The sequence below is a fragment of the Lutra lutra genome, chromosome 7 (genome assembly GCF_902655055.1).
Source record: "Lutra lutra chromosome 7, mLutLut1.2, whole genome shotgun sequence".
Classification (NCBI taxonomy): domain Eukaryota; kingdom Metazoa; phylum Chordata; class Mammalia; order Carnivora; family Mustelidae; genus Lutra; species Lutra lutra.
The window spans coordinates 6,697,194-6,768,032 of record NC_062284.1 but is presented as its reverse complement, the minus strand read 5'-3'; the positions used below and the strand labels follow the sequence as shown (position 1 = coordinate 6,768,032).

Sequence of the window (70,839 nt, the reverse complement as noted above, 5' to 3'; positions counted from 1 at the left end):
TTTAGGCAAAGTTAATATTCTGTGTAAAGGCATGCATTGTGAAAGCACATGGTATATTCAGGTGTGTGCCTGATGGCAGATGAGGCCAGCAAAAGAAGGAATCGGAAGGCTGAGGGTCTTACCTGTAACAGTGCGGCTTTCAGACTCTTCCCACGATAGGCAGTGGGGAGCTGCTGAAACAATGCAAGCCAAGATCCTGTTGGGGTCATTCAACAATGTCAGGCACTGTTTAAGGCATTAGGGACACATCAGTGACCAGACACCCCAAAACCCCTGCCCCTGTAGAACTTAAATTCTAGTGGTTAGGGGGCAGTGAAAAGAAAACATGTAAAACCTGAGGGTATGACAGATGGTGAGAGTGTGTATGTCTAGTGTTTGGGAGGAATAGCGAGGTCAGCGTGGAGTGAGGAGTGCAGCAGGGGATGGGAATGAGTTGTGCAGCCGATACCTGCGGCTGCATCTGTTCCGGCTCATAGGACCTCGTGAGGACTCCAGCTTTGACTCTAGGTGAGATGGACAGCCGTTGGAGAATTTTGAATAGAGACTTGAAATGATGTTGCTTCATTTTAAAGAGTCCCTTTGGCTGCCGCGTCGATATCACAGTGCAGAGAAGGAAGGATGGAAGCTGGGAGACATCTTCTAAGCAGTTAGATTTTTGAAACAACCAGGCAGGAAATGATGGTGGCCTGGACCAGGATGACAGCTTTCTGCGTAGGACATACAGAAAGTGGGACCAACAGGATGTGTTCATGTAAGGTGTGAGAAAAAGAGAGGAAGGAAGGAACACTAAAATTTTTGGCCTAAGCAGCTGGAAAGGTGGAGTCGTCATTTCCTAAGATGGGAGAGGCTGCAGGAACGTGGCTTTACTCAGTTAACATCCAGCGGAGGTACAGTGTCGGCTTTTGGAAATGGGGTTCAGGGGAGTGATTGGGGCTAGAGACACACATTTGATTCATCATACAGATGATGCTTAAAACCACAAGACTGTATAAGATCATCGAGACAGTAAGTGTAAATCAAGAGGAGCGGTCCAAGGACTGAACCCTAGAACCCTCTAACATTTAGAAATTTAGGAGATGGGGGAAATCATCAAAAGAGACAAAGAAGGAAATTCTTGAGAGTAAGAAAATCGAGAGGGATTTTTTTTTTTTTTTAATGTAGTTCAAGGCTGGAGAGATCAGCTGTGTCAGATGTTTTATGAGAAGTTATCGGGCTGATGATGGAACTGCTCATTGGATTTAACATAGTGAGTTGGTCGATGACCTTGCCTAGAGCATTTCTGGCAGAATAATAGGGCTAAAGTCTGATTGGGGTGGGTCCAAGGAGAATAGAAGACAGAAAGAAACATCAAGTGTAGTCAGTTCTTTGAGAGGGAGTAGAGAAACGGGCAATAGCTCAGGGAGGCTTTGAGATAAAGAGGGTTTTGTTTGTTTTTAGGTTGGGGAATTGAGAGCATGTTTTGCTGATGGGAATGATACGGGGTAGAACATCGCTGGAGTGATGTCCTTGAGAGGCAAACGCAGGTGGAGCATCACAAGAGGAGAGAAGGCAAAGATTGTGGGCACAGATGTTTGGTAGTGGAAGCTGGGAGAAACTCTGATTGCTTGTATTTCTCTGCGGAGGTCATCAGCTGGCTGTGAGGAGACAGGAAGGAGGTAGAGGCTTCAGGAGACAAAGGAAGGCATAAAGTAGTCATCCAGGAGACTGGAAGGATGATTGAATTGGGGACATGCGTACAGTGCTGAGGGCCCACTTGATGTCAGAAGTCATTAAAATAAAGCAATAGTTCTCAGCTGGGGCAGTTTGGCCTCCAAGAGGACTTCTAGCAAGATCTGCAGGCATTTTTGGTTGTTACAACGCAGGGCAGTGGAGGGACAACTAGTGGGTAGAGGCCAAGAATGCTGCTGAACACCCCATAAGGCACAGGCCAGCCCCTCACCACCAAGAATTATCTTGCCCAACATGTCAGTAGTGCTGAAGTTGAGAAACCATGATAGGTAGAGAGACCAGTCGACACTGGCGTGGATATTTTCTCTAGCCAGCTGCATAGAAGCATGCCTAGGCTTGGCATGGCTGGAGGGATGGATTCAGCCAGGGTTAGTGTTTGCCAGGAAGGTACCATGAAATAAGAGGAGGCAGAGGACTGAGGGGGTATGCAAGGGAGTGATGAAATTTACGGGAGGCCAGGAGAGAAGTGAGGGCCTGGGGGTGGGGAGGGAAAGTGAGCCAGCAGGAGGGTCGGTGGGCTGGGAAGGATTCCTGGAGTAGGGGTCGCATGGGTGTGCCTGAAGGTAGGTGGCTTGAGTGTGCTGCTTAAAACCAAGGTCATGAGGAGGTTGCAGACCTGGCAATGACAAAGGCCCGGTATGACCACAGGAGGAAGTAGTAGGCCAGGATAGAGGACACAGGATCACTGGAGAAAAGGAGGTCAAGAAACAGAGCCCATACGGTTGGAAGGATCTTGTGGAAGCCACACGTATAATTATGACAGGAGTGGTGAGCCAGCAGCTCTCATCGCTGCATTTTTCTACATTTATTTGCATTGTTAAACAATCTTCTCTAGCCACAATTAGAAAGTGGGTTGCAGACCGTGCGGCCAGGCTTTCTTTATCTGGAAGTGGAACTACAGCAGACCTGGCCCAGGTCCCAGCGTCTGGTGCACTGTCAGGGGCCGTTCGGGGTGGTCGCCCTCCCTCCCGTGCCTGAGCTGCTTGCGGTAGAAATCAGCCTTCCCTTCCAGCCCTTCAGCAGCAGAGAGCAGAGACTGTTTTCAGTGCTCAGCGCTTCCGTTTTCCTGACTGTGAGCTCGGGTATGAAAAGGCAGCAGACCCCCACGGCTTTGTCTTTCCTTTGTCTGGGCTTCCCCTGGGAGAACCACTCTCTCTTTTGTACTTGAACCTGCTCTGTTTCGAGGCCTGATCTTGTCCGTGCCTTCAATTAAGTGGCTCAAGTTCCAAATCCTCCTGAGTTCAAAACCCTTGCTGTATATGAAGGCATGATAAAGTATGGTCAGACTTCAGTAGGCTTAGTTCTTAGACCCCCTGAATCAGGAGGGAAATGATTCGTGGGGAATTGATGTCCTCTCAGAGCCTCAGCCGCTCTCCATCTTGGCTTGTAGGTTGAAAAGCCAGCAGCCTGCTCAGGACCCAGTCATCTCTACACCAGGCCTAGCAGGGAGGAACACACTTGTACCTCTTGAAGACCATTTGGGTATTTTCTGTTTTGTTTTTGAAAAACGTCTCTAGGAAAGCAGGTGGGGCTCAGCACCAGGATAGCGCTCTTATAATATTTTGTGAACCGCAGTCTGTTGAATTTCAGGAGGCGTGGGGAGGTACAAACACAGGTCTGGTCCATGCATATAGGCAGGACGCGACAGCAGGCTTACTCGTGTCTGGAATGTTGAAGGACAACCCTGTGTTTGAGTACAAGGAAGCACAGCGTGGCGGACTGGGCTTTGAACTGAGGCGGGTGTCCTAGGCACAAAGTCTGGTTTCCCTTGCTGACCCTGTTCTCCTATTTGTGCCTCAGTTTCTCCACCTGCACACTGACCTAGAGTACTGACCTAGAGGTAGCCAGAGGACAGATTAGACTGAGACAGAGAAAGATCTTGAACTCAACATAATGTCTAGATCAGTGTTCTCAACCCTGGGTTCGCATCTGGTTCACTGGGGATATTTTAGGAATAGATTCTCGGGCCCCATCCAGAAGTGAAGCATCGGGATTAAGCATCAGAACCATGAGATTCCGCCGTTCAGCCAGCACGGAATGCTACTGGTCTAGGATAGAGAGTGGCTAACTGGGTCCCTACCCAAATCTGGCCAGGTGCCTGGTTTTTTGTAAATACCATTTTACTGGAACATAGTCAAAATAGTCACACCCATTAATTTACTGTTGTCTGTGGCTGTCTTTGCACTTGAGGCCAAACTGCCTAGTTGCAACAAAGACTCCGTGGCCAGCAAACCCTAAAGTATTTACTATCTGGCCCTTTACAGAAAAGGCTTGCTGACTTCTATCATGGGGGATACTGAATTTTTTTTTTATAGTAATGATACTACAAATATTATTAAAATTATTTTGTCCTTTTTTATAAAATAGTCAAGCTATCATCTGAAACCAGAAATAGAGGTTTGACTTTATTTTTGTATTTTTTTAGTCGCAGAAAGAGTGGCCCATAAAGAATTGAAAACAGTGATCTGAATGTCCCAGAAGGGACACAGGAAGGTAGGGAGGGTGGATTAAATGCTCTTTTTCTCCTAGCAGAAAGTCACTAGGTGTGTCCATAGTCGACACTCGAGGAAAGACTGCCTCAGCCCAGTGTTCGTGGGAACAGCAGTAGTACCAGATGGACTGGGGACAGCTACCCCAGGAGCAGGTCCGGGGTCCAGGGCTGTTGGTTTTCACTGACTTAAAAAAAATCGGGATTTACCTAAAGTGATTCTTTAATTACAGCATTTACCCTCCAGTTCCAGGACAGGAGAGCCCTCTGAGGTGGGCAGGGAAGAAATTCGAGGAGATCCCAATCGCACACATCAAAGCATCCTACAACAAGTAAGAGGAAGGAGCACCTGGGAAGGTCTCGGGGGGCTTCTTTCCCCTTCGTGGGGGAGGGCAAGCCCAGGGGGCCGAACTCTGCATGTTAGTGTTGATGTAGGGGTCCCCCAGCGCCCCTCCCCCTTACTTTGGGAAGCCACCTCTGCCTTTATAAAAATTTCTTTAGATTTCATGAAAACATGAACTAGGTTGGACAGATTAAGTTAAGCTTTCTCAGCCTGCCTTAGGACTAGTATTTCCTGGTTCTCCGAAGTCGGAGAGAGCGGTTATTAGGATGCGTGTGTTAAGTGTTATGGATACTGGGGAACAGAGGATAGGTGAGATATACGTGAGACAGGTGGCTTCAGATTCTATGATTCTATGATTTACTGACAAACTCACCAAAACGTAAATCTGCAGGTAAGTATTGTCCCTTGGAAGCGACTTTGGGCAACTGTGCCCTGACCTCCAACCTCAAAGGGCTACGCAGAGTCGTGATTTAACGTGTGACTTCCAGATGAGTGTCGGGGCCTTCCCAGCTGTGTGTTGGCAACAGAAACCTTGCTGACCGCAGGGACAGCTTTGCAGATCAGCCCCCACTGCGAGCTGGGCTCAGCCTGCCCAGGAAGCGATTCAGAGAACCGTACAGGGGACTGTGGGTCGGGGATGGCGTGTGCACAGCTGAGATGCCGTAGGATTTGTCCAGCATTTATGTGATAAGCTCGAAATGAGAGAAATTGGGTTTCTTTTTCTTCCCTTCTCAGGCTGATAAGGACACAGGGTAGCGCGCTCTGTATAAGCGCCGATGGCCCACCCCACGTGTCTCTATTGAAGTTGTGTCAGGGACAGGCAGTTCTCATGTGCTTTTTTCGGCACAGAAAACCTGGGAGCCCTGCCAAGGGGAAAGGGCAGCAGTAGCCAGGCCAACAAGCCAATGGTCTGGACCCGGGACCACCCACTGGCCTCCCCAGAGCTGCTTCTCCACCTCCCTCTTTACCGGGAGTCCACAGGGAACTCCTAGACCAGAAGATAGAGAGACATTGGCCAAGAGGAAATGACGAACATATCTAAGTATTTCTTGAAGTCAGTTGGGGATGACTAGAAAAGTTTCACTTAAAAAAAGCTTTTTGATTTTTTAAGTCATCATCTTTTAGAAATGTATACTGAAATATTTCCTGATGAAATGATGGGTCTGGGATTTGCTTCAAAACAACCCATTGTTGGGGAAGAAGGGAGTGGAAATAGAATTCATAGATGAGACTAAATTGGATCGGAGCTAATGATTCCTGAAGCTGGGTGATGGGTCCATGGTTGTTCATATCTTCTTCTGCTTATTTTTGGGTATATTTGAAACTTTGTCTAATGAAAGCCTTATTTTTTTAAATGACCTGATGTGAAACATCTAACTTCTTAGGAAAAAAAGCCCGACACGGGTATCAAATCTAATATAAACACCAGCCACAGGGGAGACACTAGGAGGAAAACGTGCCAGCCTTCTTCTGGGTGACATTTAACCACTCTGGATTCTGCAGCTTGTCCTAGCTCAGACCCCTAAAACAAAATACCACAAATGGGGGCTTAAACAACGGACATAGATTCCTCACAGTTCTGGAAGCTGGGCGCAAGGAGCCAGCGTGAGGGATTCTGGTGAGAATTCCTCTGAGTTTCAGGGGACCGGCTTCACGTTGTGTCCTCTCATGATGGACTGGGCGAGGGAGCTCTCTGGGGCCCCATCAGCCCCGTCACCTACTCATCTCCCAGTGACATGACTTTTGGGGGGACACAAGCATGCAGTCCATAATAGAGCGGTCCTCAGATGATATGACGAGTCTGTTTTTGATGAGGCTTAGGGGATGATTCTGACCTTTCCTGACACCTCCTGTAAGAGCTCAAAAGGTATTCATCAGAGAAGCTTAAAGGGAAGGCAGCCGAGGGCCTTTATCTTTCTCACTCGGGCTTGCGAGGGCCTGGCTTAGTGCTCTAACTGCCCTGACCAGTCATTATGTCCTGCGCGCTCCCTCCTCCCCAGCACACAGATCCAGGTGGTCTCCGCCGCTAACCAGCCCCTCGCCCGCACCTCCTGTGGCACAGAGGGATTCCGGAATGCCAAGAAGGCCACGGGCATCGCCGCACAAACAGCAGGCATAGCTGCCGCGGTGGTAAGTCTGTGTTCTTTCTGGCTACCTCTGTGGTGTGTCCTGTTTTCTGCCTGGCTCATCGCCATGAGGAAGATTCTCCTCGACGTCATTCAGAAGCAGTAGTGTCTGACAGCTCCCGTTCGCTACTCCAACCTTGTGCAGTCTGAAGAGGTCTGTCTCTCTCTTTCTCTCATGCAATACCGATTTCACTGTGAACTGTTCAGACTTTTCTAGAAGCAAATTGGCAGTATGCTCCTTTTAGTATATTTATTGATCATCTGTACGCCAGACAGTTTACGTTCATCACCTTAAATCCTCAAGACGCTCGGTATTACGCGTGTCTTTGAGAGCCAGGGAAGGTCCAGAGCGAGACTTGCTTTGAGTCATTAGTCTGGGGCCCTGGCCTGTGTACGGTCTGCCATGGAGCCCACGTTACGGAGGCTCCGCTCTGCCAAACCGGAAGTACTTCCTGAAGGAAAACCTTGGCCTTCAAACAAAGCCCGATGCCCCAAAGTATTATTTGCTGTATGTTAATGATCATCAAAATATAGTACGGATTGTGTACACTTAAAATGTCAGTCTTAACAGTGGCTTCTGTGTGTTTTCCAGACTTTCTGTAATGAACTGCTTTTATAGTCAAGAAAGAAAATTTGACATGATAACACTTAAAATTGTCAATAATTGAAAGTGGTAACGCTTTTTAAGTGGGTTATTTAAGCGAGGCCTTAAAATTCCGCCTTTACTGAGAAAAATGTGAGCGATGTTCAGGAATTTCCATCAGGTGGCAGTGCTGCCCTGGGTTAACGGGGGACACACGCGGCTGTAAATCTAGAGTTGGACACATTCCCATTCCGTGCTCTGCTGGTGTCTGCCCTGCACCGCGATCATCTGTCCTTTGCTGCCTTCCCTGTTTGCTGCCTGGTTACGTATGTGGGTGCCTTTTCTCCCCAGCACTAACCACTTGCTCCTCCTCTCCAGAAAGCTGCAGGCAAGGGCGTGACCCACATCCGAGTGGTGGTGAAGGGCCTGGGCCCAGGGCGCTTGGTAAGTGGCCGGGAGGCTCTGCAGCATGTGCACTTCCTTAGTGAGAGAAACGGGGCTTGAGCATAGAGTCAGGAGAGCGGAAGAACCCTCTCCTCGAATTCCAGGACTGCTTGAGTTTCTGTCTGGTCTTCTAACCCACTGAGCTTCCCAGAAGCAAGCCCAGGTCACCGAGTCTAATTCATCAGATGCTTACGGCGTGCCTGCTGCGTGCCAGGCACTGGGCATGGGAAGGTGCTCCGTGGGGCTATCACAGTGGGTACCCCAGTACAGACCGGTGGGTCCAGCTGGTAAAGCTCGTGCCCAGGGTGCTGGGAGCCCACTGGGCATATCCTCAAAGAGGTGACATCCGTACTGATTTTGCAAGAACAGCAAGGCATTAGCTAGGTGTGCATGGAGGGAGGGGACATTCCAGGCAGAGGACATTACAAAGGGTAATGCTTAAGGTGTGTTGGGGTTTACAGGTGGTCCCAGTTTTCAGATCATAAAGCACAAGGTAGGAAGTGACAGGTGCTCCTGGAGAAAGGGACAGCCGTGAGGACACAGTGAAGGGGTTTGGTTCGGAGTCCGTAGGGAGAGAAGACAGGACTGTAGGGAGCAGAGCCCTTACCCCATCCCTCCAAGCCCTGCCTGCATGTGCCGGGTCATCGTGTCTGGGACCATGGCATTCTGCCGTTCCTTCTCCTTGCAGTCTGCCATCAAGGGACTCACCATGGGGGGCCTGGAAGTGATCTCAATCACAGACAACACCCCCATCCCGCACAACGGCTGCCGCCCCAGGAAGGCTCGGAGGCTGTGATGGAAAGGAAGCCTGTCCCTGAACTGTCAAGTCCCATCTCCAGCTGGACATCATGTCGGAGCTCTCTCCGGAGCCGGGCTTGCTGGAGAACCCTCAGGGAGCAAGAGGGAGCTTTGCCCCCTTTCATGATGGCCTTGCTTGTTCCTTCAACTGGAGACCTGTGTCCAGAAGGGACTCAAGAGGACCCCCAGGGCAGCTGCAGCCCAGACTCCGCAACCCGCAACCAGTAAACGCTGCCTCTGCTCTGCAGAAATAAAACGCTTTCTACCACCTGTAGTCACCTGTGAGGTTTCTGCCTGCCGAGTTGGCGGACAGTAGTCCCCACTGACTTCTGGGAGTGAGGTGACTGTGAACGGAGGCATGAGGCCCCAGGCCGAGGGGGACCGCACACACAAGCCGCTGCTTACCCAACAGCCTCCTGCCTGCTCCCAGGGGTTTCCTTTTGGGCCCCAAATGGAGAGCTTCTTGCCTCCTCCCCCTGGAGTGCTCTGGTGGTGGGAATTCCACCATTAGCGGGCATATTTAAAGTTTGTGCCAGCGGCGTGGGAGGACCGCCTGAGCTTCCTCACGGTGACCTCTTCCCCTGCGCTGGGGGACTTGAGCAGTCCCCGCACCCGAGATCCAGGGACCCTGAAGGGGGGATGGAGAGGGGAATAAGACAGGATTCTCTCGAAATTGGCGGGATGGAGGGACAGGCAGGAGCAGGAGTTGGTGTGGAGCCGGGATGGTGGGGACACAGGTGGGCTCAGCCTGGGAGCCCCAGGCAGGACGAGCTGCTCACTGACTGCCTCTGAGCTCCCTGGACACCACACAGGAACTGAAGGCAAGGGTTCTGGAGACCTGACAGGAGAGACCCCGCCTCCTTGGGCAGAAAGGGCCAGAACTGAGAGCATCACAGGAAGGAAGGAGCAGGCACATCCACAGGAGCGCCCTTCCTCCCACGTGAGCGGGGACGGGCCAGGTGAGCTGAGAGGCCGGCGGTCCACATCTGGGCCCAGCCGGCTGGGCAGTGCGATTGGCCTAGACTCCAAGGACTTCATCCACAGTTGCCCTTTGAGACAGGAAAGCAGCTGGGTTATGCAGGGTTGGAGCGGGGAAAGACCACAACTTGGGCATGAACTTGAAAGGGAAATGTCTCCCTACTGCCTTCTCTCCCATCCTCGGCAGGACCTATGAAGGTTCACTTGTGACCCTTGACTAAAACCCAGCTGGAAGCCTGTCGGGTTAAGGCCATTGCTGGAAGGAGTTCTGCTGTCTCACCACCAAACTAACTTGTAAACATGATTCATGAAACAACATGAGCGCTCGCTCACACGGCTCCCGAGAACCACTTCATGATTTGATATGGTTTAGCCTTTATGGGGTCAACAGAGGACAGTCGGAGAGTTTTATCAGGCAGGACCCAAGCAAGATGGTTCCAAAGGTTGAGAAGGTTAATGATGTTTTCTCTACAGAGGTGTGAGCAGGGTTGAGAGAATAAACAGAGCACTCGAGGACTAGCCAGAGCAGGAAGCCATCCCCTCTAGGTCCCCCCATACAGGAGCAAAAACAGTTCCCAGAACTGGGCCACGAGGCCAAACCCTGGCCTGGCTGAGAAAGGAAGGAAATGCCCTGACTGTTCCCACCCTCCAATCACCTGCAGGTGTCCCGGTGGCTGAACCCAGAAGCCAGAAGGGAGGGGAGCAGGCTGGTGTGGTCCTGGAGGGTGAGCCTCCCAGGCCACAGAATGGTGGCCTCTGTCATTCCTGAAACCCTCCATACACTGTAGTGTTAGAAAATGTTCTTTAATTTATGGGAGGGCTTTGAAACAGAAGGGAATGCTCAAGCACGGACAGGACTCTGGGAGCCACACAAGATCAACGGTCTCAGGCCCAGAAGCAAATGCCTGGCACCTCCGCCAGCGCCCACGGTCAAGGTGCTGGAGAACACACACTGCCTTATGGTGAACTCTTGGTGCCATGTCCAGGCTCTGAGCGGCCAGTGAGGCCGGGGCGCTCTGAAACTATTGCCTGTCCTTCATTAGGTCTTAGTCTGTCCCAGGGAAAACTGAGGTACATTCACCGGCCCCTGACCCACTAAGGCAGTCATCACTGACTTAAAATGCTGGCCACCCTGCCCCCTGCTGCTACAGACCCTCCCCTCCTCGCAGCCTTGAGAACACAGGGCCATGTGCTTGCACCTGCCCTGGGCAGAGAAGAGGGCAACAAAGAGGCAGAGCTGGGCAGGGGAGCCCGAGTTTGCACAGAGTGTTGGCATCAGCTTGCGTAATACATCCCTCCCTCCCTCCCCGGCACCCGGGCCTCAGATTATTTCCACAAGTACGTGCGCAGCTTTACTCCTACAGGCTCGGAGCTGGTGGCCCAGGACTGGCTACATCAGGGAAGCCTCTACGTAGGCCAAAGGACAAATACGGCTTCTCTCCTTTCCGCATAGATGCAGTGTTTTCCCTTCTTTGAGCCAAGGTCGTCACCTGACCCGAGAGGTACCGTCACCACTAAAATAAGCCTGCTTACCACTAGAGTCCCTGGATGCACGTATCACTGCACGTAAGGGGAAGCCCTTCTCCAGTCGCCTCTGCCTGCGACCGCGCTCTGACATGTCCATTCCCAAAAAATGCATATATCCCTTCCCCCTGGGCTCCTTTATCCTTTCTCTCAATTCCTTTCTTCCTGTACTGGCTAGATACATTGCTTTTTAAATCTGAGTAGTATCCGTGCAAAGTGATGGAGAGCAGTCACCCGACTGCCAAGGCAGAAATTGTCCACTCAACCAAATTAAGCAAACATAGGTTATTTTGCACAAACAGGTCGGGCACTGCTTGACTGTCCTGTATGCAGCTCACCGTCTAAGGAAGCTGGACAGACATGGGGCCGGATGAGTCAGAAAGAAGTTCGAGGAAAGAAGCACGAATGGCCCCCTCAGCTTAAGGGATGCTGGGAAGGCTTTCTGGAGGAGGTGGCAGGCAAAAGAAGCAACTGGATCTGCGGGCGTCCTTAGGCTTGGAAGCTGGTGAAGCAACACGCCCAGGTGAAGCGGGGAGGGGTTATTGGCTTACAGGGTATGGCTTGGTTGGCATGGAGGGGCCTGGGTTCAGACCAGACAGGGAGACAAATGGAAAGAAAAACTGACCGAAGGGTGAGAGAACAGGAAGGAGTCAAACACCAAGGATAAAGAGCAGGTTCAGCAGATGTGGAGGAGGGGAAGTGGGTGTGCAGAAGTTTCTAGACAAGAAGGGACGGGAGCGTTAGGGACTTTCAAGCTCACTCCTTTACAGGCGATGAAGTGAGGCATGTAGGCATCTAAAACCGAGTGGGAATAAGAATCCCAGAGGTTTAAGGCAAGAAACCGTGAGCTGGGGAAAAGAAAGCTGTCAAGTCTTAACTGCTGAAGCTGCAAAGGGAAGTCAGGGAAGGGGACAGAGAAGAAGGATGTGAGGTCAAAGGTCCCCAAGCAAAGCGGAGTGGCCGAGAGACAAGGATGGCGTGATTCCCACCCGTGGCCGCTGCACGTGTGTGGTGCAGAGTTGGGTGAACTGAGCTCTAGGGGCCAGGGCGGGTAGCTAGAATCCTGGGGTGGACACAGGCTGGGGCAGGGCTGCCTGAGGCAAAAGGGGGTGGGTGCACACAGAAGGGCCGGGTTGTGCCTGGAGGGGGTGAGGACAGGGACCTGCCATAGCTCCAGTCTGCCCAGGAACCTAGGTCCCTGGCCTATACAGGAACCTGTTCTGCTTCTAACCTGCTTTTATAAGGAATACAAAGATCAGAAACCATGAAAACATGCTCAGTCTTGGGGTGCTCAGTCAGTTAAGCTTCTATCTTCAGCTCGGGTGATCCCAGAGTCCTGGGATCCAGCGCTACATCAGACTCTCTGCTCAGGGGGGAGCCTGCTTCTCCCTCTCCCTCTGCCTGCTGCTCTGCCTGCCTGTGCTCTCACTCTTCGTCTCACTCTCTCTGTGTCAAATAAATAAAATCTTCTAAAAAAAAAAAAAAAAAAGATGCTCAATCTCACTAGTAACCAAGAAACGGGAATTAAAATGCATGACCATCATTCCCCAAACGATGCCAATTAAAGCCACTGTAGGGCTAAGACTGCCCAGGAAAAGGAGAGGCTGAGTTACAAATGCCAGAGGAAGACAAGGCTGCAAACAAGGTGGGGACAGAGTGATCAGAGAGGCAGCAGGTGGTGTCTTCGAAGCCGAGGCACAGAGTGTAGGCTGTGGCTGAGAGCTCTAGCCAGATGAGGACCGGGCAAGGCCACCTGCACTTGGCAACGCAGTGGTCACAACCTGCCAAAGGGAGAGCGACTGGGAGAGAGTGGGAGGGGAGGAAAGAGGCCGTGCGAGTCTTCCTTCCAGTAAAGGCTGTGTCATGGTGACAGGGAACGTTCCAGGACACCAGCACTGTCCCCTGAGATGTGGCAGGGCCGGGACTCAGGGTGGGGAGGCGCCCTGACCTCAGGGAGGAGAGGGAGGTGGCTTGGGTCTGGGAAGAGGCAGCCCTCGGCACAGGCAAAGGAAGTCAGGCCTCAGTGGGGAGACTCCCAGTGACAGGCGTGCCCCCTGGAAGCTAGGGACAGCAGGGTTCAACTGGTCACCAACAACAGGATCAGTAGGTCCTTGAGAACAGCACCCAGGGGATGTTGCTTCCCCCCGCCCACACACACACACATTGCACAGATGCATAGGTGCCTGAGCTCGGACTGCGGGGAAGAGGTTCGGCAGTGTCTGTCACCATGTCAGACGCAGGGATCCCCTCTCAGAATTTATCCTACAGGGCGGCGCTGTCCCAGAGAACCCCCTGGGCCACAGAAATGAGTCTCCCCACAGCTGCCTCATAAGCCAGCAGCCCCGGGGGCTCGGGAGCACTGAGCTGTGGCCAGCATGACTAAAGAGCTGAATTTTAAGTTTTCTTCAGTTCACTGAAACGTAAATAGTAACACGTTGCTGGAGGCTATGATATCGGACAGTGCAGCTCAGATACTCTTTCCAGTGTGGAGCAAGGATTCGAAGGTGCGTGTTTCCTGGGGCTCCACGAGTAATGGTAAAATACCTCAATGAGCACCCATGGCGGGCCAGTTCAAGACATTAGGGCGTTTCCATATAATGGAACATTAGCCCTGAAACAGGCCAACAGGTATTGCTAAGTGAAAAAGAAAAAGGTTGGGGGGGGTATAATGTACAAAGTACAGCCATTAATTTGCACACAAAGAACAGGATATGAGTCCATAAATATATATGCATTGAGTATCCGAAAAGATATATCCCCAAATGGTAGCATCTCTGCGGGGAAGGAAACCGTAACTGGAGAGCAGACTTCACTTTTTACCTTTTCCATCCTTACAGTAGGATGCCTTGTGACACATTGGTGTCTATGGAGATTAATTAATGAACCATCTAAAATAAAGTAAAAATAGGGGCACCTGGGTGTCTCAGTGGGTTAAGCCTCTGCCTTCGGCTCAGGTCATGATCTCAGGGTCCTGGGATCGAGCCCCACATCAGGCTCTCTGCTCAGTGGAGAGCCTGCCTGCCCCCTCTCTCTGCCTGCCTCTCTGCCTACTTGTGATCTGTATCTGTCAAATAAATAAATAAAATCTTTTAAAAAAATAAAATAAAATAAAGTAAAAATAGAAATGAAGGACTGGCTTGTAAAAAAAATTGTACAGAAGCTGCAGAGTTGGACATTGTATAAATTATCTGCTAAAGTATGCACATAACATTTTTCAAAAGATACTTAAAAAGACCCTGTAATGCCCCCCACCCCCATCCTGCTGGTGACTTGGCTTGGAAATTTGTTCTGGTAATTAATCTCACTTCTCCCCTCTGCCTGCCTGGGTTCAAATTAAATTGTGCCAATGCTCTGCGATTTAGCATCGCAAGTCTTCCCAGAGAAGCCGGACTCTTTATTGCTGGGCTAGAAGGAGGGGGCAGACAGCTCACTGCTCCGTTTCCATAGTGCCCCAAGGCAGCATAACCACCTTGGATCTGCGTAATCCCCTTGAGCAGGAATGTCAACTAAGGGGCAGCAGAGTGGGGGGCGGGGGTGGCCTGGTCAGCGCAACAAATGTCAACAAGACTGGGGCACCTCAGTGGCTCAGTGGGTTGAGGCCTCTGCCTTTGGCTTAGGTCATGATCCCAGAGTCCTGGGATCCAGCCCCACAGTTCCGGGATCAAGCCCCCCCAACCCCAATGGGGCTCTCTGCTCAGCAGGGAGCCTGCTTCCCTTCCTCTCTCTCTGCCTACCTCTCTAATTGTGGTCCCTGTCTGTCAAATAAAATCTTTAAAAGAAAAAAGAAAAAAAAAAAGAAATGTCAATTGGAATGAGTTCAAATAAACTGAAAGATCTTTAAAAAAAAAATGTCAACAAGACCCAGTTGAGCAAAGACTCCACATGCTGGTGACAGGCCACACTCCCCTTCCCCCATCAGACCTCATTCTGCCCCTCTAGTCAAAGAGGGGGTGGAGTGGGATGGGGCTCTGGCCTCCCAGGAACGTGCAGGTGGCATATGGCCAGGAGGAAAGCCCAGGTCCTGGGACGCGAGGGACCGCACTTGGGGAGAGCCTCGGGGTGTGACAAAGGCCTGCCTGTGTGTCCCAGAAATGCCATGAGCTCTTCTGCCCCAAGCCGGAGCCTTCCCCAGGGCTCCTCCGGCGGCCCATCCCTTCTAGTCTGGGATGGGGGAATGGGCTTGGTGTTTGGAAACCAGCTCTGCGACGGTCTGAACCTCTGCTTCTCCCCCTCTGGGCGCTGTTAGGGGCATTTGTTAAGATGACCGGGTACTGCGCTCTGCACCACAGGTGCTCGCACAGGGGAACGGCTCCCTCGGGCTCCGGGTTATAAGGACCTGGCCACCGGGAACATGGTGATGAATGCAAGCACAGGCTTGTCTTGCCACCCTCATCAGCATTCCTTTTCAAAAGCTTTTTTTTTCCCCTGTGATTTTAATCAGTAAATGTTCTGTAGGAGCCAATCACCTGTCCTCCTACTCCCTTAAATCCACTCAACTGTAGAATAAGCTAGATTGTTAAAAATTTGCAGCCAAAAATTAAATAAAAAAGCCAGATGACTCAAGAGTCTATCCCTCAGGGGTCTCTCTTCCCTCCCTGCTTCCTCGAAAATCTACCAACATTCAGATACAATATGTGTGAAACCTGGTGGCTGCCCTAAGCAGCTTAGAGGCTAGTGGGAGAGACAAATTCTAGAAAAGTCCATTGTAATACACCAGTAGTACCACAGAATGGGGGCATCCATGTGTGTTTTGGGAGGTGGGGGTTGGGTGTATATGTGTATCAAGGAGCACTTCCCAGAGGAGGTGACACCTGAGCTGAAAATAAGAGTGCATACGAGAAGGCAGATGTTGGGGGTGAAGAGTGAAGGGGACCGTTTCCAGCAGAGGACGGCATGACCGAACGGCAGAGATGACACAGTCTGGGCAGTAAACCGCACACCACTCGGAGCATAAAGTGAGGTAGGGAGGCTCTAGCGGGCTGAATCACGGTCCCCAGAGGTCTCAGGGCTTAAGCCTGGAACCGGTACATGTCCAACTTGGTGCAAATAGGGTCCTAACAGATAGGCTTAACTTAAGGATCTTAATGCAGGGAGATGGCCTTGACTATCCAGATGGGCTCTGAATGAGATCACGCGTGTCCTTTTATAAAATGGGGGCCGTGTCTGGCTGTACCACACACAGAAGAGGGGAGGCCGGGCGACCACAGATACAGAGAGGGGCGAGGATACAGCCACAGCCAAGGAGCGCCTACAGTCACCAAAAGCTGGTAGAGGCCAGGAACCGGCCCCCCCGCTGCCCCCGCCCCCGAAAATGAGATGAGAATGTGGTGGAGAATGGCAGCATTCAGAACTGTGGGCAGGGCCCATCTGAGACAGGTCTGGGGGCAAAACTGCTATTTCTGGGGGGAAGAGACAGAAAAGCACCAAGGACGCCCCAGGATGTGTCTCACAGCAGAGGTCTGAGGGGCTGCAGGTGCAGACAGGCAGAAAGGAGGGCTCCCTTCTTGGTCTCTGCTTCCCCGGCCCCCTGAGAATGGTGGCTCTCCACCAGCCCCAGAGCTGTGTGAGCTGAGGACAAAGCTGCTTCCGGCCAAGGACAATAGGGGATCCTGACAGCCCGTCCCCGTCCCTGGGAGCAGGCACTTTCTTTCTTTTTTTTTTTTTTTTTTTCTTGTCCTGTCAGGATTGGGATAATTGGAGCATTAACGGAAATGCATTTCTCACCTATTTTCTGTCTGATTGGAAAGTACTTTGCCGTCCTTTAGAGCCCTCACACCCCCTATAATCAGAGCTCACATCGCTCTGACGGAAGCAGGAAACTGGGTCACCATGTGGGCCCAGGGCCTCCCAGGACACCACCAGCGGAGGGCAGGCCCACCCCCTCCCAGGCCTCCCAAGGACAGAGCCATCTCTCGGTGCTGCCCCTAAGTGAGGGACAAGTTTCAGGAACCGGCTGAACTTGGATGGAGTCTGACAGGATCCGGTTTTATTTTCGTCTCATCACTGCCTCAAATCAACCATGTCAGGCCTCCCTTTCTACGCTGCTGAACATCCAGCCCAGGAAGATGCCGTGGCTCTGTGGTTACTTAAAGTTTTTTGGATTTTTTTTTTCACATCCAGTGTAATATTAGTGTCATGTGTACACTGCAGTGATTCAACACTCCCACCCATCGCCCGGCGCTCATCACGACAAGTGCCCTCCTTCGTCCCCATCCCCTATGGACTTGTAAGAATAAGGCCCATGTGGATAGTCTGCACTCTCTTTCAGGGATCCAAGGTCCAAGCAAACCCATAACAAGACTTCAATCTCATGGCTGTCCAGCGCTTCTCGATGCCCTTCTGTGGCCTCTCCCAAGCATGGCGGGAAGGCGGGGTAGAGATAGGATGGGGCTCCTTCCCCAGTGCCCACTGAGCCGCAGGAAACTTGGGGATGCCCCCACCCCACTCCAGCCCCACCGAATGCCAGCAGTGTGTCTTACCCAACCCTGGCCCCGCCCCCGCCCCCCTCCACAGGCCTCCCTCGGGGAGGGCAGGAAGCAGAAGCAGGCAGCACTGTCTGTCCATGGATGTCCTCCCTGAGCTCCCAACAACTCTGTGTAGAACCTGGCCTGAGAAGGGGCTTGGAGTAGGTTCACAGCTTTCCCGCAGCTGGGCACTCTCCCACGGGCACCCCAACTCTGCCAGCCCTTCCCCCATCACTTGACTTCTAAGCCCAAAGTAGTCTCAGCCCTAAATAAGTTCTTACTAGATAGAAAATTTGGAAGGAAGAAGAGACTATCCCCACCCCGCTGTTTTGGCGGGGGAGATGTTGGGTTTTTTCCAGCTCTGCGTGTGTTGTGAGGCTATTGTGGTAAGGACACTGTCCCCAGCCTGGGGTCAAGGAGAAGCAGGGGTCTGAGGTCACCCATGCTCACACTCTGAAAGCCCAGCCTTCCTGATGAGACATGGGCAGCAGCTCCCTAGAGGGTCTGTAGGGATGTTCTGGGCCCTTCTGAATGTTGTAAACACCTAATTTCCAGTAACAAATCCTTCTCAAATGAAAACAGCCAGAGTAGTTTCTGTTTCCTGTTAACTATACACCTCTCCGAATTTCCAGTCTCTTCCTTTCCCTGGATGGGGTGGCAGTTGCCGGATCTGTTTTGCTACCTTTCCTTGACTGTGTACACAGATCCCCAGGAGACCCTTGTTAAAATGCGGGTGTCTGATTCTGTGGGTCTTGGATAAGGCCCAGGAATCTGCGTTACTAACAGGTTCCTGGTAGTGTCTTTGCACTAACCCTATGACAGGCGTCCTAAGGACCACAGCCTCAGACCATGAGGGTACTCAGCACCTACTGCCCTCGGCTTTGGGCCTTTAGCTGCAAAACCGAGGCAGCAGGAAGTGGCCCCCTTACCATCCTGCACAAGAGGGCTGGGCCAGGTGAGTAGGGGGCACAAAGGTGAGTTCGACCCACTCGGGGCCCTCTAGGATCACAGCACGCAGAGCCTGGAGGGCGAGGGGGACATGGCCTCCTGCCTCCTCCACACCTTGTGACCGAAGTCTCACTTCCCAGACAGAGATCAGCAGTGATGTTGGGGTTTTGGGGAGCAGCACTGCGGAGCACAGGGGAGCAGGCAGGCATTTGGGCTGGGGCTGTGAGGGGGAGGGGCTGTGGCTCTGGGCTTGGTCTTCACACTAGTGACAGGGTGGAGGGCATCGTGGGGGTGGGGGGCAAGGAACAGCAGGATCACTGCTGAGGGGCAGGGAAAGGGGGCTGGCCAGCCACAAGCTCTGGAAACAGCCCCCCCCCCCAGACAGGGCGGGATGGGGTGAGGTGCAGTCTGGGCAGGGGCAGGCAGGGAATGCGGAGAGGAAGGATTGAAAGGGGCCCGAGGCCACGCTGGGAAAGCCACACAAAGGAGTTTGGGGTGAGCCTAAAGCCCCTGAGCAGAGCTCTGTCAGAGGCATGACAACTGTCCCCGAGCAGAGGGAGGTGGTGGCCTCAGGCACAGGGACACAGGATAAAAAGGTTCTGAGTTCACATGTCCTCCTCTGGTCCGGGTTACAGGAGCCCCGCCTCATGGGCATTATTATGTACATTTTATAAACAGCCTATTCTATTCGGGTGGCTTTCACCTGTCTTCAAAAGTTAGAATACTAAACGGATTAACAGAAGGACATGTTGTCCACTTAAATGACCTCTTAAACATGTGCCTTTGAGGGGCAGGTGGAAAATACTGAACACAGCACTCAACCAACACGGGTTGTGCGTGTCAGGTGAATGAGCGTGTAAGGCTAAAGCAAGCTGCCTGGGGAGGGGGTGTTCCTGGGGGAGTCTGGGTTGCCCCCATCAAGGCAGTGCATCCTGTCCCTTTGGGACCGTCCTCTCTGTCCCCGCACCCCCAGCCTCGAGTCAGCAAAGGCGACCGATCACTAGGAAATTGCAGATCATCTCCCCTAAATGTCTAACAGCTATCTTGACTAACATGGCCAACATACAACCCTTTCCCTCTCCCCGTCTCACCCAAGGCAGCTAATTCTTTCATGTGTAGGTACATCTTTGATTCCTGTTCCTTACTCCGGTGCCAAATTCCTCAGCTCAACCCGATGGCCTCACCTCCAAATTAGGTCCCATTCTGACCTCTTCTCCCCGTGTCTGCTCCCCCCTCATCTTGCCCCGCCTGCTGCCCGGCCTCCCCGTGTCCTGCCTGCCCCACCTTCCCTCCTGCACGACCCACTTCCCACCCAGTAGCCGCGGGGGGGGGGGGGGGGGGTCTTTCAAAAACGTAAACCAGGGGATGTCACTTGTTTGTTGCTTTTCTTGTTTAGCTTCTGCTTGTGAGCAGGAATGTAACTCCACAAAGGCAGGGGCTTGTGGATTTGGGGGGCACAGGAAGGAAGAGAGAGTGGCACATAATGAGCGCTCAGCAACCGAGGGGGTTGGGGGTACCTCACCTCTGGCCTCAGTTACTCAGGGCTGCCCCCACCGGCTCCGCACTGCAGGGGAACCCTACCCAGCTCCTGGCTGAGCCATTTTCCAGAAAAATACCATGAGAGTGTTGGAGGGCATTACGTAAAGTGACTTTTACAATGGTTTTCTAGAATATTGCTGGAAAAACATTCCAAAACAATAAGCAGAAAGGCTTTGGATTACCAACAACAGCAACCAATCATAAAATGTTATGTAGGGGGCGATTCTAGAGTGTTACCCGGAATTCAAAGCATTAGCCAGTGTCTGGTTCTGGAGGGACCCCACAGCAATGTTTCCCAAATATGACAAGAGAATTTAGAAATGAAGGTAGGGGATGTTTTTCTTCTTATCAGGTACTTAATAAATATTTACTGAATGAATCAGCTGCTTGTGTAATATGAAAAAGAAGGTAGGCGCAAAATGTGCTTCTGAGCTTTGGGTGCGAGACGGATTGGAATGGCTGCAGAATCCGTTGTTCTGGAAAGGGGTCACTAAGGAACCCTAGCGTTCCATACACACCTCTGGGGGCTCACACATGTATTCTCTGGCCCTGAGTTACACAAATATTTATTTTGTTGGCCTACTGTTTGAATGTATTTTTGATAGCTGCTTCAAGCCCTCAGTGAAATGAGACAGGAAAGAGAAGGACAGCCAAAACAAATGAAATCAGCAGACCCAAATCGAAGGTGACAAAAAGGCCAGGAAGAGAGCGGAATTGAGAGTACGTCAGGAGACATGGTCCGCCCTGGTTATGGACTCCGGGCCCATCATCCTAGTTTTACATCTTCCTTTCTGGAAGGGAGAAGAGTCTCCGATCTAAAGCTCCCTGGCCAGCAAGAGGTGGGAGATTCAAGGCGGGAGCCACAGCCCTGTCACCTCCTGCTGCCACAGGGACAGAGATTAGCAAGTGCTAAGCCCCCAGGGCTGGGAGGAGCTGGCAGGGCCGGCCAGAAGGGCCGACTGTGCATCTCCACCTGATGGTCACTGGGCTGTTGGGTACACCTAATCCAGCTGTCACCATGCGCTCGCCCTACTCCACAAACAACACCTGGTCGGGGCTGGGCTCCATGGCTGCCCATCTGCCACTGGCCCTCCCCAGCCTGAGATTCACAGGTATCTTTTAAGGCCCTCATCCCTTGGAGCATCTATCTCCCCTTATGTCCCCTGGCTTGGATCTATAGCTCGGATGGGGATTTTCCATCTGTCCCACAGAGCTTTCTGCTGGCAGTGAATCCCAGATATGCCATCTCCCCTCCTGCGTCCCACGTCCTTCCTCAGGGCCCCTCACCACACAGAGGGGCAAAGGCCGTGACTGAGAGGCAGACCCTGCAGGCCACACTGCATTCCGGTTGCGGATGTGTGACCTTCGGCAAGTTACTTCGTCTCTCTGTGCCTGGGTTCCCGAGAGAAGATGGAGACAGCAGGAGGCCCTCCAGAGAGCTGAGAGGATTAGTTGAGAGGGTTCAGTAAGTTAATATACACAGAGAAGCTTGCACAGTGTCTGGTCCACGTGTGCAAGAAAATGCCAGATGCCCTTCCAGACATCCCCTTTAACTCAAGCAGGGCCTTCAGCTCTGTCTGTCTGCACTCCAGTGAGGACAGCCACAGCAACAGCTTTATAACCCTCTTCAGCACGTGTCCTGAAACCTGGGACGGGACCTTAAGAATCCAGTGCAGAGACTAGGAAGCAAAAGGCCCGCCCCCTAGTTCTGGTCCTGTCGGGGACCCCCATGTTGTCCTGAGCTGCCCTCCCATTCTCTCAGATGGATATTATTTTGCCTAAGCCTCATGACTCCAGCAGTAGATTCTCAGTAATTGTTGCTCCTTCCAGATGTGAACTGTGTTTAAAAGAGGCACTTCTGACACCAAGACCTCAGTAGCTGGGACTCAGGACTGCCGTAGGAGGGGAGCTGCCCATGCGTCCCTTTTGCAGAGCTGGGCCCACATGTCTGGTGCAGGTGGGACAGCTGGGAGAGCCTCGGTCGTAACATCCCCTCACGGGAGCTCGTCCTGGCTCCCCATCAGAGTTCAGAAAATGTAGGATTTCCTCGAACCCAATAAGAGGTTCGAATGCTGGGGGCACCAAACAAATGCCAGTGTCCCCCGATGGTATGAAAAGCAGAGCTGTAGGAGGAGCCTACTCACATCACTCAAGAGTGAACGGAGGCCTTGGACTTGAAACTGTCGGGAGGCTCTGAATTAGGAGCTGTATGAGACCACCCTCAGTTCTGTGACACCTGCCGCGCTGAGGGGCTGAGTCCAGCCACAACTTTGTATTTTGTCTGGAGGAGACACAACCTTCCACAGCCTTCCTCTGCAAGGCCACCACGCCCCCCACCAGCCAGGCTTCCTGTTGTCCTGTGGCTCCCAGACACAAAGCAAGCACCTAGACGATGCCCGCAGGCTGAGGCAAGCCGGCCTTCCCCTGCACAGTGGGGGAGCCTTGAGGTGGTGACTTCCTATTTTCACCTCATCAATAAGCAGCAGCTGGAAGGGAAGCCAGAACCAAGAGTTGTCTTCCCCCATGGTCTCTCCAGAAATGGGAAAAGCCAGACCTTTCCTTTCATGGGAGGAAGGACCGGGAAATGCCTGGTCAACCCTTCCAGCACGAGCTCGCTCTCCAGGCCCTCAGAGGCTGTCCGCTCCCTGAGAAGGTGCTTTCCGCCACGTGTGTTGGGCACGCAGTCCCTCACTTCATCCTCACGACCCTGAAGTCAGTATTCTTGCGTCTATTTATCGGTGAGGAAACTGAGGCTGAGCGAGGTGACACACCAGGAGGCCAGAGACTGGGAGGGGTGGTGGCAGAATTCTGGAGGCCGAACTCACTGCCCTCACTAGACTCCCTCCCACCTCAGCCTTTCATGGGCGAGGTCCTCACCCCCTTCTCCTTCCCCAGCTGGCCGGGCCCTGCCTGAAAGCAGCTGGGGCATCAGAACCTGAGAGGACTGGATTCACTCTGACGTTGCCACGCACGGCGTGTGTTATTTGGAGCAAGTTACGTCTCTGGGCCTTGACGGGCTCATCTGGAAACAGGGATATGTTACTTCCTTCTCAAAGCTATTCAGAAAGGTGGAGGAACATGGCAAAGCAGGACAGTTCGCAACCGAAGCTTTGGATGCAGGCCACTTGGGCTCACATCTCGACTCTTCCGCCCAGTGACCAAGGGCCAGAGGCTGAGCGACCCAGAAACAGAAACGTCTCCTCATCTCTCCTTCCCGGTCTTCCAGGCGCCGACCGCAATGGTGTCTGCTTTGCGAGGTTGTGGAGAGGATATAAGGAGCTAATGAGAACGCAGTCTAAAATACCATGCTTGGCACACAGTAACTGATTGATTTTCCTTTTCAACAAGGCACTGCCCGGGGTGATCCTGGCCCTTCCTTCCTGACCTCCAGTCCAGAGCTCTGGCCCTCCAGGCTCATTACCCAGCCTGCGTGGATGCCTCACTGGGTGTCCCTTAGCCCACCAGCCATGTTTGATACCATCCCTTCCATGACAGCCTCTTCCTGGGTCTCCAATCTTGGATCTTACTATGTCCAATCTCCTCTGGAGCCAGAGTGGTCTGAAAACACAACTCTGACCAATGGTTCCTTGGCTGACACTCTGCAGGGCTCTCTAATCCCAAGCCCTCCACAAGCCACCCCCTTCGGTGCTCTTGGCCCAGAGACAACCCTGGTCTCTGGTCTAGTATGCCAGTCCCCAAAAGGGCCCTCTGGCTGCAGTGTCCTTCTCTTCCCTCTTCCCCCCTTCCTCAGCAGGCTAATCCCTGTCGTCCTTCAGGATTGGGCTCGGGTGGCATTTCTGCCAGAAGCTAGCCCTGACCCCACAGTGTGCGTCCAGCACCCCGGGTTTCTGCTCCCGGGGGCCCTTGTGCACCCATCTCTCAGCTGCCTTCATTGAATCCCCAGCCTATCTCTCCTTGTCTGCCTCCCCACTGGGTCTGGAAATGCAGGATTTCAAAGGTCCCACGTTCCAGGGCCTCTCAGCCCAACGCCTGGTTCAGGCTCTGACATTCGGAAGCAGCTGGAAACGTTTGTGGAACGGATAAGTCACGACAAGGGGACCCTTGCAGGTGCAGCCGCCCTCACCACTGTGGCTGAAGGGGGGTGTGGGGCTCCCCTACGCAACAGGCATGAAGTGGGGTTACACAAGCCAGGCTAAAGGGGCCCCAACCATGGGCTCTGGGCCTCCTGATGGCGGCATGAAAAAGTAGGCTCTTTCACAAATCCTCAAAATTCTAAGAGTACCATGTATGCCAAATAAAGCACCTCACCTCAAAACGTCCAGTTGCAACCTCTACAGAAGAAGCATCTGGGAGGACCTGGGGCCTGAAGTCAGGCCCCTGCGCTGCCATCTCTCAGACGCCATGAGGAATGGCAAGTTCAGGTTCAGGGTGGTGGCTGTCACTGACACCTACCTCCCCACGCCCTCTTTCCAGAGCCTCAGGAAACCCAGAGCAGTTAGCAGGCCACTTGGGGTGGAAAGTGGAAAAGCTTTCCTTTTCCCCTTGTCCAAGACAGGGTGCTCCCAGGGTACCCCCAAGTCCATTCGGAAAGGCAGGCTATGGGGGAGATCATTCTCTCCTCCCCAAAGTCTCTCCGCTGCACTTCACAATCCCAGTGGACCTCTCTAGACCATGCTGTTCCTCTGTGTTAAAACTGGTGATGTTCTTTCTGTCTGCTCTAATCATGAACTTGAAAGAGGGATGGGATGGGCAGTTCAAGGGTCAAGAGGTTTAGGTATCACATCTGGCTCTGCAGGAATACCAGGTTCGAATCACTCACTTCTTTTAGAGAATCCGCCCTTGACCCAGGGACCCCTTGCCCATGCTCCCACCCCCGGCTGGGACAGCAGGTGGACTGGCCACCCCCCTTGTCTGGAGAGAAGCAATCCGATGTGAGGACTGCGTGTTGCTAGGGAGCCACTGGCAACAGCTGGCTGCAAAATAAGTCGTGTCCTTGGGAAAGCATGTTCCTGGCCACTCATTAAATGCCGCTGCAGCATCTCCTCTTTTGGGGAGCCATGGAAACGTGCTGAATTAATGCAGGCAGGCGCAGGCACGGAGCAGCGGGCGCACAAGCCCAAGAAGCACCTCCCCACCCCCATCTGTACAAAGGAGAGGCTGGGCAGGGGTGGGGGCAGGAATGAAATTGCTCAGCCCCTGGGGGCTAGTAAACAAGATCCTGGCCTCAGATGACACTGCTCAACGAGCCCACAGCATGCCCACCTCGGCTGCTACAGTGGAATTCATGGGCTAACTACTTCTTTAAAAACTTCATTAAATCCCACTTCTGGGTCTATATCCAAGAGAATTGAAAGCAGGGTCTCCAAGATATGTTTGCATACTCATGGTCACAGAAGCACTATTCACAACGGCCAAGAGGTAGAAGCAGCCCAAGTGTCCATGGAGGGATGAACAGACAGACAAAGTGTGGGTCACCATATGATGAAATATTATTCAGCCTTGAACATGAAGGAAATTCTGACACAGTTACAACACGGACAAACCCTGCGGACATTATGCTAAGTGAAATCAGCCAGTCACAAAAAGACCCAGAAAAGGACAAATACTGTATGATCCCACTTACTAAAGTAGTCAGACTCACAGAAAGCACAGTGGCGGTGACCAGGGGTTGGGTGAGGCAGACATGGGCCTTACTGTTTAATGGGTACAGAGTTTCAGATCTGCAAGATAAAAAGCTACAGGGACTGGCCACACAGCAATATGAATACATTTAACAACACTGAACTGTATGTAAAGAGATAAGCTGGGGGCGCCTGAGTGGCTCAGTGGGTTAAAGCCTCTGCCTTTGGCTCAGGTCATGATCCCAGGGTCCTGGGATGGAGTCCCCCATCAGGCTCTCTGCTCATCGAGGAGCCTGCTTCCTCCTCTCTCTGCCTGCCTCTCTGCCTACTTGTGATCTCTGTCAAATAAATAAATAAAATCTTTTTTAAAAAAGAGAGAGATAAGCTGGTACATTTTATGGTTTGTGCTTTAATCCACAATTTTTAAAAAACTCATTAAAAATGTTAAGCAATATGTGACATTAAAGAATTACAAAGATAAAGGAAATTAGCTAAGAAGTAAATGCCCACCTTCCCTGGCTCCCAGGTCTGCTCTCCAGAGGTAACTACTGTTAAAAGCATCTTCAGTATGTTTTCCAAAGTGTTCCGCGACTCGACGAGCATGTGTATATTTCCATCTACACGGACTTCAATTTCAGTACATATTGTAGTTTTGGTTTGTTTTTTTTTTTTAATTTTTACAAAAAAATGGCATGACACTAAACACAGTTGCTCAATTACTCGTAATGGCTCACAGAGCTTTCCAAATCAGTATGTACAGACCTGGCCCATTATTTTTAGCAGCTGTATCAGATCCAATATTCTGGACATCTTATCATTTATTTTGTCTGTCCTCTACTGATGCACAGTTAGTAGTTTCTACTTTCTCATAATGAAAAAGCTGCCGTGAAATAGCTTGTCCATAGTCTTGCTCATGTGTGCTTAATACATAGAATTTAACTGGGTTTAAAAAATATGAGGATTTATGAAGACACCGCTCTTTTGTGCTTCAGGAAGTCTGAGTCAGCTTACTCGCCCACCAGCAGTGTGGGGAGAGCACGCTACGTTCTTGACAACATGGAGTCATCAAACATTTAACCTTCGCTGATCTGATGGGTAAAAAATAAATGTCACAAACATTTTCATATAGCTCTGGATCATGTGTATTTCTTTTTTCTGTGAACACCCTGCTAACAAGATTCTTTGACCATTTTTCACTTGGGATTGTTTGTTTTTTCATTATATATTTTAAAAATGTTTTACACTAAGGTAATCAATCCTTTGGTAAATGTGTTGTCATTTGTGATTTGATTTTTGATAATTTTTGTTATGCACGAGTTTCCCTTTTTTTTTTTAAGATTGATTGATTGTTTTTTTTGTTTTTTTTTTTTTAAGATTGATTGAACAGAGAGAGAGCACATAGACGGAGAGGGAGAAGCAGGCTCCCCACTGGGCAGGGAGCCTGATATGGGGCTTCATCCCAGAATTCGGGAGCTGAAGGCAGACACATAAGCGACTGAGACGTCCATAAGTTTCCCTTTGTATAGATTCAACTTCATTGACTTATTCCGCCCCCTGTTCTGAAATAAACCGAAATCGAGACAAGAGCACCTCGGCAATCACGGGTTCACTTTGTGAGGGTCCCTGTCTTTCTCTCACCTTGGCCTGCCCCTCCCAGAACCCACTCTTTGCAAGACCCACAGAAATGTACCTAAGTCCCGCTCTAGCTTTTCCATCTGCCTTTTCAAAAAAAATCACTGTTTTCCTAACACAACGCTTTCAACCTTCTAAAACTCACCCCTCCTATTTGACAACCACGACAATCTCATGTCCCTCCAAGATTTTGAGATGTGTCTCCATTATCAATCTGTGTCTTCTGCATAACCTCATCAGAGATTTTTTAACTCTCTGCAATTTGTAATGTGAAAACTTACACATTTTTTTCATTCTCCCAATAAAAATATCAACTTGTCTTTTCAAAAGAAACTTCCCTCAAGATTCTAAGATGCCCACTACCTCAATTTTATCTGTAACCTACCCTGAGTTGACAATCATTTTTCAGATAAGCTTTATTCTTAAAAAGTTTAACCAGACTGACATTTAAAGAAAGAATTTTTAACAAGTGACTTCGGAAAACAATCTAGAGGCAATTTATTCTGAGTAATACATTCTTCCTTAAGGACAGATTTAAAACCTCAAAACCACCCCCGCCAAAAAAACCTTTAACGACAAGGGAGAAGAAACTGAGTTTGAAAATCACCTTTACTTTTCCTTCTGCATTCCCCCATTTAGAATATTTCCAATCCCTTTTCTTCTTCCTTTTAGTAGAAACACAGACCGCTCTCTGTTCTTTCAACAATTAATTAAAGCTAAGTGACAGTCTCCTCTCCTAATCCTGGGAAGTTAATTCCTAACTTTGGAAGAGAAACAGCAGCTGATGACCCGGAGATCTCGGGTCTTGGGAAGACAGAGGGGACGTGCAGCACAGGGCCCGGGAAGCCCGCTGCTGGTGGCAGTCAGGCCTTCATCAGAGTCAGTAAACAGGAAGCAGAGAAGCCGTGGGCTCCCACAGCACAGCTGTCCACCCCTCGGCTCCTCCCTCCAGCTCTGTGCTTGGACACTGGCTACCCGGCAGCGTCACTGAGGGAGCGATGGGTGAGCCAGAACGACGACGGGGCACCTCTCTCTTTCCCAGGGAAAGGTGCGGGCATACCTCCCATTCTGCTACTTCTCAGATACCGCATTTTCACACGGCAGCCCCATGTCCAGCAAGTTTATTGGCACCACGGTTCTAACAGCTTTTGCTCACTTTGAGTCTCTGTGTCACATTTGGTAATTTGTGCAATATTTTAAAGTTTCTCATTATTATTATATTAGGGTGATCTGGGACCAGTGACCTTTGATGTGATGTAACTGTTTTGTGTGTGTTCTGATGGCTCCCTCTCTCTGCCTCTCCTCAGGCCTCCCTGATCCCTGAGACACAGCGATATTGAAAGCAGGACAATTAATAACCAGATGATGGCTTCTAAGTGTTCAAGTGAAAGGAAGAGTCGCACATCTATCGCTTTAAATCAAAAGCTAGAAATGATTAGGCTCAATGAGAGGAAGGTGTGTTGAAAGTCTAGATAGGCCCAAAGCCAGGCTGCCTGCCCCAAACAGACAAGTTGTGAATGCAAAGGAGTAGTTCTGGAAGGACCTTACAAGTGCAACTCCAGTGAACACACGATAGATGAGGAAGTGAAACCACCTTACTGCTGATAAGGACAAAGTTTCAGTGGTCTGGACGGAAGATCCGACAGCCACAACATTCCCTTAAGCCAAAGCCTAAACCGGAGCAAGGCCCTCACGCTCTTCAACTCTGGGAAGGCGGAGAGAGAGGACGAAGCTACAGAAGGCAAGTCTGAACCTAGCAGGGTTGGTTCTTGAGGTTTAAGGACAGACCCCGACTCCGTACATCAAACTGCAAGGTCAAGCCGCAAGGGCTGATGGAGAAGTTGCAGCGAGTTCTCCAGAAGATCTAGCGAGATCATTCACGAAGGGGGCTCCACAGTCCTACACCACGGATCTACAGTGTGGACGAAACAGCCTTCTCGCAGAGGAAGATGCCATCTAGGACTTTCACAGCTAGAGAGGGAAGGGCAGGGCCTGGCTTCAAAGCTTCGAAGGACTGGCTGGCCGTCTTGTCAGGGGCTCATGCAGCTGCTGACTTCACGCTGATGAAGCCTGTGCTCGCTGAAAATCCTAGCGACCTGCAGAATTACACTACATCCACTCTGCCTGTGCTCTACCCACAGAACGAAAAAGCCTGGACAGTACATATGTTTACAACATGGTGTAATAAATATTTCAAGCTGGCTGCTGAGGCCTACTGCTCAGAAGATTCCCGTCAAAACATTACTGCTCATTGACCATGCACCTGGTCCCCCAAGAGCTCTGATGGAGATGTACAAGGAGACTGCTGTGGTTTGCACACCTGCTGATACGCATCCATTCTGCAGCCCATGCAACCAGGAGTGATTTCAAGTCTTATCATTTATGAAACACATTTTGTAAGACTATGGCTGCCATAGATAGTAATTCCTCTTGTGCATCTGGACAGAATAAATTGAAAAACTTCTGGAAAGGATTCACCATTCTGGATGCCATTAAGAACATTCATGATTTATAGAAAGAGATCAAAATACCAATATTATCAATATTAACAGGAATTTGGAAGTTGATTCCAACCCTCATGGATGACTTTGAAGGGTTCCTGACATCTGGAGACAGTCACTGCAGATGTGAACAGCAAGAAAACGAGAATTAGAAGTGGAGCCTCCAGATGGGACTGAACTGCCGTGATCTCGTGATCAAACCTGAACGGAGGAGTTGATTCTTGTGGGTGAGCAAAGAAAGTGGTTTCTTGAGATGGGATTGACCCCTGGTGGAGATGCTGCGGAGACTGTTGGGATGACAACAAAGGACTGAGAATATTACATACACTTAGTTGAAAAAGCAGCTGCAGGGTTTGAGGACAGACTCCAATGCTCAAAGAAGTTCAACTACAGGAAAAAGACTATCAAATGGCATTGCACGCTATAGAGAAATCGTTCATAACAGGAAGAGTCAAATCGCAGCACACTTCATTGCCTTATTTTAAGAAACTGCCCCAACCTTTGGCACCCACCAGTCCAAGGCAAGACCCTCCACCAGCAAAAACATTACAACTCACTGAAAGCACAGACGATCGCATTTTTTTTTTTAAAGCAATACTTTGCACACTTAACAGACTATAGCATAGTGTAAACATAGCCTGTATATGCACAGGTAAGCAAAAACATTCATTTGACTTGCTTTTTTGGAACATTCATTTTCTTGCCGTGCTGTGGAAGGGATCTCTGAAGGGCAGCTGTATTTGGAAACATTTTCAGAAACTCAAAGGTTGAGTTTCAGAAACAACAAAGGTTGGGGCTTATGACTTACAAATTCTTATGTTCCTAGTTCCTGGCACTTCACAGGTTCTCAATAAACTTGAAATACATAAATGAACAAATAAGCCAACCTTCACACTAGTGTGAAAAGGGAGAATTGTGTGGAATATATTTTCAACCTCTAATAAAAAAGATATCTTTGTTGGTCGTGTCCCCTGTAAAGGAAGGAGTGGCACAAAAACATCAGAATTCCCTGTTGTTACTGGTAATCAGTTAAGATACCAGTTGAGACCTATATAAACCCAGGATTCAAATGGCTTCTGACACAGGCTGGATTACAGTTCTACCTGCCATTAACTAGTGATGATGAGCAAATCACTTAGTCTCTCTGAGATTAGTTTCCTTATTTATAAAATGAGGATAATATGGCATTTTTCAAATACAAGGTATTATATTGCAAAACATACCATCATTTATGTGTGTTAATTACATATTGTTATATGTAAATTAGCCCCCAAATTCAGTAGCATAAAACAACATCGACCTCACACAATTTCTGAGAGTCAAAAATCTCGAAGTGTCTTGGCTGGGTGGCTGGTTTTTGTTTTTGTTTTTGTTTTGTAAGATTTAGTTATTTTAGAGAGAATGCACGCATGAGTGGGAGGAGCAGAGGGAGAAAGAGAAATTTTTTTTCAAGATTTATTTATTTAATTTAAGAGGGGGATGGGGGAGGCACAGAGGGACAGAATCCCAAGCAGACTCTGCTGAGTGTGGCTTGGCTGGGCGGTTCCTCTCGAGGGTTTCCCATGACACTGCAGTCATCCATTGGCTTGACTGAGGCTGAAGGATCCACTTCCAAATGTCTCTCTCACATGGCTATTAGCAAGAAGCCAAGTGGATCTCTCCAGAAGGTTACCTGAATGTCCTCATGAAAGCTGGTTTCCCTGAGGGAGGGATTCAAGGCAGGGTGGGGTGGGGAGTAGAGTGAATGTAGAAGCCTAGCCCTGAAATGCCTTTTATAACCTAGGCTTGAAAGGGACCCACTCACGCTTCTGCTGTGTTGTATTAGTCATACAGACCAACCCAGATCAAGTGTGGGAGGGAAGTACACAGGAGTGTGAATCTAGGAGGTGCGACCATCATGGGCCATATCAGAGGCTGGCTACCAACAATGTGTCACTAATAAACAAAAAAAGAACCCAGATAATTATACCATGACAACACTTCCTTATTATTTAGAATCATGGCTTTTATTTTTTGATGCTTTGACATGTTAGGACCTCATTGACTCTATAGGGATAGCCCCTGCCAGGATTAGCTAATTCCTTAAGATAGCAAACAACTTACCTGGGAGTGTGCCTTTATTTGCACATCAACCAATCCAGAGCCAATACCCCAACTTCATGGTGCTCTTACACACTGGGCCACTATCTGATTGCTCTAATAACCTCAGAGCCAGGTATCAGACAACTAGGGACAGTCCCTATGTTCCAGAGCCCACCAAAATTATTCCCATTAGCCAATACCAAACCTACTCAGCTTGCCTTGCCTGTTCCTTCTTACAGAAACCACAATAAAAGGAACCTGGGTGCCTCAGTCGGTTAAGCATCTGCCTTTGGCTCAGGTCATGAACCCAGGGTCCTGGGATCGAGTCCCACATCGGGTTCCCTGTTCAGTTTGGAACCTGCCTCTCTTTCTCCCTCAAGCCCTCACCTCCCCCTGCTTGTGCTCTTTCTCTCAAATAAATAAGATTTTTAAAAAATTTCGTTAAAAAAAGAAACCACAATAAAGGCTCTCGCCTACATTTTCCCTGGCTCCCCTACCTCCTGAAAGACCCAGGTGTTTCCCCATGGAAGCAAGGTACGCCATGGCTCCTGTGTCCAGAACCCTGTAGGCAAAACAGATTTCTTCCTTCATGACAGTCACTTCCATGTCTGTGGGTCAAATTAAAACAACTCCTAGGACTCTTAAAACATACACTTATCCAAAGATCATTTAGGCCTTTTTTTGGATTTAGAGGCATTGGGGGCACGCTGAAGAACAGCCAGTGTCAGCATTTCTCATTTGCCTTCAGCTCGAGTGTCACCTTCTTCCTATTTGCAATCACGTGGCCCCTGGAAGTTAATCAGCTTCTGTTCAAAGTCAGCATGAAGTTTCTGACAAATTGATTCACACCTTAGTGGTAAGTCCTGTGCTTTGCATGAATTGGTCACACCAGGCCTCTTGTTGCATTAAAACGTCTTCCATTTATTCCAAGGCATGTGAGAGCTTTCCCTTCATTCATCGGCCCTGTTTGGTGTTTGACAGGCAATCCCTGTGCACGAATCTCAGCATGCCAATAAAACCTCATTTACCAGCAGTCATCTTGCTTGCCTTCTTAGTTCCAGAAGCCCTTGGTTGCTGCTTTGTAAGAAATATATGGCCCTGCGTTTGTTCCTTTAGTGGCAAACCTCTGCTTCAATGATACCAAAAGTAACCCCACTACTCTGCATCTGTACCTTTCTGTATGCCAAATAACCATTCATTTCAATACCAAATCACAATACAGTCTTTCTGAAGACATTATAAATAGCATGTACATTTAACACACGTGGTATCCCCAATGCATATTACTCAACAGGGCTAACGAGAATGTGAAGAGCACACCCAGCGTGTACACGCACAGGTGACAAGAGCGGTGACATCACGGTCACTGTCTAGCACCACTGATAAGATGTCGATACTAGACACACTCCAATCCTGAAAAACGCATCCCCAAATTGATGTAATGAAGGAACACCTTCCAATGTACATGCTCCCATAGCTTCCGGCCCCACAGTAAACGCTTAATACATGTTCAAAATTAACAATAAACTCTCAGCAAACAAGGCTCCTTTTAATCCAATGTGTTTGGCTGCAAAGAGGGTCAGGGATGTTCTGGTCTTCTCTGACGTGGGTATGCCAGGGACAGAGGCTGTGGCAGCAGAATGGCACCACCTCAAAAGCCACCGGTCTCCTGTGCAGGGGTTGGGCCTGGAGAAGGGGAAAGCTCATGTTTCTCGATCAGCTAGGAAGGAAGAGGTACTCTCAGGGCTGGGTGCGGGCTCTGTGACATAAAAGAGGCATGAGCCTCCCACACAGACCAAGAAATCTAGAGAAGGGTAAGCTAGCATTGATTAAGTACTTACTGTATTTGGAGCTTTACTTAATACTCATTTAGTGCTCATATCATCCCTGGAAAGTAGACATTAGCCCCATTTTACAGAGAAACTGGAACCAGTTTTATGAAGCCCAGAGTTGTTTAAACTGAGCTGTTCCCGGAGTTCTCTCGGGACACCTGGGTAAAGAACGAGTCCCACTACGTATCGCTCTCCTGAATTAGTTCGGCCTCTGATAATCAAATGTCGTGTGATGGAGAGAGTCTTCAGAATTTGTCTTCTCTCTTTTTTTTTTTTAAAACAACAGAGGGTTATAGCTGTGAAGGGTATACACCAAGCAGATGAATGTTGTAAATAAAATTGCCCTCTGGAACATCAAAATCACTTAATATGCTCAATTCCTTTTGAAGCACGTAGTGCAGAGACCTGTTATGCTGATTACCAATAATTATAATCCATTCATTAAGGAAAGTCTCTAAGGGCTTCTACAAAGGAACACTTCATGCCTGAGATGGAGTTACTCGGTATACTTGAAAATAATGAAGCTACCGTTCTTTTAAAAATTATCTAATTTAGGCTTTTCACTGATTTACACTATGCTTCTCCACAAGGACTCTGAATGAAAGAGGTTTTGCTAAAATTAAATGGGGCCTTTCAAAGGGCCAGAGCAGCTTTGGCACTGATCACTGACATGCCACCCCTGCAGAGCAGGGATGAGAGGAGAGAGTTTCAGGGAAGAATCGAGATCTGAAAGCCATATCCCTAAAAGTCTCTGCTTTTCTTAAACGTTTTGGTTCCGAAGAGCTTGTTTCTCTAAAGATTCTTGAGATTCACTGGACATCTGTAGAGAGAAGGCACTAGAATTTACTGAGAGCAGCCTTAAATCCCTTAGAAACAAAGTTAATATGAACACACAGGGGTTGCAAACTTCATATGTATCAAGTGCTCCATGAGCTGAATGCTTTCTCATTTGAGTTACATCCTTTCAGGTACAAGAGACCATCAGAGGTATGGATGCAGAGGGCTATAGGAGAGCCAGAAATCTTACAGAAATCCAAGAACAGGAATCACAATTGGGCCTTTTCAAACCGAATCTAAGGAGGTACCCAGCCAGCAGGAATTTCATGACTCTTTCCACAGGGGACCAGCCTTCCTCTTTGCATCCATGACTTTGCTTTCAATAATAAGAAACAAAAACCCTAGGGGCGCCTGGGTGGCTCAGTGGGTTAAGCCGCTGCCTTCGGCTCAGGTCATGATCCCAGGTCCTGGGTTCGAGCCCCACATCGGGCTTTCTGCTCAGCAGGGAGCCTGCTTCCTCCTCTCTCTCTGCCTGCCTCTCTGCTTACTTGTGATTTCTCTCTGTCAAATAAATAAATAAAATCTTTAAAAAAAAAAAAAAAAAAAGAAACAAAAACCCAATTCGAAGAGGCTTAAACAGCAGGTAAAACTTTGTCTCACAGAATTGGAAATCCAGCTGTAAGCTGGGTTTCAAGCTGTGTGATCTAGTCAACCAACTAGGTCATCTATGATCTGGGTTCTGTCCTCTCCACTCTGCCCACGGGTCAGCGTCCTCCTCAGGCTGATTCTTTTTGAATAGGATCATAGGTGGTGGACAGTTGAACTATGGGCTACATAGTTTCTTGGTGACATTCTCTTTTTTTAAAAAGATTTTATTTATTGGACAGAGAGAGAGAAATCACAAGTAGGCAGAGAGGCAGGTAGAGAAAGAGGGAGAATCAGGCTCCCCGCTGAGCAGAGAGCCTGATGTGGGGCTCGATCCCAGGACCCTGAAATCATGACCTGAGCCAAAGGCAGAGGCTTAATCCACTGAGCCACCCAGGCGCCCCTCTCAGTGACATTTTCAAAAGAGAAATGTTCCCCCAGAAGTTCCAGAAACCTCACAGTATCAGTGACTTGATGTAAGTCACATGACATTCGTAACTAATCCCTTCAGCTGACTGCTCTTCTCCTAGTTCTAGTTCTGGTCACTAACAAGGAGTATGGGATTACCATGACTGATAATCGTGGTAATTCACCACTTTACCACTTCACCTACTGGGTGAAGTCAGAGGTGTGTGTGGTGTGGGGAGAGGAAGGGGATAGAAAAAAGGAAAACTGAAAACAGTTCCAAGTTATTGCCTGAAGTAAATGGGTAGACACCGAAGCCATATGGTAATCCTTGAAGGAAAAACAGGTTGCGGGAGGGGCGGTGGGCCCCAAGAGTACTGTTTAGGATGTGCTGGTTTTGAAATGCCTATTAGATATTCAAATGAAGATGCCATGTAAGTCATGGGATATATGAAGCGGGAGATTGAGGAAGGGGTCAGAGCTGAAGTTGTAATTTTGAGACTCATCAGCATATAGCTAGAATTTAAAACCTGGGGAATGGAAGAAATCAATTAAAGAAATTACATAAAGAGGAAATGAAGTGAGGATCCAAGGCCAAGGGTTGGGGCATTTAGTGTCTACACGCAGAATCGAAGAGGAGAACCCAGCAAAGGGACCAAGAAGCCACAATCAGCAAGGCAGGAAGAAAACCAGAAATATGTACTGTCCTGGAAACCAAGAGAAGCGAGTGTTTCTTGATAAGAGAGAGAGGAGTTACACCCAATGTCAGGAGGCTGACAAACAAGAGGGCCAAGAGGTGAGCACACAGCTGGCACCATGGAGGCACCAGAACCGAGATAAGCAGTTTCAGTGGAGCGGGAGCACCGAGCCTACCCAGAGTGGGAGGAGGAAAAACGGAACGTGACATTTTTGTTAGCACTTAATTTAGACAACTCTCCTGAGACATTTTTCTGTGAAGGGTAACATAGAGATGGGCAGTAACTAGCAGGGAAGAGGCCAAAGCAGGAGGTTTTATTTTTTTAAAGATTTTTATTTATTTATTTGCCAGAGAGAGAGACAGTGAGAGAGGGAACACAAGCAGGGGGAGTGGGTGAGGGAGAAGCAGGCTTCCCGATGAGAAGGGAGCCAAAAGCGGGGCTCGATCTCAGCACCCCAGGATCATGACCCGAACCGAAGGCAGACACTTAACCATCTGAACCACCCAGGCGCTCTGAAAGCAGGAGGTTTTAAAGAAAGATCCTAAAGGGCATCTAACTTGCTGACAGCATGATTACCAAGAGGAAGATGGCCAAAAGAATCATCGTGGGAGCGAAGACATGGAGAAGTCATGGAAAGAAGAGACAGGATTCAGGGAACAGGTGGAGGAAGTGACCTTCTGTGAAAGCAGGGCTATTTTACCCAGGAGGAAAGGCCGGGAGGGAGCACACATGCCAAGTCACGTGGCTGATATGGTACAAGATAAGGGATTTCCCACCTCATTGTTTTTATTTCTGTCATAGAGTCGGGGACAAGGTGGTCATGAGAAACGAGAAAAGTCGTGAAGAGAAATGAAGGTGTCGAGCGGCAATTCTAGGGGGTAGGAGAGGAAACAGACAAGGAAGGTGTATGAGGATTGCTAGGTAGTCAGACATGATGAAAGACAGGACCAGGGGAGTGGATGAGTAAGGTGGAGGGAAGTATAGACTGAGCTCCAAAAAGGCTAGGAAATGGCCCCAGGGTCACACCACTAATGAGCAGAAAGGCGCGGATTCACACTGAGGTCCAAGTGACTTCACACTCCATGCACTTTCCATGCTGCGAGTCCCTCAGGAACAATCAATCAACCGGTACAAAGACAAAGCTACAGGTAAAGCGCGTCTACGAAGATTCATTGAACCCCACAAACGTCTGACTGCCATGGGACCCTGACTTTGTGATGACCTATGAGGAATCTAGGAGGACGCTTCAGTATTTCACCCTTCCCAAGGCCCAGGGATGTCATCCCAATCCTCCCTTTCTCCTCTGAATTACCAGCGACTGGTTTGTCGGCCTATCTCCAGTCTCTAGAGCCCCCAACCATCTTCCCGACTGTTCAACTCGGTCTTTGTGAAATTCAGATGAGGTCTTCCACTGCACAAAATCCCTACACAGCACCACACACAAGACTCTTCCTCGTGGTTCGGCCACATTCCCTGGCCTCCCCCACAGCTGGCGCCGCAGCCCTGTTAATGACCATTCCACAACCCTGACAGCCCTTTCCATGCTTCTATGCCTTTAGGCATGCCGGGGCTCTCCTCGAAATGACTGTCCTCGGCCCTGGTTCACACGACACTCTCCCATTTATCCAGTGCCAGTCCCTTCCCCAGGAGAGCTTTCCTTCTCCACCTCTCTTTCATCCTCCTCCACCATTCTCAGACAACCGCTCCGGGGGTTTTGCCCATTCCACGTTAGAATTCTCTTTGCCTATTTCTCTCCTTATCTTCCACGTCGTAGCACATCTCCCTCTCGTACTAGACGCTCAAATTCTGTGTTGAATGCTGAATGAGAATGAATTTAGCTGTTTAATACTGAAGGTGATGAAGTGAGCTGAACTGCTTTGAGTGGGGTTCAGTATCTCACACCGCATTTGTCATGTTCCCAAGGGATGTCAGAGGGATACAGAATTCAACTGTTTGCATCCATAGCATCTTTCACAAGATGTTGCTCTGAAACCCAACATTTCGAGGTGGCTTTCAAAGTCAGACATTACTGAACAAGCTTACTACATAAACTGTTTATATGTTATGCAGATGAAACCTAAACAGCCTGACGGGGCCGCTGGAGATCACGGGCTGAGACCATACGGAAGGAGGTTGGCTGGGGGCCAGAAGGTGTCTGTAGGAGCTGTGATGGCTTAGCCGTCCAGGAACAACCAGTCTGATCTCTTTAGAGACACCAGGAGCCTGCCAGCTCTCACTCCCCAAACGCTGTACGTGCTACACAGTGTTTGTATCTGCTGTGGCCAAAGAGAACTACTCACTCCTCCACCCGCATGACACAGATGGTACAGATGGGAGCATGCTTCCTCATGACAATGTGCAATTATGCCCAGTTCTCCAGCTATAACAATTACCAGGAGAGAACCCCAGGGAAGGAAACAGTCGTGGCCGAGAACACCCTTGCACGCTGGCACACACTGCTAAGTTCTCCCAAGGGTGGCCACTGGAGTCATGGCCCCTGACCCCTTTCACAGTCCCTCCTAGAACCCATAAGGTGAAAAGCATTTGGTGAGGTAAGGACATAAGGCAATCGACAAATGGGATACATTTAAGTAAGAAAATACCAAGGCTTTATTCTTCTTCTTCTTCTTCTTTTTTTTTTTTTAATAAAGACAGCCCCGTTGTCGGCCACACGAAAAGGATATACACAGTTCCCGTGAGTCAGTAAGACATCCCTCCTTCAGACTGCCATAATGCCAAAACAGACCATAATGCCAAAGAACAAACAGCAAAGGGAACGGGGTAATGCTTTCATCTTCAAAGCAATAAAATGCAAAATAAGACAAAAATTAAATGGATGTAATTAATGCTGGATATTCCCACTGGGGAAAGACCAGGGGACTTTCAATCCATCAGTATTTCAATACGATAACAATTCCGCTAGGCTGAGCCACCCTCGCACCTCTCTCTGGCTCTCCCACCTCGGGTACAATAGTCTGGATCCGACAAAGCTGCAGCCAGGAGCTACTGCTTCGGAGTCCACCAACACAAGCAGGGGGCAATGTCTTGGAAGACCAGATAACTGGGCTTTGGTGAGGCACCTACGTGCAGCAGTGTCGCATATGGAAGTTGACAACATACTCAGCATTAGTCCTCTGCACTGAAATAGCAAAAGGCTCAAAAGGGTGAAAGGTGAAGGCAACAAGGCGTCGCACGGTGTGGTTGATGGGGCGGCCCAGTAAGCCTGCCTGGATCTCAAACTTGAGCAGACCAGAGTCCCGGGCATAGAACCTACACGGAAGAAGGAGAGAAAGAGAAGATGGTACAGATAGTCACTACCATCTTGTAACCCGCACAGCACGAGGACGCGGCAACTCATTATTTAATCCTACGATATCGCCTTTTACATCAGCCCCAGGTTATCAGAAATGCAAAACCACCTTTGTCTGAGCAGCTCGTTTTATGGCCAGGGTGACTATGAATTTTCTTGAGCTGTCCTGAGTCACTGGGTCATCCCTTTCCCAATATGACCCTCAGTTAAAGCCTTAACTACAGCCACACCTTTTCCAGAAAAACTGCCCCAAGACTGCCTAGGCTAGGGCTAGAAATGAAATGCAAGCCACATGAATACTTTTAAATTTCCAGGTAGCCACATTAAAAAAGGTAAGAAGAGAAAGGTGAAATTAATTTTAATGATATATTTTTTATTTAACCCAATACTGTATCCAAAATATTATCATTTCCACTTATAATCCAGGTAAAAAAAAATATTAATGAGGTATTTCACATTCCTTTTTTTGTATTAAGCCTTTGAAATCGGATGTGTGACACATGAGCACGTCTCAGCATGGACTAGTCACATTTTAAGTGCTCAACCACATGTGGTGAGTGGCTATTATCCAGGACAGCGCAGATCTTAGCCCGTATTTGAGTTTTTCATTTTTAAGAAAAAATTCTCTCGGAAGGTTCTTTTTCACACACAAAAACAAAATACTAAGTAGTTTTTCATTTTTCAACTAATACTTCCATTCATCCCCATAATTAAAGACATTTTCCCATACGCATGATAAACGTCCTCGGGTATCAGGAACTAGAGATGTTCAGTGGGGCTGGGGCTGAACTAGGTAGGGGAAGTCCTAGAAAATGAAGTGCTCTGAATTACAAGCTCTATAACTTCCCTTTTGGAAAGCAAACATGTGGTAGACATAAAGATATTCATAGCCTCTGACTCAATAATCCCACTTCCACGAATTTGTATCCTCAGAACTTAATTTAAAGGGAGGACATAGTGATGTGAATAAAGATGGCAACTCTAGCACAGCTCCAATGTAAAAATGCAAGACAGAATAAAGGCTCAGTGACGGGACTAGTTCAGTCAACTGTGGTACATCTAACTGAGGGAGTGACAGGCCATCATTGGACGGTAACTCTGAGGACTATGGAACAACGTCAAGAAACGTTTCTAAAATAAAAGCAGGCGGGGCACCTGGGTGGCTCAGTGGGTTAAAGCCTCTACCTTTGGCTCAGGTCATGATCTCAGGGTCCTGAGATCGAGCCCCGCATTGGGCTTTCTGCTCAGCAGGGAGCCTGCTTCCTCCTTCTCTCTCTACCTGCCTCTGTGCCTGCTTGTGATCTCTCTCTCTCGGTCAAATAAATAAATAAAACCCTAAAAATAAATAAATAAAATAAAATAAAATAAAAGCAGGCTACACAGGACAATGTAACCAGGACTACAACAACATACATGTGAACATGCATACTGACAAAGACTAGAATGGAACACACAGTACAGGTGTTCAAGTCATGGCATCTCCTCTTCTATTGCCTTTCATATCCTCACATTTCTCACCTTAAATTAAAAGTAAGTGAAAAGCCCCTTTGGTCAGAGGCCATTTCCAAATTGTAACTTAGGTTACTCTCTTTTCATTTTAGAAAAGCAAGTCAGAAAGGAGAGGAATGTATCTCATACTACCTTGACAATATCAAATGAGGCCCGTGATACGCTTTTTTGTGTGAAAACCACATTCACCTCACCCACACAGTCTCCAACACACAAAGGGCTTGTAAGGTAAAGTGAGTTGTTTGAGCTTCTAAATCGAACTACCAGTTCACAGGAAATGTACACAAATGAGAAAAATCATAAACACTACTCCGGGGATGCACGAGCAGACTCCAAATGTGGGCAACACTACAGGACAATTTCACTGCAAGGAAGGTAAGAGGGAAGCAGAACCTTCAGAATAAAATGGATTTAAGGGAATAGCAACTAATGCAATGTGTAAACCTTGTTTAGATCCTGATAGGAACAAATGGAACCATAAAAAGAACATTTACGGGGCGCCTGGGTGGCTCAGTGGGTTAAGCCGCTGCCTTCGGCTCAGGTCATGATCTCAGGGTCCTGGGATCGAGTCCCGCATCGGGCTCTCTGCTCAGTGGGGAGCCTGCTTCCCTCTCTCTCTGCCTACCTCTCTGTCTACTTGTGATCTCTCTCTGTCAAATAAATAAACAAAATCTTTAAAAAAAAAAAGAACATTTACAAGACAACAGGAAAATGTGAAAACTAGGTACTTGGTGATCATCACAAAATTTTAAGAATTTTCTTAGGACAGAGTAATGGTATGGAGGATATATTTTTCTAAGTCTTTATCTTTTAGAAATTCATGCCGAAATATATATGAGTAAAAAATGCTATAAAATCTGGAATTTGCTTCAGAATAATCAAGAGTGGCAGTTTGGTGGGGCGGGGGTGGGGGGGAGTAGAAAGAGATGACAACATTGACCATGACCTTATAACTGTTAAAACTGGGTGGTAGGTATGTGCAGGTTCATTATACTCTTCCACATTTTATATGTTTAAAGCTTTCTAGAATTTAAAAAAAAAAAAAAAGGGAACTGGTTTTTGGAACTTGACTACAATTTCCCAAAGGAAATACTATGAGCGATGATTAACTGTTCAGAATGAGTTACACAAGTCTATTTAGCACACAATGAAGCTGGACAGTGAAACACTACCTAACACTGCTTCCATGTGAAAAAGGCCTTCCACTCTCCAGCTAAGGGTTCCAGGAACACACCCCCGCTGAAATCACCCCACGGATGGTGATGGTACCAGTTTCTCTCCCTAGTATCTAACACAGCACACAAAACACAAGCTCCCAACATGGGGAAAACGGGGGGTGGTCTGTGGAGTGGACATCTGTGAGGGAAGGACTGGCTTAGTTTTCCAGGTTCTAGCGGTAACACAGTAGTCCACATTCTAAAATTTCTCATGTAAGGACGCATGTGTTTCTCCAAAACCTGCCTATTTCCCAAATTATCTCTGCTATCTTTTCTACTAGGTAACATGAGGGGATAAAATAATTTGAGTGAAATAAAATTAGAAAGTCTCAACTATAAACACTATTATGCAACGGTATGTGGTTTCCTACCCTGGGTACCTTTAAAAGGAAATAACACTTACCTGAATCAGATGTTTTGATGAGAAGCAAAGAGCAGAACTACTTAATGTATGAGACTAGTACCTACATGATCAAAAGCACTCGTCACATTATAAAAACAGCCTGTCCTTCCAATCAACCCATGAGTCCCAGTGGGCACAGTCACAGTGGAATGAGGTTCAAGGGGAGACACAGAGAGAGAGAGCAAGAGAGAGAGAAGGCCATCTTTAGCCCGTGGGCAGTTAGCCGCTGGAGCAGTGATCATATACCTGATAGGATGATCTCCGCAAGTCTTGGGTCGCTCCATGACAGACACCCACTTGTCATCGTAGCTGAAGAGAGACAAATCAAGGTAGGGGCTCCCGCTGTAAGACTGGGCACTGATGGGTAGCTGACCCAGCAGCCGGCGCACTGCCTCCGTGTGGCCTCCATACTTGGCATTTACAATAGTGTCTTTAAACCTAAAACAAAGCACCAAGGAGGAAGGCTGCATTAGCAGGCATGCAAAGCTGCCTTGGATCTCAGGTCAATAAAAGATGTCTAAAAACAACTCATTCTGTAAACAGAAATCCAGATAATGAAGGACATCAGGACTCCCACACATCACAAGTCTGCCTGGCTACAAACATTCTCAAAAACCAGAAAACAGAACTTGAAGTAAGAACACTGAATCACTTTAGAAAAGTTAACACAGACTCTCTAAACAAGTTTCCAATGAGTGTAACTATTCTATGACAACACTTCTACTCAAATCTACTTCCCCAAATGGCAGTCTCAGCTTGCATTAAAAAGGAGTTACAGAGGGACGCCTGGGTGGCTCAGTTGGTTAAGCAACTGCCTTCGGCTCAGGTCATGATCCGGGCGCCCTGGGATTGAGTCCCACATCGGGCTCCTTGCTCAGCGGGGAGCCTGCTTCTCCCTCAGCCTCTGCCTGCCATTCTGTCTGCCTGTGCTCATTCTCTCTCTCTCTGACAAATAAATAAAATCTTTTTTTTTTTAAAGATTTTATTTATTTATTTGACAGAGAGAGATCACAAGTAGGCAGAGAGGCAGGCAGAGAGAGAGAGGAGGAAGCAGGCTCCCCGCTGAGCAGAGAGCCCGATGTTGGGCTCAATCCCAGGACCCTGGGATCATGACCTGAGCCGAAGGCAGAGGCTTTAACCCACTGAGCCACCCAGGTGCCCCCAAATAAATAAAATCTTAAAAAAAAAAAAAGGAGTTACAGAGAGCAGGGAATGCGTGGAGAAGAGGAGCCTCTCTCCGACTTCTTGGGATCAGTTGTAAGTCAACTTTCATCAAAACTTTCGAAAAAACACTCATCCCTTGTTTCAAGTCTGGGAGCTCGCTGCCTGTACTCCCACAAAAACATCGGTACCTAAAGAATAGTAACATGGACACAGAGTCACAAATCTCATTTACTTTGAGTAATAGTAACAACGGAGCAATTATTTCTCACAACTGTCAAGAATACTAAATTTAATACCCTTTGACCAAATATTTCTACTCTTCTAGAAATTTACCCTAAGGAAGCAATCCCACACGCAGAAAAATCTCTGTGCACATTCAATACAGCATTGTTTATGATAATGATAAATTGACAGAAAATTAAAAACCTAATGGAAAACTACAATATCCAAAGATTACAAGGTTACAGAGGAAATGTTTATCATAATGGTAGTAAGTAAAAGCAACAGGCTACAGTCTGTACACACAGTATGATTAAAAAAAAAAACAAAGAAAAAGGGGTGCCTAGGTGGCTCAATCAGTTAAGCATCTGCCTTTGGCTCAGGGCATGATCTTAAAAAAAAAAAAATTAGGCCTAAATAAAGACTGGTAGAAATGTATCTAAATGATATTTTGATTTTTTTTCTTCTTTTTCACTGTCCCATTGTTTCTTAGAAAGAACGTCAACTATCAGTAATGCAGTTTTAAAAATCTCTGTTATCAAAGCATATCATATATTTTTTAAAGATTTTATTTATTTGACAGAAAGACAGCGAGAGAGGGAACACAAACGGGGGGAGTGGGAGAGGGAGAAGCAAGGTTCCCGCTGAGCCAGGAACCCCATGTGGGGCTCGATCCCAGGATGCTGGGATCACCACATGAGCCGAAGGGAGACGCTTAACAACTGAGCCACCCAGGCAGACACCCCTATCATACAGTTTAAAACTTAAAGGGAAATAATTTTTTTAGTGCAGGGAGAAAACAGAACATCCCATCCCTGAAATTAATGGAATAAAAACTAATGAAATAAATTTAAAAACTTGAAGATTCCCAACTTTGTGGAGACCAGAAAGCTTGAGGAAATGGGTTCGGATTTTTGCCTTCACCATTAACCTGTGATGCTGGACGGACATCAACAGATCTGTTTCCCCCGGAGAAAGCTTAGCTCTCAATACTGCTTTTCCGTTACTCCTCTTGACAGTAATTTTCAAACCTCAATGTAAACCACAAAATTAAATCTTGGGCCAAAGAGAACTTCTTTCTTTCCCTTTTGAATGGGCTAAAATCAAAGACTCTGGGCTCTCGGGTTTGCAGCTCCTTTCCAGCCGAGATCTAGTACTACCTCTCATAATCCACACTCTGCCTTGCCTGGCTCACTGGCTTCAGATGCTGGGGGCTGGCCCACGGCTGCATGATGATCCTACGTCACAGCCTCCACGACGGTCTCTTGGCTGAAGCAGCTTGTCTTCCCCAGCGGCACCACTGGCTCCACTCTCCGGGCCATCCACTGACAAAAGGATGAAGCAGTTATCCCTGGGACATCTTCTGGCGTTTAACTCCTGGTTCACTGTCACTCTGCCCAGTTATGCCTCTCCCAGTTCACAGTGACTTCTACATTCACAGAGATTATCCTTCCAGCACCATGGCCTCCTAGTTCCTGAACCTTCAGTACTAGGTCCCACAACCTCTCCTGCATTTAATCAATTCTTCCCCACCTTTTCCTAAACCATCAGTTCCCCCCAAACTACAGTTTCAGACTATTTCCTGTACCATACTTTTGTGGTTTATGTGGAAAATACAATTTCCAGAGGCTTCCTTAGAAAAGATACATGAGAGGCAATTTTTTTGAGAAGTTTCATGTCTGAAAATGTCTTATTCCACCTTATTGGATATAAAGTTCTAGGCTGGAAATCATTTTTTTCACAGAATTCTGAAGGCATTTTACTGGCTTCAAGCTTTCAGTGTTATTACTGCTAAGTCCAATACTATTCTGATGACTTATTTTTTACCATGTGAAATGTATGTTCTTTCTGCAAGCTTTTACCATCTTCTCTTTATCCCCAATGTTCCCAAACCTCATTTTAAAAGATTTATTTATTTGCGAGAAAGAGGGAAAGCATGAGTGGAGAGGGGCAGAGGGAGAAAGAGAATCGTAACAGGTTCCACATGGAACCCAATGTGGGGCTTGATCCCATAACCCCGAGACCATGACTTGAGCCAAAATCAAGAGTTGGACACCTAACTGACTGAGTTGTCTAGGTGTCCCCTCAACGTTCCAAAATTTTATGATGATATGCCTCAGTATGGGTTTTTTATTAGGTACTTGATGGAGCTAGATAATTATTTATGTGGGGGCATGAGCCATGTTTTGCAGCACTTGCCAATTTCTATGCTGTAAATCTTACTGCTGTAAAAGGTACTTCTAGGTACCTTTTAGGTCAACTTCAAGGTACCAAGGTGACACTGCTGAATGTGGAGCTGTCGCAAGATGAGCAGTAGCACATCACCAGGTAATATTTTCACCATGCAGATAAAACAGATACAAATACACTCAAAAGCTTAAGTAGTAAAATAACTACAAAATATTTTTAAGTTAAAGATAAGATTTTTTTAAAAAGATTTTATTTATTTGAGAGAGAGCGAAAGAGAGAGAACACGAGCAGGGGAGGAAGAGAGGGAGAGGGAGAAGCAGACATGGGGCTCAATTCTAGGACTCCAGGATCATGACCTGAGCCAAAGGCAGATGCTTAACCAACTGAGCCACCCAGGCACCCCCAAAATAATTAGTTTTCAATAATGACCACATTTAGCAATAGCTTGCAAAAATTCCTAAAAGCTTAACAAACGAGCTCTCGTGAGCCAGCATGAGCCAGTCCTAACACACCACTGAAAGGTCCTGCCAGTCTCGAAATTGATGTTCTTCAGGCCTGGAAAACTATATTTACATTATTTCCTCCCTATCATTTTCTCTACTGCGCCTTGTGGAAATGACCAGATACTGGATGTCCTCGGCAAGTTCTCTAATTTCTTTTCATCATTTCTCTCCCATTTTCCTATTTTTTATCAGTTTACTCTATTTTTTTGGAGAATTCCTCAACTATACCTAACAAAGTTTAAGTTTCTGTTCTAGGAATGTTTTTTTTTTTTTTATAGCATCAATTATTTCAGTGATTGCAGTGTTATTCCTTTATTCTTTCTACTGTTTATTTTGGTCTCTTTCAAAATAAAGATTTTCCTTAAGTAACTCACGATCCTTGGTGCCCCTTTTCTTCCTTGAACATTTACTCTAACCTATAATAGATCCACATTCACTTATTTTTACTAAAAGATGACTGGAGACTGTAAAATTGAGCATTTTAGAGCCCTGTGTTCACAAGAAATAAAAAATAATTCCAACTTATATAAACATTATATTTTCAATGCAGCAAATCATGACAAGATGCTTAATGAAATGTTACATTATGATACAATTCTGTGGGGGAGATAAAACAGATATATGAATTTGAACATAAGAAGAAACCATGTAGGGGCGCCTGGATGGCTCAGTGGGTCGAGCCTCTGCTTTGGGCTCGGGTCATGATCTCAGGGTCCTGGGATTGAGCCCCGCATTGGGCTCTCTGCTCAGCAGGGAGCCTGCTTCCCCCTCTCTCTCTGCCTACTTGTGATCTCTGTCTGTCAAATAAATAAATAAAGTCTTTAAAAAAAAAAAGAGGAAACAATGTAAAATTTCAAAGAATACTGGTATAATTTGCTCCCTCTTTTATATCAAATACTGAATACCAAACTACTATGGCATCTGGATTCCCCAGGTTATGTTTAAAAGCATTGAATTGGGGCATCTGGGTGGCTCAGTGGGTTAAGCATCTGCCTTCAGCTCAGGTCATGATCCCAGGGTCCTGGGATGGAGCCCTGCATCCGCCTCCTTACCCAGCAGGGAGCATGCTTCTCCCTCCTCCCTCTGCCTGCCTCTTCCCCTGCTTGTGCTCATGCTTTCTCTGTCAAACGAATAAATAAAACTTTTAATTAATTAATTAATTAAAATAAAAGTGCTGGGTTATACATCATCAACTTATGCAATGTTATATGCCAGTTATATCTCAATATAATTGGCTGGGGGAAAAAGACCTATAATAATTTTATTTTTAAAAACCAATTTTTGTTTTTAAGATTTTATTTATTTATTTGACAGAGAAAGACATAGCGAGAAAGAGAGAACACAAGCAGGGGGAGTGGGAGAGGGAGAAGCAGGCTTCCCGTGGAGCAGGGAGCCTGATGTGGGGCTCGATCCCAGGACTCCGGGATCATGACCTGAGCCGAAGGCAGACACTTAACAACTGAGCCACCCAGGCACCCCTAAAAACCAATATTAAATATACACTGAAAATTGCATTTTCTGCAATTATTCCAACTTAACAGCAGAAGAATTTAAGATCAACTAAAAAATTAAAGCATGAGGGTATCTACAGTTGTCAAAATCTTCCGGTGGTATGATACAAAATTCTGAGGATCACAAAGCTGGAACTCCACCTTTCTTTTCAACTTTTATTTTCTCCTCCTGAGACTTCCTACAATTTCACTTAATTCTAGATGCATTCTGAAAGAACTCTCAAAAAAACAGCCTCCTCTAATTACTGGGGGAGTTCATTCCTTCAACAAACACCTAATGAGCTTCTTCCACATGAAAGACACTAGCCTGGGTGCTACGGGTACAGCAGTGAATATAACAGACTAAAATCTCTACTCGCATGGGAGTTTACCTTCCAGTGACTTCTTTTATACTTTCTCTCAGCCAGCTGTACCCATCTTTGTAATTAGTCGATAATGATCTGCCTGATTTTAAAGCTCACTTAGAAGAAAATTCAGGGATGCCTGGGTGGCTCAGTCAGTTCAGTGTCTGCTGTCGCCACGGGTCAAGAACTCAAGAGTTCTGAGATCGAGTCCTGGGTCGTCGGGCTCCTTGCTTGGCGGGGAGACTGCTTCTCCCTCTCTACCTCCTCTGCCTGCTCTGCCTGCCACTTTCCCTGCTTGGCTCTCTCTCTGACAAATAAGTAGATAAAATCTTTTTTAAAAAGAAGAAGAAGAAAAAAAGTCAGGAGCATCTTAGTTTTGGCTCAGGTCCTGATCTCAGGGTTGCAGGATCCAGCCCCTCACTGGGCTCCACACTCAGTGTAAAGTCTGCTTAAGAGTCTCTCTCTGCCTTTGCCCCTCCACCACCCGCAAATTAAATAAATCTTTAAAAGAAAAGGGGCACCTGGGTGGCTCAGTGGGTTAAAGCCTCTGTCTTCGGCTCAGGTCATGATCTCAGGGTCCTGGGATCGAGCCCCACATCGGGCTCTCTGCTCTGCGGGGAGCCTGCTTCTCTTCCTCTCTCTCTGCCTGCCTCTCTGCCTACTTGTGATCTCTCTCTGTCAAATAAATAAATAAAATCTTTAAAAAAAAAAAAAGAAAAGAAAAGAAAAAAATACACTCCAAGATGAAAAAAGCGAATTCTGATCCAGGTCCTGCCTCCAAAAATCCTTCTATACTGAAAAGGAATGCTGGTAAGGCAGAAAATTTGTGTGAACCAGAGAAAAAGGAAAAGGCAAGTAAATTGTCTGAAAACCAATATCCATCTATTTCTAACTGAGTACTACCCTTTTATATAAAGATGAGGTCATACATTAGTGTATTTTTGTTCATTTTTTCCAGCGACAGTAATGCTTACTCTGAGTCATCTGTTCACTCTGGTCTGACCTATCTTGAAACCTAAAGCAGATATTTTCCCTAACTGGCTAGAGTTGGGGGAGCAATTTAGTATGTGGCATCCAATAAGGCACTGACTGACTAGAGTAGGATTCAGCTTGGGCCTATGGCCCAAGGTAACCATTCATTTCACAATAATGTACTCAGATAATTACATTTGAAACTGGTTCACGGGAAGACCTGGCTGATGGGGGGTATTAATTTAGGGTGAGCCAGCTGTTGGTGGAGGGACTCTAAGTATGAGTATCTGAAGGTCTCTTCTTTAGTTGGTCAGTTTCCTGAAGAAAAAATTTCGAACATCCTCCCTGAGGAGTATAAGCCTGGCTGTCCAATCTGATAAAGGGGATAGGAATCTCACCTTCAGTTTTGTTGGTTTTCACTTAATTCTTGTTTTTATCATGACGAATCTCATCCCTACCTCAACTGTGCCTCATGAACATGAAACCAGAGCCTACATGGTTCAGTTTCTCCAGTGAATAAAGTTCCAGCCTTCTGACGAGGTGGTGAAGACAGGCTTACAGAAGGGGGCTAGAGGACCTGGTTACTCCTTTCCAGACCCTCACCTAATTCTCCTATTGAAGCCTACCCATCAGAGGTATCTTCAGACGTACCTAGGGCTTCCAATTCCCCAACCCCTTCCAGATTTCTCTGGCAAGGCAAGTAGTTTCTTGATGGCTAAGCTCTTTAGTCTTAAGCTTTTGTTCTCTGAAGTGTGCCAAGTTGGTGTCAAGTTCCTGGTGATCAATTAGCTTCTCAGCTCCCAGCACCGATTCAGATCTCTCTCCCGTTGATAATCATCTCCTGCCTCCAGTGCCTTTCCTCTCCCATTTTCTTTGGCTCTTGTGAGATCTATACCTCTTCCTCTTTTATTGTCATTTTGGTAGGGTGACAGGATGGAGCAGAGATAAATGCACGTGTTCAACACATCATGTTTAACCAAAAGTTCTAACATTATTTCCCTGGTCATTCACTCAAAAAATACTTAAATGCTTGACAGTACATCATGAGAATACAGCAATAAATAATAAAGACGTGGTCTCTTTCTGCAGCTCTCACACAGCTCTCCTTTCTTTAGGACGAATCAGAGATAATGCACAAGTAATTCCACAGGTGCTGACAGACAGACAGAAATTCAGGATGACCTAAGGGGTTACAACAGGTAGACCAAACCAAAGCAAGAAGGGCACAGAGAATACAGGAACGGTTTTTTGGAGGACATGACTACTGGCCTAACACCAGTGAATTGGCTAAAGAAAAATTAAGGCCTGCTAAGCCTGTGGAAGAGCTTACCGGCGCTGGATCTGCCTTGCAAAATTGTTGCTGGAAGCTGAGCAGGGAAATTGGACTTCACTATGGAGGGTAGCATTACGGAAGAGGTCACAGAAGTTCTCAAAGAGCTCTAGAAGCTCATCTGATGTATTCTCAAACACCGCAATCACCTCTGTTGTCACCATATTGTATACCACGAAGAAAGATGCCTGCAGAAGAACAGAGAGACCTATGAGACAGCTGGATATACTGCCATGCCTTGGAAACTTACCACTTGGTTGAAAATTCCAACAAGTAAAACAAGCAAACACTTCTGCTCCCACACTAGCTTAAAACACGGCTCCAGGTGGTTCTGGGAGAGGAGGAAGCCTCAGTGCACTTTATCAATCAAGGGCCATCAGTCATGGCCAATACTGCTGGGTCTCCCACCACATCTGTGCTGTTAGGATTACTGAGCTAGCCTGTGTGTATGTGTAGAAAGGCTTCCAATCTTCCATTTCTGACTCTGCAAATGCAACACATTTTCTTCCTAGTATTTATTCCTGACTTGTTCCCTAACCCAACCTGAAATAAAAAGCACTTTTTTAAAATGCCAGATTTAATTTTCCTCCCTGCTGAGAAAGTGATTGGTAGCTGTAGCTGCCTGTTGACAAATTATTTTCTCTTGTATATGTACAGTTGAAAGTTCAATGTAGGGACATTTATTTTTCCTCTTAAGATTTCTATCACGCAGAGAGACACCTGAAGTACACCGTGTCCTAAAACTGCCCAGGCAAGTTGCAACCAAGCAGGAAACTGCTGCTGAACAAATGAAAGATCAGGGAGGCATTTTCCTTTTCTTCCTTCGTAAATATTCTTTCGGCCAAGAGCATTTGGAAGATATATTCGAGATTTGTAGCAATTAAGATCAGAGGGGGAAACTGAAAAGCATTCAAATGCCATAGGTGGCAGAGTCACTACTTTCTCTGAATTGGCCCCCGGGCGACCAGCCCTCTGCACCACCAGTGTTCTGCTCTGCCTAACAAGAAAGCTGCAGGAACCCCTGGTTTTTGTCCCAGTGAATGTGGCAACGTGAACCAATCTGCAAGCTTTCAACAGGACTCCAGAAGTTTTCAGAACGTTAGGATTAATACCTCCCCCTCCTACAACGGAGCTGAAGTCATCAGTTCCTGGAGCCACATGGCCCACCTGTTTTACTACTCATTAGTCCTTCCCAGAGCTTTCATTACATGACTTTTACGGTCACTTGGAAATTAAATATGGCTGTAAATTAAAAAGGCTGCAGAGTAACCTGAGAATAAGACCCATAATATTAGCAAGGCTTTGTGTGTAGATGCACTTTTTCTCATTAACCTTATTGGAACCTATCATATTAAACTGGGGAAGGGGGTGGGAGGACAACTAGGGCAAACTGGGTTTAAAGTTACAAGCTCTGTAAGCAAAACACTGAGCAACAGTACTGCGTCTAGCCACAATTTATTAGAACTACCAGAAATAAGTGGGTCATGTTTTAGCAAAGGGAAGAAGGATAATCTCAAATGTGGCTATCAGAGACAATTTACCCCCTCCAAATGACAAAGGTAATTATAGCTCAAACCTAAATAAAAGATTGACTCACGTCCTTTCTATAGACCTGGACAACATTTTGACCCTATCAGGGTTCCACCAGGATGCACCATAATTACGTGAATATAAAATTACACAAACGTTACCAGCCTTCCCTCCAGGGCAGACTGGGAAATACAGAAGGGGACAGAAGTCAAGGGTGTCACTTCCAATCTTCTATGACACATAAGATGGACTAGATTCTCATATGTGATGGCTCAATGGGCAATTTCATCATTAATAGGAAAGAAAATAACCCAGAAAAACTAATCCCCAACCATATTATTCCCCACCACCCACCTTTTTTTAGAATATACAACCTATGATCCGGAAGATACTGGAAAGCCTTTTACTGTGGACGGCTGGTAAGGTCTTAGGAACAGTGTCCTACACAGTCTCTCTTAGAACCAAATGCAAGTCAGTGAGAGATACAAGACAGCCTTCTTTGTGGCTGACTGGTTTGCTGTCTATTCTGAATCCCCAAACTCCTATCTAAGGAGACATTCTGGAAACAGGAGAACAGGGGGCAAGAGTAGAGAAAGGTAGGTCTTTTACTCGACCAACACTAAAGTGGAGAGCTTCTCAAAGAGAAATGCCCCAAAACAGCCTGAATTTCAACATGGTGTTCCAACCCGAGAGTCTTGTGAGCTTTCTGTGCCCTTAACACCACTTGATTCCCATTTGTGGAACAGCTCTCTCCTCTCCAAGATCTTTCATCCAAACTGAAATACCCTAGGATCTGCAGTCCTGATGATTCACTTGAGGGATCAGAAGTTTGGGCTTTCTTTTAATCTTTTCACAGCTCTACAGCCTATGGTCCAGCACATGGGCAAGGTCAGTGTAAAGTCATAAAACTTAACTGCCAGATGAACTTACCTATTAGTTACCTCCTAAGGATTCTGTGAAGAAGTATAATGAAATTAACCACTTAAGCAGGGAAGGCCAAATTTTTAGAAAATTTTTTGGCAGGGGAGGCCCCTGGATGGCTCAGTCATTAAGCATCTGTCTTCAGCTCAGGTCATGATCCCAGGGTCCTGAGATCAAGCCCTGTATCAGGATCCCTGCTCAGCGGAGAGCCTGCTTCTCCCTCTCCCACTCCCCTGCTTGTGTTCCCTCTCTCGCTGTGTCTCCCTCTGTCAAATAAATAAATAAAATCTTTAAAAAAAAAAAAGAAAAAGAAAAATTTTTTGGTATGGTGGGCTCATTCTCATTCCTAGAACTAAAGCAGACCAACAAGCACAGTATCACAAAGTCAAGGCCGGATTACCCACCGGTAGTCCAAACTTTGACTTTGTAGCACTTGGGCTTCTTTCTCAAGGGAAGTGAAAATGCTCTGCAGGAGAGTTAGTGTACTAATCACAGAGCTGACCACTCTCGTGTCAATGACTTGAGATTTAGCTTCCATTTGTCCAAATACATACATGTGGCCAGAGAAAATTGGAGCTATTTTAAGACTGAGGCCTAGGCTAACAAAAACTCAAGAGCATGGAAAATGGGAATTCCTGAGAGGCTGGCCATAGGCAAAGAGAGAAACCTTCCCCCTTTCCCAAGGGGCTGGGGGCAATAAAGGGCCCGAGAGCACTTCACACCTGTGATGGGTCTGTGACCCGCAGGGTTACCACATCCTCACTGGTGTACTTGATAAACAGATGGTTTTCATCCAGAAGCTGCATTTTCCACATGCGCAGCTGTCGCAGCTGGTCAAAATATTGGAAGAAGCGCCTCTTGGCCATCGCGCTCCCATCCTGCTCTGCCCGGCGCCACAGGTACACGAGCAGCCGGTGTTTCAGGGAGTTGATGAAGGGGTCTCTGAAAGGATTGGCCATGCCCGTCTGACTGTCCCGCTGCACCTCCGGGAAAACGGCCGACACCGTGAGGAGGTCATCCTCATAGCAGAAGCGGCCGATGGTCCTCACATCAATGAAAGTGCCTTCAGGAGTCACCTGGAAGACGTGGATCGTCTGCTGCTGCACCGACAAGATGGCCAGGATGTTTTTGTACAAGTACAGCCCTTGGTTGTGCGACAGGACCACCTTGTCACACTTGAAGGTGCGGGTGTCACACAGGCGGCCCGTGTGAAGGTCGATGATGTGAAGGGAATAGTCCTCCAGGGGGGACCGGGGGTTGGGGGTCACAGACTCACTGTTCCGGTAAACCTCGTAAAAAGGAGGGTGTGGCTCATCAGGGAGGTAGGCAGCTGAGCCCACGATGACACAGCGGCAGTCGTCGGTGAAGAGGCTGCACTCCCGGTTCAGGTGCTCCCCATTGGCGGCCACGTTGGTAATATGCAGCAGGACAAAAAAGCGTTCGAAGAGCCGGCCACGGATGTTGACTGACCGCTGGTCATTGCCATTGGACAGGATCTCCCCCTCAGAGCCCTGCAGTAAGTCCTCAGCTGCCTGGCAGCCCTGGTACTCATAGATCTCAAGAGAGGTCTGGTCTGAAGAGAAAGCAATAAAGTAGCGCCCATCAGGCGAGAATTTACGCAAGAAACATGGAGGCTTTTCAACATTGACAACCGTGAAGTTGGGGAAGACATTCTGGTGGAACACTCGGACCTGATGCCAGTGGGTGCCTGCCTTGCCTGAGCTGATTCGCCGCCGTTCCAAGCGGTGAATGACATTTTGGTTCTGGATTCTTCGAGGTTTGATAGTGGAAACATGATGATCCATTATCACATCTCTGCATGGAAAAGTGAAGAAGTCAAGAAAGCAAAACAAAATTGACCAAAACATAAATATACAGAAGTCAAAGTGATTTTCCTCCTGATAACCTGGACCTAAGAGCTCATAGGGTGACAGTGATCAGCATTTCTCCTTCTCAGATCACAGTCAGAAAACAGTCCTGACATTTCTGATTCTAAAAACAGGTTTGAGGGAAGGACCTAATTCACTAGGAACACCTTCAAAGCACTCTTAGCTGTTGGAATATTCAACAAAATAAACATAGAATTATATCAAATTTGTTCAGTATAAGAGTAACATCTCGTGCACGTTCATTAAAGAAATGTATTTACTAGCTGTTAAGATGTCCATACTATCTGGGGCACCTGCGTGGCTCAGTCAGTCAAGCGGTTGCCTTCGGCTCAGGTCACGATCTCGGGGTCCTGGAGTCGAGCCCCACATTGGGCTCTCTGCTCAGTCAGCAGTGAGTCTGCTTCTCCCTCTCCCCCTCTGTGATCTCCCTTTCTCTCTCAAATAAATAAATAAAATCTTCAAAAAAAGGCGAGGGAGATGTCCATACTACTTAAAGCAATCTATAAACTCAATGCAATCCCTAACAAAACCCCAATGGTGGTTTTTGAAAAAATAGAAAAATTTATCCTAAAATGCACATGTAATCTCAAGGAACCCCAACAGCCAAAACAATTTTGTAAAAGAAGAAAGTTGGAAGACTCAGACCTTCTGATTTCAAAACATATAACAAAGCCAAAGTAATTTAAAAAAAAAAAATTGTGGTACTGGCATAAAAACAAATATACCAATGGAAGAGAGAATCCAGAAACAAATCCTCACAGATGTAAACCCAAGATTCAGGAAGCTCAGAGAACCCCAAATGTGATAAACCCAAAGAAATCCATGCCCAGACACACTACAGTCAAAAACTAAAACACAGGGGCGCCTGAGTGGCTCAGTGGGTTAAAGCCTCTGCCTTCGGCTCGGGTCATGATCCCAGAGTCCTGGGATCGAGCCCCGCATCGAGCCCCGCATCGAGCCCCGCATCGGGCTCTCTGCTCGGCAGGGAGCCTGCTTCCTCCTCTCTCTCTCTGCCTGCCTCTCTGCCTACTTGTGATTTCTGTCTGTCAAATAAATAAATAAATAAAATCTTAAAAAAAAAAAAAAAAAAAAAAAAAAAAAAAACCTAAAACACAAAGTAGAAATCTTACAAGCAGCCAGGTAGATGATATATTACCTTGAGGGGAACAATTCAAATGTCTGGATTTCTTGAGAAACCATGGAGACCAGAAGGAAGCACAACAACGTTTTTGAACTGTTGCCTCTGGGTCAACAGTCAAATCTCAGCTAAAAAGGCAACTCTTCAGATTTTTCCATATCTTCCCATTCATATCAACTCTCATTCTACCCTATTTTCTTTTCTTTAGCCCTCAGCATGTTTTTAAATTATCTTGATTACCTTACAAGTATCTGTCACCACCACCCAGCCCCAGGGGCCCTGCCCAACTCTAGGTGAATTCCATCACCTGGGGCAGTACCTGAGGCACAGTAAGGGCTCAGCAACATGGTAAATGAACGAACGGAGCAACATTCCAACATGGGCCTCCAAGGATCAAGAATTCACTAGGCAAAGTAAAAGAGGAGCATTTCAGAAAGAGGGAAGCCTAAAAAATACACTGGGAAAGAATGTGGCATGATACATTTGGGAAACAGAGTAATCCCAAGTGGTTAGAGCCCAGGAAGCACAGCATGAGTGATAAAAGAGAAGTCCAGAAAAGCAGATTGGAGCCAAACTGGAAAACATTTCACACACCACTCCACACCACACCAGCTATTACACATTTTAAGCATGGAGTAACTTCTCCATCTATATATATATCTATATATATAGATATATCGATATATATTTTTGGCTTATAATAACAGAAATGTATTACCTTACAGATCCAGAAGACAGAAATCCCAAATCTAGGCATTAAGAGGTCCATGTTCCCCCTGAAGTCTGTAGGGAAGTATCCGTCCTTGCCTCTGCCACATTCTGGTGGCTCCTAGCAGCCTTGGTAGTAGCAGCAAAACTCAGTCTCTGGCTCCATCTTCACAAGGCTCCCCGCCCCCCCACCCCCCAGCTCCCTGCCGGTCCTGTACCTTCTTGTCCCTCTCTGCTGTGTACAAGGAATCAGTTATACGATTTAAGGGACACTTTAAATCCAAGATGATTTCATCCTGAAGTCCTTAGTTACAATTTTGAAGGCTCTATTTTTTCTCCTTTCTTTTTTTTTCTTTCTTTCTTTGCTGTACTCCAATAAAATTTTCTTTATCTTTCTTTTTTTATTAATTTTATTTTTTTATAAACATATAATGTATTATTAGCCCCAGGGGTACAGGTCTGTGAATCACCAGGTTTACACACTTCACAGCACTCACCATAGCACATACCCTCCCCAATGTCCATAACCCAACCACCCTCTCCCTCCCCCCCTCCCCCCAGCAGCCCTCAGTTTGTTTTGTGAGATTAAGAGTCTCTTATGGTTTGTCTCCTTCCCTCTCCATCTATATTTTAGAAATAAAAACGTAACACACAATGTGGTATTTGTTTATACTGTCTCCTTCTAAAAGGGATTCGAAGTGTTTACGCAAGTATAGATACTGTTTCAAGTTAAAGACGTGCATACCTCCATGACTGACCACACTAAATTTCTCAAACTGCTAGTCACTCCTCATTAATGAGGCCTTGAAATCAATTTAGTGGATATAATTGACTTTTTAAAAAGTGGAATAAAATAAAAAATACGGGCAAATACTATTTCATGAAACATGTTTCAATTATATATGTGAATTATAGGTACGGGGTGAAGATATAAAATGTATTTCCTACTGATCTAGACTGCAGCAAGAGTGCTCACTGCCTATCCCCAGGCCAAATCTTGTCTGCCTGCCTATTTACTTGTAAATAAAGTTTTATTGGAACATAGCCTTTCCCATTCATTTACATATTACCTATGCTTTGCTTTTGCCCTACAAAGGCACACAGATGGTTAGTTGAGACCAAAGACCACATGGCCCACAAGCCTGAAATACTTAGTGTCTGGCCCCTCACATCAGCCTCTCGAGCACTGGTTCCTAACTGGAGCAATTTTGTAACATCTGGAGACAATGTTTGTTTGTCCTAACTTGGAAAGGAGGGATGTTATAAGTGTCCAGCAAATAGAAGCCAGGGGTGTTTGCCCAACATCCTACAGTGAACAGGACAGCCCTCCACGTTGACACCAAGATGTCAACAGTGCTAAGGATGAGAAACTCTGATCTAGAGAAAAGTCTGCACATGAATGACATGAATGTCTGCAGCCGGACTGTTAGCAACAGCAGAAACTGACCACACTCCAAATGCCCATGAACAGAAGACCAGATCGACTCTTCCAGGCATATTCACGCGGTGGAATCTTACGAAGCCACCAATCAGTGCGCTACAATTATACATAACGGCGAAGTCAACCTCAGAACACAACCATGCCTAAAGCTAGCAGCAGAATCGTTTTGTGTGACTCCCTTTATACAAGCTTCAAACGATTTCTAGTTTAAAGCTATCAATATATGTGGTATACAATTACAGGAAACAGAGGAACTATAAACATAAAATTCGGAACAGTGGTTACCTGTAAGAAGTAAGAAATGGGATGGGGATTGGGACACACTGGCAGCTCTGATGTAATATTTTTTCTTAAATCAGCATTCACTGTACTATCATACTTTAAAGACTACATATACTTTTAAAGTATTATTTGAACTTACTCAGAGTTGGGTTTTTTTTTTCTTTTATTAGGAAACAATCATCGTGAAGAAAATACTAAGTCAGGAGAGTAAGATGAAGCCAGATGTACAGAGAAATGCGTACCATGTAGACTTGAAGAACTGCCAAGCTTCTAATTTGGCCTTGATTTTTCCAAGCAAAGCAAAAAGGAAAAACCAATCAGTTACAGAATCTGCACAGCCAATAAGATAGAAACTTAACCGAGGCCTGGAAGAAGCACAGCTCTTCCCGGCACTGGAGTTTAAAAGCAATCCCTCTCCTAAGTTTTCTCAAAGGACCTTGGCATGATCAAGTGAGCAATGTCCTCCATATCCGAACAACAAATCCTGAATTTCACACAGCTACTCCGTGTTAACAGTGACACTGTTGCTGTGGCTACTGTAACACAGCCTAAAAAACACACTATTAAGGTTTAAGCATTTCAAAATACCAAACAGCATACAAAACTGCCTCACTCAATCCCCGCCAAGGGCACCTCTGCCAACCTAAGATGAGGGCTGGAGTCAGGGTGACCGGAATGGGAAGACAGAAGCAGATAAGGCCCAGGCATGGGAGGACTAGGCATGAGACACCACCTAGCAGACAAACTGCTGAGTGGGATCGAGTACACTACAGCTGTTCAACTTAGAAAGAGCCACTGAGGAGCACCTGGGTGGCTCAGTGGGTTAAGCCTCTGCCTTCGGCTCAGGTCATGGTCTCAGGGTCCTGGGATCGAGCCCCACATCGGGCTCTCTGCTTGGCGGTGAGCCTGCTTCCCCCTCTCTCTGCCTGCCTCTCTGCCTACTTGTGATCTCTCTCTCTGTCAAATGAATAAATAAAAATCTTTAAAAAAAAAAAAAAAACTACCTTCCCTTCTCATGCTTTTTTCCAAAATTAAAAAAAAGAGCCACTGATCATATTAAGCAAAATAGTTGCTTAATTCTAAGAAAACTGATGCACACTGTGTATAGCCCAATCTTAAATTCTCTGATTTGTCTTCTTAAGGAAAAGACACCAGGGGCGCCTGGGTGGCTCAGCTGGTTAAGCGACTGCCTTCGGCTCAGGTCATGATCCCAAAGCCCTAGGATCAAGTCCCCTATCGGGCTTCCAGCTCCATGGGGAGTCTGCTTCTCCCTCTGACCTCCTCCTGTCTCGTGCTCTCTCTCTCTCTCTCTCAAATAAATAATTAAAATCTTTAAAAAAAAAAAAAAAAGGCAAAGACACCAGACACTGGTGTGAAAGGTGTGAGGGGGTAGGGTAAGTGGAATTGAGGACCTGTTAACTTCAGCTCCAAATTACAGAGAAAATCCTCACTGAATTTCCCAACACTTCTCTCAGCATGCACGCTCTCTCTCCCTCCACACACACACTCTATTTCATATCACACAACTGTGATTTTTAGAGATATGGTGAAGCTATTTAAGCCTTTTTCAACTTGTTCTCTTATTGTTCTGATTAAAAAATAATACACACTCATAAAAATTCAAACACTGTAGAAAAAGTATGAAATGAAACTCCCTTTAGGGCGCTTGGGTGGCTCAGTCAGTTAAGCGCCTGCCTTTGGCTCGGGTCATAATCCTGGGGTCCTGAGATCGAGCCCCTCATCAGGCTCCCTGCTCAGTGGGGAGTCTGCTTCTCCCTCTGCCTCTCCACCTCACTTGTGCTCTCTCTCTTATTCTCTCTCTCTCCAAAATATAAGTAAAAATATTTCCAGAAAGAAAGAAAGAAAGTCAGTCCCTTCTAATCAGGGTGAGAATCATTATAAAAAGAGTCAGAGTAACTGATGTTATTTTCCCAAAAGCTGGCCCTCTCCCAGCTCCCCTAGACCAGTGAATGGCCCAGCTACTCTCCTGCTCATCAGGAACCAGACACTCGACCGTCTTCCTTGACACCTCTTTCCCTCGGCCCCGATCAGTCATCAAACTCTGGAGGTTTTCTCTCCTACTAAATAGCCCTCTCATCTTCCACTTACCTCTATCACAACCTGCCGTACCCTTATCCCAACTTTTATAATTTCACGCCTGCGATACCGCATCAGCTTCCTACCTAAACCCACTCCTTGCAACAGCCAATGATCTTTCCAAAAATGCTTTTGTGACCACGCCCTTTCCACTACGGATTAAAACAGGAAAGTATCTTCCCACTGCTCTTTATGATCAGAATCAAAATCTTTTAACACACCAGCCAGGTGCTCAAAGGTCTCAGCTCTGCCTCTCCAACCCCATCTTTTCCCACTAACTCAAACCACTTCTTCAACAGGGATCCCACCTCCTGCCTTGGAAGCTTGGCACTTGCTATTAACTGAAATCTATAAAAGCTCTTCTGCTCCCTTTGCTAACTCCAATTTCAGACATCAACCTAATTATCTCCCCCTCAGAGAAGTCTTCCTTCACCTCCCCCTTAGCTCAAATACCAACTTAAGAGCCACAGCTCGCCTTCACAACACTTGTCATCCTTCAACTCTGTCTCTGCACTTCACTCCTACCTGTGGCACTAATGGTGAGCTCCTGACCAGTACACATATTCTGTCCGCCCCATCACCCTCCTGGACACATCTTAAGCCTCCTTTCCTGTACGCTGGACCTGCCTCACGCCAAGTTCTTTGCCAACCCAGACATCCACAGGAGCTGTTCCCTCTGCCTAGGACGTCTTTCCCCGGGCCCTTGCATAGTTTCTCAAGTTGCAGCCCAAGTGTCATCTCCTCTCTGATCTTTCTCTCTACAGCAGGCCTCCCCATTACTTCTCCGTCTGTCTTCTCCACAGTAACGGCCACAATGCGCGCATCTGCCTTTACTTGCACGGTTGCGTGTTTAATGACTGACTCCCCACTACAGCGTACTCCCTATACAGAAAGCAACCATGTCTGCTTCGGTCACCTCAGTGTTCTCAGTGCCCAGCAAGGGGGCTGGCCCCTCGTATGCCTTCGGTACGTTATTTAGGAATGAAAGAAGAAAGCCTGGCTGAATGGGGCCACTCGCTCCTCGTGTGGCACTATGAGTCCTTTTCCCCTTGCTGCGTCTCAGCTTCCCCACAAGGGCTGGCGCACACCCCCCTCAAGTCGCAGTGACGGCTTCCAAAGCGGTAAGGGGATACCAAGGGGCGGGCACACACCCCCAAGGGGGCGCCCCCGGAAAGAGAAGCCCGGGGCGGGGCCTCGAAGGGAAGGGACCGCTCAGGGAGGGCGGGAGCCGCGGCGCCTCGGCGTGTTGCGGGGAGGGGGCCGCCCCACAGCGGGAACGCGGGAAGGCCTCGGGGAAGGCCTGACGGGTTTGGAAGCTGGGCCAAGAAAGGAGAAGTCCTCACCTGTACGGTCCTGGCTCAAAGGGCCGGGGAGAAGAACCCCCCGGCCGGCTCGGCACGCACCTCCCCCAGCCCCGCCCCCGCCATGCCTCCGGCCCCGGCACCCGCGGCTGCGAGCCCCCGCTTCCGCTTGCCACCGGAAGTGCGGTGCAGCGAGAAGGTGTGGGGAGAGCGCGGCGGCGTCAGCGGACACTGAGAGTATTCTAGCGCACCCTGGTGTCCGGAGGGGGAATCGAAGCCACAAGGAGCCCAGTAGCTGTGAGGGAAAAAAATTAACCCAGAGCCCTAACGTGGGCATGTCAGTGATCTCTTAAGGTAATGTCTCTGAGCCTGCTGGACACGTTTGCAAAAACACAGATAAAAATTGTTTCACCTCTTGATTAGATGCGCCCTTTCATCGGCGGAGGATCGATCCGCCCTGCACAGTGAGCCCTTGGACCACCGGAATGTACCCCCCCCGCCCCCCCCGAACATTCTGCCCAATACAGTTACTGGCCCATAGTGGACGTGCAGAAAAGCTTCTTGCGTTAACCTAGTCCCATAACCTTTACTTGGACAGCCTGCCCCCAAATTTCCACCCGTCGGCCTCCTTCGGATCATTCAGTTCTCAGCGCATGTGACTGCTTCGGATTGTTCTCATTCCACTGCCACTTCATGCTACTTTTTGTTTTTTGGTTGTTTTGTTTTGTTTTGTTTTGTTTAAGATTTTATCTATCTACTTGTCAGAGAGCGAGACAGAGAACACAGCAGGGGGAGCAGCAGGTAGAAAGAGAAGCAGGCTCCCTGCTGAGCAAGGGAGCCCAATGGGGGACTCCATCCCTGAACTCTGGGACCCTGACCCCAGATGAAAGCAGGCAGACGCTTAACCGACTGAGCTACCTAGGCGTCCCTCAGGCTATTTTCTGTTAGCATTCATCACTATATGATATTACCCGGTGTGTGTGTGCGTGGGCATACGCGCAAGTGTTTTTGTTCTGTTTCCCTTCCCCCTTCTAGAAAGTCAACTCCATGAGGGCAGGGATTTTGTCTTGCCCTCTATCTTCGCCTACAATAGGGTTTGGCATCTTGTCGGTGCTCTACAGTAAGGATTCCATCCACGAGTGAGGGTCTCCGTCCACACTGTTCACAGCAATCCTAGGAGGAAGGAATGCTAATTAGCCTTTACAGATGAGGACACAGACTGAGGAAGGGTACGTGGCTAAAAGGAAACAGGTTCTTGGAACGGTCTTGACATTTCCAGGCTGATTATTCTCAGGTACTGACTGCAGAGTCTTCATTTTCTCTTCTGGGAAATGAAGATTTGCTGCCTAGTGAGGTTATCGAAAAAAATTCAAGGTGTTATCCTTAAAGCGCCTGGCACAGCCTGGAATGCCGTAGATGCTCAGTAAAGTGTTACTGCAGTTACTGAAGATCAAATCCCTTAACCCACCCATGATGAAATTGAGAGCCTGAGAGGGATATGACTAGGACAACTTCATAGGAACACAAGCAGCAGAATAGAGACTGTGACCAGGACTTCCATCTCCCCTTTTCAAGGGTTCTCTCCCACAGTATCAAGTTCTGACTCTGCCATTTGCGTTCCTACATGATGTTAGGCAACTCACTCACCCTCTCCAAGTCTGTTTTCTTATATCAGAAATTGGGTAATTATCTGACTTGATAATTAGAGATCATTAATAATTAGATAATTAGAGAGAGATAACTAGAGAGATCACACAAGAGAATATCGTTTAAATTATCAAATGCTACCCAGATAGAAATGTTTGGGGACTGCTATCTCTGTACTGAGCCTGGTAATTAAAATCGGGAGCTTTACTGGTACCAGAAGAATAACTGAAAAGAAACTCTACCCCGATCTCACACCATGTACAATTCCAGGGGTGCCTGGGTGGCTCAGTCGTTAAGCATCTGCCTTCAGCTCAGGTCATGATCCCAGGGTCCTGGGATCAAGCCCCACATCAGGCTCCCTGCTCAGCAGGAAGCCTGCTTCTCCCTCTCCCACTCCCCCTGCTTGTATTCCCTCTATTGCTGTCTGTCTGTCTCTCTCCATCAAATAAATAAATAAAATCTTTTTACAAAAACCAATTCCAAATAGACTGGGGGCACCTGTGTAGGCCAGCTGGTTAAGTATCCAACTCTTAACCTTGGCTCAGGTCATAATCTCAGCGGTGTGCAACTGATTCCCGCCTCAGGCTCTGCATTGGGCATGGAGACTACTTAAGATTCTCTCTCTCTCTCTCTCTCTCTCTCTCTCAGGTGCCTGGGTGGCTCAGTCGCTAAGCATCTGCCTTCAGCTCAGATCATGATCCCAAGGTCCTGGGATTGAGCCCCACATCGGGCTCCCTGCTAGGTGGGGAGCCTGCTTCTCCCTCTCCCTCTGCCCGCTATTCCCCCCGCCTCTGTCAAATGAACAAATAAAATCTTTAAAAAAAAAATTCTCTCTCTCTCTCTCTCTCCCTCTGCCACTCCCCCCTCTAAAAAAACAGACCAAAGGCCTAAATGTAAAAGGCCAACCTATGACACTCTTAGAAAGTAACATAAGCATAATTCTTTCTGACCTTGGATTAGGCAACAGTTTCTTAGATATGACACTAAAAATACAAGCAACCAAAAGGAAAAATAGATTAAACTGAACTTCATTAAAATTTAAAAATGTTGGGGCACCTGGGTGGTTCAGTCAGTGAAGCGTCTGTCTTTGGCTCAGGTCATGATCTCAGGGTCCTGGGATCCAGCTCCATGTTGGGCTCCCCACTCAGCAGGGAGTCTGCTTCTCCCTGTCCCTCTGTTCCCTCGCCACCGCTTGTGTTCTCTCTTGCAGTCTCTCTTAAATAAATAAATAAATAAATAAATAAATAAATAAATAAATATGTTTGTGCTTCAGAAGACATGAGAAAGTGAAAAGACAACCCACAGAATGGGAGAAAATATTTGCAAATCATATATCTGATAAGGGTCTAGTATCAAGAATATTTTTTTTAAACTCCTGCAACTCAACAACAAAAAGACCAACTGAAAACTTGGCAGAGGATCATATATATACATGGCCAATAGACACACGAAAAGGGGTTCAACATCATCAATCATCAGGGAAACAAATTCAAAAGCATAGTGAGATGCCCTTTCACAGCCACTAGGATAGCTGTGACTTTCAAAAAGGATCGTAATAAATATTAGTGAAGATGTAGAAAATTGGGGTTTCCAGCATTGCTGGTGGGCAAGGAATAGTCATTGTGGAACATAGTTTAGCAGGTTTTGTCTGCTTTTTTTTTTTTTTTTTTTTTTTTTTTTTAGAAGGAGGAGGGAGGACAGAGGGAGAGGGGAGAGAGAGAAAGAAAGAGAGAGAGAGAGAGTCTTAATCAGGCTCGACGCCCAGTGCAGAGAGTGATGGAGGGGTTTAGACTCACGACCCTGAGATCAAGAGCTGAGCTGAGATCAAGAGTTGGAAGCTTAACCGACTGAGCCACCCAGGTGCCCCCTTCATGTTTAACTTCTATTTAACTTACATTTATAAGGATGTCTTTAAAATCCTCTGACTTGCCATATTGTTCTTGCTATTTGTAGATTTACTGCAGAGTCCAGCATGGGGAGGCTGTCATACTGTGTCACACTGTGCTTCCTGGAAAATCTGCTAGCTGTGGAGGAGGCCTGGGGTTGTCTTTTCTCCAGCCATTCCCAGGAAGTGGATTTCAATTCATTGTTCACAGAGTCTGACGTTATAGAGGTGACCAGAGGCAAGACTATGACTGCCTGGGAGGTCTTTACAAGAACTTTGCCTTCAATTCAGAATAAAATAAGGGGCGACAGGAAGGCTCTGAGCAGAGGAATAGCATAAGCAGACTTATGTTTTAGAAACTTCACTCTGGCTGTCACGGAGAGAGGGAACTCTTGAGAGTCCAGCCGGGAGGCTACTGTAATAGTCCAGGCAAAAGGTGATGGTCACCCAGATTTGAATAATAAAGGTAAAGGTGGTAAGAAGTGGTCAGATTTGAAACATACTTTAAAGGTGTATCACCAATGGCTTGGATAAGCAGTGTGAGAGAGAGAAAGAGAAGAGGCAAGCATGTTCCAAAGTATTTGGTCTAAGTAACTATGAATGCTTCAACTCAGAAAGTAATTGTATCTTGAATTGGGCGATGTTTAAAGTCATCTCCCGGGGCGCCTGGGTGGCTCAGTGGGTTAAGCCTCTGCCTTCAGCTCAGGTCATGATCTCAGGGTCCTGGGATCGAGCCCCACATGGAGCTCTCTGCTCAGCAGGAAGCCTGCTTCCCCCTCTCTCGCTGCCTGCCTCTCTGCCTACTTGTGATCTCTGTCAAATAAATAAATAAAATCTTAAAAAAATAAAATAAAATAAAATAAAGTCATCTCCACAAGAACAGGCGCCCCTTCGGTTTTGCAGCTACTGATCCCAGAGGCCTAACGCCATGCCAGGGACAGAGGCATCGAATAAAGATTTGCTGAATGCTGATACCAGCCTCCTGTGCATGCAGGGTAGCACCTCAGGTGAGACCTGTGATTCCAGAACTCTTCAGCCTGCCTCTCCCAGATGTCCCAACTTCTAATTGCCCACTGCCCCCCCCCTTCCACTGTGCTCCTAGCCCTGGGAAGAACATTGAGTCCTGACCCCCACCGCAGCTCATGCTCCTCTGTCCCTCTCAGGAGTCCCAGGGCACACTGGGTCCCCAAGTGACTGGGCTGATGGAGTGGTAGGGAGGAGAACCTGGAGGCTCTGAGAGCTTTCTCTCCTCTCATTCCGTCTTCCTGTGGCTCTTCTGCCAAGGCTTTTAGCAACTCTGCTCTGTATGTGCATTAGCCACGAGAGGAGAGGATGGGAACAAAAGCAGGATGAGAGGCTCTTGTTCCTTCTCCCATTCTAGAAAAGGCTGGCTGAGCTCTTTTCACCTCTGCATTCACTGGCAGACATTTCTTATCCTAAGTAATACACCACCGCTGCCCCACCATCCCCATCCTCCCCAGCACCAACATCATCATCATCACCATCATCACCAACACCATGGCCAGCGTCATCACCAATCCTTCTGTGAAAATCATCACAATCACCATTTAGTATCTATTTCCTGTACACTAGACCCTGTGCTGATCATTTCAGCTACATTATGTCATTTAATCCCGTGAGTTCGGCATTGTTATCCCACTTTACAGATGCTGAACTGAGGCTCAGTTTCCCTTGGCCCTCATTGAGATCCCCCCACTCTACTCTGGTTCTACAAGGCTCATTTCCTTAGAGTAAGTCCTGCATGGCTAATTGCAGGAAATGCTCGGTTTCTTCTTGTAGTTGCTCAGCCTTCAGATTCCGAATCCAAATCCTTACCAACTGTTTGAAGATGTACCTTCCCACCATTCTCTCGGCTAAAGGCTTCCTGCCCCCAAAATGGTTTTTCTTTGTCTTTGGTGATCCTGCAGCCGCTAGTCTTTCCTGAACAATCTTCTCACTGCCCTGGGCACCTATACTCAGGCAACAGAGTGAGGTTTGCTCTTGCCAAAAAGCATGGGCGCATGTGCGCGTTTTCTTTGAACTTGGAAATGTTTCGGGAGAATTGCTCCTGTTCACGTGGCAAAGAAAAAGAGTACGGGCTTCAGAATGAGGACTGATCTGGGTTTAAACAGGCCATCCCTTGCTGTGTCTGAGCTGGGATGCCTGGGCAGCATGCACAGGGCTGGAATCTCGTCCTTGCTGGCTCGGCCAAGCTGGGACCTTGGTTCAGTGCTCCATCAGCCAGCACTTTGCCTTCATGGGAAAAAGAGTGCTTTTCCCTGCAGCTAAGATTTTTCATGTTCTCTGGACTTTGCCTCCTTGGAGGCAAAGGAGGGTCTTTTTCTCACTGGTCCATACAGAAGACTTGCATTTTTTGCAGTCATTCCACCCAGAGGGGGAGCTTTGTTGTAATGGACACGAAGGTGCCTTAGGGTAGTAGCAACCGAGGTTCCAATCTCATTTTTCCCCTATGCTCAGTGCAGCTTCAGACAAGGGACTTCACTTGTCTGTTAGTTTCAGCCAATTCTTTTAGAACACTGGCTCTATGCCAAGCTCTGTGCTGGGTGCGGCAGGACAAAGGTGAGTAAGTCATGATTTCCTGCATCTAGTTGGAAAGACACTCAGGAACAGCTAATTCTATCAAAAGTGGTGAGCCCTCAATTAGAGGTCTGGGGGAGGTGGGGAGACCAGCACCCAGCTCAGCACTCGAAGAGCAAACGCTACAGAATCTGGTGCCGAAGGGAAGGTCAGCATGCTGTTCCAGGCAGCAGGGACCAGGGGCCAAGGTACAGAGAACCAAGTGCTCTCTGGCATTACTGAATCACAAAGGGTAAAGCAGGCAGGGACAGCACAGAGCGAGGGCTAAAGGCTCTGAGGGGGGTGGTGCCTGGGTAGCTCAGGGGGTTAAAGCCTCTGCCTTCGGCTCAGGTCATGATCTTAGGGTCCTAGGATCCAGCTCTGCTCAGAGGGGAGCCTGCTTCCCCCACGCCCACCCCTGCCTGCCTCTCTGCCTACTTGTGATCTCTCTCTCTGTCAAATAAATAAATAAAATCTTTGAAAAATAAAGGCTCTGAGGTTCACTTACCTCCTCTTTAAAACGGGAATAACAGTATTACCTCAAACAGTGCTGGATCCGATTAGGTATTCAATCAACGATCACGTCTATGCCCAGGCAGATTTGAAATATCTCGAAGGCAGCTACCATGTCTTAAAATTATGTCTATGGCCTCATCAATCTCCATTAAATAACTAGTTTTTTATTGTCTAGTGCTTAGTACCTGTTAGAGGCCTGACAAGGATTTGTTAAAATACTGAATGAATGAATGAATGAATGAACGTGTTAAGCCAAACTTGAAGTCTCCTCCTTCTAGAGGTGCCTGAGATCTGGGGTCAGAAGAAGTTGTCTGGGCCGGGGGAGGGGAAGGGGGAAGAGAAGTAGGAAACCATCAGCACCTTCTTTCCTGGGGCGGTAGCTGTTTTAACCACAGAGCAGTGCCCCCTGGAGGGTTTCCCTTAAACTGGGGGACCCGGAGGTGACTGAGGGCCATCCTGTTCCACCCTCCTCTATCCGGGCAGGATGAGGGGGAACAGCTGAGGTGTGAGTGGCCAGGGTAGGGGTGCAGGCAGAGCTCTGGAGGAAAGGATTGCTCTTGCTGCTTGCTGGAAATGAAAAGAGGCTGGGGGCCAGGAAGGCAAAGTGCAGAGAACATGAAAAATCTTAGCTGCAGGGAAAAGCACTCTTTCTCCCATGAAGGCAATGAAATTACAGGCAATTGTGAGACACAGAGATTCGATAAAACCTGGGGAGGTTATCAGGTGAGGGGACAGGACTGGCTGCGGAGATGGAACAGCTGGTCCTCCCCTCCAGCGCCGATAATCGCCCCTCTGTTATGCAGACTGAACAAACAGTCCTTCCGGGGCCCCTGTCATGGGGGCCGCTGGGAAGGCTGAAGGAGCGTGGGGGCGGGGCTGGCTTCCTCCCAACCACCACCCAATGCTGGGGGTCTGGCCACCCAAGCACTATGGAGGTGGGGGGACCTGTTCTGAGGGTAAGAGTGACAGGGGTGGCTGAGTACAATGACCTCCTGTCACACAGACCACCAGAGGGCCGTCTGTGGGAGAGGGACTGGGCGTCCCTTTTTTCCCTATGCATCCCCCAACCCCTGTGGTCCTCCCTGTCATCCACAGAGGACCCAGTAGTGAGTAACTCCCACTGTAAAACGGAATGGATGTGGAACATGTTTTTGAGGGAAGCACAGGGCCGGGTGGACACACACAGCGGTGACAGCCAGCCCAGGCGCCCCATCGTTAGGGAAGGTCTTCAAGAAGAAGGAATCTCTAACTAGGTCTGGTGCACAGCAGTTTGGGGAGAAAGCCACAGAAGGGGAGAGTAGGTGAGAAAGCACACAGTGAGAGACACCTTCTAGAACACATACTGCACTCAGAGGCAGGTTTCAAAGGCAGGTTACGGAAGGAATAGAACAAGCCATCACTCTGACCAGGAATTATAATTCCGGTTCTTAGGGGAGTAGAACCATCCACGCCAGACTGCTCGTTATAACCGAAATGTCCCCCCAATGGGGCAACGGCTGCGAAACCGAAAGGCCCCGCTCCAGGACTAGAAAGCAGCTTCCAAAGCCAACAGTAAGGACAGCTGACTCATAACATTGTGTAAGTTTATGGTGAAGTAAGCATCAGAATAGGACCCAAACTGTGTATACGCCAAGTCTAAAATGTTTTAGCAAAACCATGCGGGAAGAACAACGCTGGGACATAACCATGGCACAGTGGGTGGGCTTGGGTGAGAGACGGAATGCTCTTTCTTTTGTTCCCATTTTTTTTCATGAGTCAATTCGATAATTTACTTTTCCACAAACTAAAAATGTTACAGCGCGAGTTGGGAATGACGTAGCCCATCTACCGGGAGGGGACCCTGGTTCAACAAATGGAGGGGGCCCTATGAGTCAGTGTAGCCTGGAGAGCACAGTCATGACTACGGTTCGTGGAGAAAGCAGTATGTGGGGGAGAAAAGTTTACCTGGGTAATAAAAAGTCAGCAAGTTTCAACACTGATCTGTTGACAATGGCTACTCCTGGGAAGGGTCAAGGAGAGATTCACTTTCTACTTCATACACTTCTCTGGTGTTTTTCATTTGTAATGAGCATGTTTTATTTTAATGATTGGCAACCTCAGTACAGATTTTTATACTGT

At 47.6% G+C, this 70,839-nt stretch overlaps 2 protein-coding genes across 7 annotated transcripts in view; one reads left to right on the top strand and one right to left on the bottom strand.

The window, feature by feature from the left end:
- The window catches only part of MRPS11 (mitochondrial ribosomal protein S11), a 10,059-nt gene extending 1,275 nt beyond the window's left edge, over positions 1–8,784 (top strand). Inside the window, exons 3-6 of one of the 2 annotated variants that reach the window (XM_047738321.1) lie at positions 4,450–4,548; positions 6,560–6,689; positions 7,647–7,712; positions 8,401–8,784. In XM_047738321.1, the coding sequence (XP_047594277.1) occupies positions 4,450–4,548; positions 6,560–6,689; positions 7,647–7,712; positions 8,401–8,508 (403 nt within the window). In that variant the 3' untranslated portion in view covers positions 8,509–8,784. The remainder of the gene's footprint in view (positions 1–4,449; positions 4,549–6,559; positions 6,690–7,646; positions 7,713–8,400) is intronic. The other variant, XM_047738323.1, reaches the window with a different exon arrangement.
- A 24,731-nt stretch (positions 8,785–33,515) lies between these two features.
- On the bottom strand, positions 33,516–62,248 carry DET1 (DET1 partner of COP1 E3 ubiquitin ligase). Of its 5 annotated transcripts, none has more exons than XM_047738169.1 (6): positions 62,139–62,154; positions 58,838–58,978; positions 53,963–55,055; positions 50,790–50,977; positions 42,803–42,994; positions 33,516–34,412 (listed from the first exon to the last, which is right to left on the bottom strand). In XM_047738169.1, exons 3-6 carry the CDS (start codon positions 55,043–55,045, stop codon positions 34,385–34,387), a joined length of 1,491 nt encoding a protein of 496 aa, XP_047594125.1. In that variant the 5' UTR covers positions 55,046–55,055; positions 58,838–58,978; positions 62,139–62,154; the 3' UTR covers positions 33,516–34,384. The 5 variants fall into 5 exon arrangements, with proteins under 5 accessions (XP_047594125.1, XP_047594124.1, XP_047594123.1 ...); XM_047738170.1 differs by lacking the exon at positions 33,516–34,412 and adding an exon at positions 41,655–42,617 and having other exon boundaries at positions 62,139–62,153; XM_047738168.1 differs by lacking the exons at positions 33,516–34,412; positions 58,838–58,978 and adding an exon at positions 38,677–39,387 and having other exon boundaries at positions 62,139–62,248.
- Between the last annotated feature and the right edge of the window lie 8,591 nt (positions 62,249–70,839).

Excerpts from the sequence above, each read along its gene's own strand:
- DET1 (XM_047738168.1), bottom strand. The coding sequence starts at position 55,045 with ATGGATCATCATGTTTCCACTATCAAACCTCGAAGAATCCAGAACCAA. Across the intron at positions 42,995-50,789 it reads GCAAGGCAGATCCAGCGCCG|GTTTAAAGACACTATTGTAA; the intron begins GTAAGCTCTTCC and ends GCTTTGTTTTAG. Across the intron at positions 39,388-42,802 it reads TGCGGAGATCATCCTATCAG|GTTCTATGCCCGGGACTCTG; the intron begins GTATATGATCAC and ends TCTTCCGTGTAG.